This window comes from Megalobrama amblycephala, linkage group LG14, assembly GCF_018812025.1.
Source record: "Megalobrama amblycephala isolate DHTTF-2021 linkage group LG14, ASM1881202v1, whole genome shotgun sequence".
In the NCBI taxonomy this organism is placed as follows: Eukaryota; Metazoa; Chordata; class Actinopteri; order Cypriniformes; family Xenocyprididae; genus Megalobrama; species Megalobrama amblycephala.
Window position 1 is genome coordinate 43691651 of NC_063057.1, and position 72089 is coordinate 43763739.

The following is a 72089-nucleotide window of genomic DNA, read 5'->3' on the forward strand; positions in this document are numbered from 1 at the left end:
AAGGACCGCTCCCTCAAGGCACATTTGGAGGACTTTTTGTTCCTAGCACCATATACACATTTCCCGGACAGCAGCCTGTGCAACTTCTTGTATGCCGGCCTCAACATCACCACCAAGGCGCTGCTGTCCGGGGAGGGGCCTCGAGGGAGCTTCATGGAATACATCAAGTGGGTGCTGGTGTCCTGTGATTCGCCGCTCATAGTTAACAACATCGATGACGACACCAAGCTGAACATCGCCCTGGAGCCTGAGCAACGCGTGCCTGACCAGGTGTGCGAGCCGGCTACCTCATCCATTGCTGAGGGAGTCCTGGTGGAGTTTGAGGGGATGGAAGTGAGCCCCGCCCACCCCCCCACCACTGAGAGTGAGTGTTCGGCCATCGCACTGGAGAATTTTTTTTTTTTTTTTTTTTTTTTTTGATGTTGGAGAGGTTGTTTTGTTTCCCCCTCTGTTATCCCCTGAGTCTTTCTATCTGTCTGTCTCCCCGCTGGTTCCGTCCAGCCCTGAACTGTCTGTCTCCCCACTGGTTCCGCCCAGCCCTGAACTGTCCATCTCCCCGCTGGTTCCGCCCAGCCCTGAACTGTCCGTCTCACCACTGGTTCCATCCAGCCCTGAACTATCTGTCTCCCCGCTGGTTCCGTCCAGCCCTGAAATGTCCGTCTCCCCGATGGTTCCGTCCAGTCCTGTGTTCCCTTCTAACCTCCCTCATCCACTACCTCTCCAGCACACCTTGGACTCTGTTTTTTGTTTTGGACTTTCCTCTGCTCCACAGTTTTTGCCCCAGTCCCCAGCTATTCCTGTCACCCCTTCATCGATGCCTCCCATCAGTCCCTCTGCGCCTCCTCTGAGTGGTGAGGCTACACCTCGGGCCCTCTGGGAGTCATCTCGTCACAGCTGTGAGAAGCCCCTGGCTCCGCCCTCTGCCCCTGCATGCTGCAGTCCTCCTCGATTTGATGTACCAACTCCTGCGTCTACGCTCCTTCCTCCCTCGATGCCGGCAGAGACCATCGGACTTTCAGCCTCGCAGGACTCCCTCAGTACGTCGGCTCCACCTGGGTCGGGCATTGCTACGCCTACGCCACAGACTTACAGGCCGGTTGCTACACTCCGGCCCTCCACCCCTTCGTCTTCAGCCCGCTCATCCCTCCCTCAGGCTCCACCTCCGCCCTTGGTTGCTCCTGCTTGACTTCAGCCCTCCGGATCTCTTCCATCATCTCGGGGGGTCATCACTACAGCTACGTCATGGCCGTCTAGATCTTCGGAGTCCCTCCACTACATCGGGCAGTTTGGTCTTCATCAATGAAAGAAAGAAGTATTTTCTCCAACTGTAATGCAAGGATCTTAGAAAGCAATTTAAAATCCACGTTCAGAAGAGATATCGGCCTATATGACCCACAGAGCTGTGGATCTTTTTCTTTTTTTAAAATGAGGGAAATGTTGGCCTCTCTAAGTGATTGTGGCAATCTATTTGTCATAAATGAATGATCATACATAGATAACAGGGGATCTATTAACAGATGCTCAAATTCTTTATATATTTCACACACCAGACTGTCCAGACCAGGGGATTTGCCTGACTGTAGACTACGTAGAGCCATTAAGGCTTCCTCCCTTGAGATGGGGGCATTCAAAGCTATTCTCTGTTCGTCAGATATACTAGGAAGCGTTAAGTGATCAAAGAAATTTACCATAGCATTATATTGTTGGGGTGAATATTCAGTATGATATAGGTCAGAATAAAACGGCTTAAATGTAGCATTTATTACCCCAGAATCAAATGATTGCTTACCATAAGAATCCATAATAGAGGTGATAAATTGTGGGCCTGATTTGTTTTTCAATAAATAAGACAAATACTTATTAGGTTTATTGCCGTGCTCATAAGTCTTTGCTTTGAAAAAAGTATTTTAACGTTGGCCTGTTGCAACAACAAAGCATCCAGGGAAGCATGTATTATGGTCAACTTCTCCAAATCGTATTAAATGAAATTAAATCTCCAGTGCTTAGTACGTTTTGGAGCACCTTCCACTAACAAATCCAATAGCACCACAGCATGATCGGAAACAACAGTATTAATTATGGCACAATGGGAGACATATTGCAGAATTGCACTAGGAACAAAAAAATAATCAATTCTAGAATAACACTTATGGGGAGGGGAATAAAAGGTAAATTCTGTGTGCAGAGGGTTAAGGGCGCGCCAAACATCAGAATAACCTAACTCCTTACATAAAGCGGATAACGTTTTAGATTGTTTAGATGGAGGGCAGTTCTTTGAAGGTAGTCTATCCAGTAAAGGATTCAACAAACAATTAAAATCCCCTCCTACAATTACAGTACCAGAAGCAGTCTCTAACAAATCCAAAAAAGCTTTTGTAAGAGGCTCAGGAGAAAAGTTTGGTGGGCATTATATATTTAAAAACATTACATGTTCTCCATACAATAGCCCTCTAACAATAATGTAACAACCCCGTTTATCCTTAGTGCTATTTAAAATCTTAAGGGGCAAATTTCTGTTAACAACGATAGCTACCCCCCTGCTACTCGTTGTAAATGAAGAAAAATAAATTTGACCAATCCACCAATCCAGGCCAGCGTGATCCTTATCATTCAAGTGGGTCTCCTGCAGCACTGCCAGATCAACACGCTCCTTATTTAACCAATCAAAAACCTTCCGAATTTTAATTTTACCGTGTAGACCCCTTACATTCCACGTAGAAACTCTTAAATTGATAACCATCTATACATAATAAGTTTTAATATCGTAAATCTATAAAATAGAAAAACGAAATAAACAAGCTGAAACTTTACCTTTATACAGTCTCCTGTACATACAATTGAACATACAACGAAAAGATACAAACATAATAACAAAAGTACAAGTTTCCGGGCAATGGAACATTCGATAGAACTCGAAAAACAAAAGAAACAAAAGAATAAAATAAGAGAAAGGAGGCGTTTTCCCTTCACAAAAAGGGAACTCAATACACAAGAGAACATCCCTTCTGTTCAGTCCGAAACAGAAAACTTTCACAAAACTTACTCAATAACAGCAGAGGATACCGAACGCAACATGCGGGAAAAAAAAGAGGAAAAAGAAACGTAATCAGGTCACAGTCATTCGTCCATCACAGGTGGACTGTCAGCTGCCACAAGTCGAACATCCTGATCAATCTCTGCAATAAACTCAGAGACTGCTGTCGGCGAGCCGAGGATCTTAATGGTATTCCCAATGGTTACTCGCAGTTTAGCTGGATATAACATTGCATAGCGGGCACCGATCTCCTGCAAGCGGCATTTAACCGAATCAAACTCTCTACGCTTTCGGAGCACTGCGGCGGAGAAATCTTGAAAAAAGGAGATTTTTCAGTTCTCAAACCGCAAGTTTCCATCCATAGACAACTTTCTACTTGCCTCAAGAATCCTCTGTCTGTCTCCGAAGTGATGCATACGCACCACTAGTGGCCTAGGTCTCTTCTTGGCACCTGGTCTGGGAGCTAGAGAACGATGAGCACTTTTGATTTTGATGTAAGCTCCCTCGGTCTGCAGCTGAAGAAACTCTGGGATCCATTTTTGTAGGAAAGCCACTGCATCTGAGCCCTCTGCCCCTTCTGGTAAGCCGACAATATGAATATTTTTGCGCCGTCCTCTGTTTTCTAGCTCATCAACATGCTCAGTAAGCAATGCAACTTAATTTTCCAGAGTCGAAACACGAGCCTTCATGCTATCAGCTAATTCCTCCGCCGAAACGATTCTTCGCTCGGCTTCATCCAGTCGAGATTTGCAATTGTCCAATTCCTGGGAATGCGTATGTATAATCTCCGCTAAGGGATCAAGTTTGACGTCTATTGTCTTGGAAATCATCTCCGTCATGTGCTGAAACGCCTTGGCCATGGCTGGGCTTAGCTCAACCTCATCGTTCTCTTCACCATCACCTTGTTCCGGCGAAATATCCAACGCGGCCAAGGAAGATTCCTTTTTCTCTGTTTTTTTGGTAGAACGAGGCATTTTCGAAAAAGATTGTGGCCAAAAAGATTCCAAAGACATACTACAACACTGACAACCAAAGCCACGGAGTTGCGTCCGAATTAACTTATGAAATACATATAATTAGCTGAGTGGTGCGGGAGCTAGTGAAAATCGCTGTTACTCCCTGGCCGCCATCTTAGAACCCCCAGTTTTAGATAGTTTTTAGAACGTGAAACTTAATTTTTTTGAAAGCGGGTCCCAGAGTGGATAAGTCTGAAAATGACACCCTTGTGTACAGCCAATCCATATATTTTGAAACAATGATGTCATTATCCCATGTGTCGACTCTAGTCAGACACTGTTATGTCACGTAACAGCAACAACAACAGCGGACTACATGCTTGTGTTCATGCCGCAGAAGCTACCGAGCCTATTAGCTTTGCTAAAATAAAGCTATATTTCTAAGCTTTGCTAAAGTTTATATAAAAAAAAGGGAAAGCTCTGGCTTTGTGTGGATGTAGCCTTCGATAATATACATGCCATTGTTTAACATGCATTTACCTGATCGCAAATCAAATTTTAACAACTTCTCCTTATAAAATGTTTATTATCTGTATAGATTTAAAGATGCATCATATTTCTGAGCTGGATTGTTTTTGAGGATACTTTGTTTTTGAGGAAATGATTAATCACCTTTAAGCTTGGTCAGTATAATCGAGACACACCCTTATGCATATCATTTGCTTGAAGATATGACGCTATTGGGTTCAAAGGCATACAGTAATTCACCATATCATAATTTATTCACATTTTTTGAAACTTGTAAGACTTGTAACTTGTAAATGTAACTTGTAACTTTTTTTTTTTTGGAATACAAAATGTATCATGTCAGTATATAATAAAAATGAGTTCTTACTGGGCAATGGGTTATTTCCACACTATGTACAGCTATTTGAATAAAGAAAAAACTAAGTCTGAATGAAAATCACTGTTTGTAAAAGCATTTTGCATCTGAGAAAAGGTTTTGCATGAAAGGTAATGTATAAGAATATGTGTAGAGATCATTCATTTTGTCTGTTGTTGCAGGTAACTTCTGGAATCTGTTCTTATGGTGATTCAGGAGAATTTAGTCTTTTTAGCTTTTGTGGTTAGATATAATTTTATATTTCCAAACAGTTGGTATGGTCCTTGAAGAGAAGAGAGAGAAAGATTAAATCCACAAGAACTTTGGCAACATATCAAATAGGCTTGGAGAAACTGACAAGCAAAACTAAATTAAAAATTGTGTATAAGTGTACCAGAACAAAAGGACAAAAGCTTTTAAAGTCAAAGGGTGGCTATCCACCTTATGTTTTAACATTGAAGTAAAGGTGAAGAGGTGAAGAAAGCAAATATGAGTGGGTTTAGAATAAAAAAAATAAAATAAACTAGCCTATCAGCGACAGGAGAGAAAATAATCACTACTGTACATTGCCTAATTGTGCTAATTCATCTCGATACAACACAGAGATTCAGAAGTTGGGGCTCAGTGGATAATCAAAATTCATAGGGACCACTTCAGTCCGACAAAAACCACCAGTCTGTAGTGTACATTTCCAATGAGATGAATTTTGTTTTGACGACTGGGGGGCTAAGAAAACTTAAAAGGGAACTGTCCCTTCTCTTTTTGTATGGAAACACTATACACTACCCACACCGAGAGTGAATGTTTGGGAATGTTGACTAAGATGCTCTGTACCTGAGATACCCCATCACTCCGACATGAGTGAAATGCAAACAGCACCTGATCAAGACTTTAAGACTTTGGACTCTTGCCATTTCCTTAGGGACAACTGAGGTTTCCAGGGAGGTCAAAAGACATACTTCTCTAAAGAAAGGACCACCTGTGTTTCTTTGGCACCTAAAAAAATAAGAAAATGCAATTGTGCAGATGCATTTTCATTATCTAATTCAGAAATAACATATCTTACTTCAGGCAGTTCAATACTGAATTAAAACAACGTCTGTCCATTTAATGCAAATACTTTGCTAGATAAATAGCATAGGATATTTTTATTCACTATTTTACCTTCTTTGCATGTTCACAGATCCACTTGAGGCCTCCCCACTCAAGTTCCGTGAGAACTGAAATGCTGGAGTTGTTGGTCTGGTTTCTTTAAAATGGTTAAAAAGTCTTCTACTCTAATTTTGTGCATTTTGTGAATGAATGTCTCTAATATCATTCTATGCACCTAGCCATTTGACCTCACTGATTTCTATTAATAAAAGCAGAGGTTTATGGGTAAAATTTAAATGAGTGGCCAAATGAACTTGTGGCTGTTTTAATTGGTCAGTGCAGCACTGGCGTTATTAGTTTGCGCAACGCTGCCCATTGGGTGATGCTAGAAGACACCCTGCGCTGTCGAGTTGGTCCATTGAGCTGAGGAGATGACATGTCAGCGTGGCGTGAGCTCTGTAACACCATGCTGTTTCGTCCCAACATTTGGTGTGTTTGCAACTCTGAGTTGACTTACCCTGCTTTCTCGGGTTTGAGATACTTCCTTTCTGAAATGGGACCCTGATCTTACTACACATATAGGCCTATTTTCTTTCATTGAATGTGTGGGAAATTTGCAATATAAAATTCTTCATCAATTTAATTTAGGCTGCATTCCCTACTATGATAGTACTGCTACAATCAATGACAAAAAACAACCGTAAACGTTAACCCTAAACATTTAATAAAATACGGCACTGTCTTGTATTTACAGCAGTAGAAGTCGTTGGAGCTGGTTGTCCCACCATGACGGTTGTGTATCTACAGTCGACTCCTCCAAAACTAAATTAGACTCCCATCAGGTGTGTGAGACGCGTCACTACTTTATAGTATTTACCATGTGAATAGAGTAACCGAAGAAGACAAAAGAAAATTCATACAATAATACACAACGAGCCTGATACAAAATAAAACAGTTTTTGTTTTGTTTGTTTAGGCCAGAACACACCAAGCCGACGTCGACGAACTAGTGGCGATGAAAGCAGACTGCGGGGTTGGCTCACATCGGCAGCGTCTGTGTCCAAAGTTGGGGCCTGACACACCAAACCGACGCTAAATAGCCGACGACCATGTAGCACGTCAGTTCTGCGCCTGCGTGAGATGAAATGCCTTTCTGAACCAGCAGGCGGCAATAGCTGAATAGCCAATCAGAATGATCAGATGGCCTGACGGACCGACGAGCTCCAACACCGTTTCAACATTTCGAATCGGCCGAAAAAAAGCCGACGAGGACCAACTTCAGCCGACGGTGCGGAATACACTGAGAAAACTTAGTCGGCCGACGAAGAATGGATCATCAATGCTAAAAACCACATAAAGAAATGGTGTGTTCTAAACGGGATAAATCACCCTCCGAAGGGCACTTCGGAGTGAAAACAATCTTGGCCGCCATATTGAAGGGTCGTTCCAAACCGAAGTGCTCAAAACTGGCCACTTCAAAGGGACCTTCAGAATGAAGGTTTTCGAAGCAAACAACTGATGGACACTTCGGGCCCCCATGATCCTTTGCACAGGGAAGTTATTTGCGTACGGAATGGGTACATGAATCTCAGAGTTCGATTTTACCTATAAATGTATGTATAGTATTTTTCTATATTACTGTAATATTTATACGAGTTAGATTTGGTACATTATTATCAAAACTACTAAAAAAAATAGTAGGCTAAATAGTGCGCACGATTTACTAATTCGTTCCCTCGATTTATAAATCATGCGCATGATTAAATCGAGGGAACGAAATAGTAAACCGTGTGCACGATTTAGTAAATTGAGGTAACAAATTAGTAAATCGTGCGCACAAATTTTTTTTTTCTTGCATGTCATGTGCGGGGCTACGTACAAAACGACATTGTACTTCAAAAAAAAAACCCAACAAAAAATAAAAACTTTACAGCTACCATTATCAGTCCATTCAAATGTTTCAAATACACAGACACAATATACAATATGGTGCAATAAACCAAAAATAAATAAATAAATGAATGTTAAAAGGCGCAGCTTGCACAATCTACTCATTCAGAGCATGTTTTTTTGGGGGGGTCAACCAGCGTCAATAAATGCACGCATGTCACATGATCCACAAATGCACAGATTCCTTTTTGCATGAGCAATTTATGATATATTAATGCAGAACAGAACATTTTTATTTGCGAATATGTCTGTATTTGTACAAATTGCTGCACAATCATTTAATCCCGAATTCCACAGACTCAAATTGAATGGCATTCATTTGTGGCTATTAAGATATATTCATAACATTTATCTAGTACATGGATAATTGTGCGTGCATTTATTGGATAACACTTTAGAATACTGATCCTTCATTAATGAATAACTACACAAATGAGTAATTCATTATTAACACTCTATTAACTAACAATTGGGGGGGGGGGGGGGGGGGCTCTGTGGTTTCAGGCTTTCGAGGAGTTCACATGTGTATGCAAAGCCTACAAAATCCTGTCTGGCAATCTTCTTATAGCCTACGCCATCTTTATGTAGAGCAACAATTCTTTTTTTCAGATCAGAGAGTTCTTTGCCATGAGGTGCCATGTTGAACTTCCAGTGACATGTATGAGAGAGTGAGAGCGATAACACCAAATTTAACACACCTGCTTCCCATTCACACCTGAGATCTTGTAACACTAACAAGTCACATGACACCAGGGAGAGAAAATGGCTAATTGGGCCCAATTTGGACATTTCCACTTAGGTTCCACTCAGAACACCATGGTCGACCAAAGAAGTTGAGTGCACGTGCTCAGCGTCATATCCAGAGGTTGTGTTTGGGAAATAGACGTACGAGTGTTGCCAGCATTGCTGCAGAGGTTGAAGGGTTGGGGGTCAGCCTGTCAGTGCTCAGACCATACCAACCAGGTGAGGAGTACAAAGACAAGTGTGTCTTGCCTACAGTCAAGCATGGTGGTGGGAGTGTCATGGTCTGGGGCTGCATGAGTGCTGCCAGCACTGGGGAGCTACAGTTCATTGAGGGAACCATGAATGATCCCCTCCCTTCAGAGAATGGGCCACAGGGCATTATTCCAACATGACAATGACGCCAAACATACCTCCAAGATGACCACTGCCTTGTTAAAGAAGCTGAGGGTAAAGGAAATGGACTGGCCAAGCAAGTCTCCAGACCTAAACCCTATTGAGCATCTGTGGGGCATCCTCAAACAGAAGTTGGAGGAGCGCAAGGTCTCTAACATCCACCAGCTCCATGATGTTGTCATGGAGGAGTGGAAGAAGACTCCAGTGGCAACCTGTGAAGCTCTGGTGAACTCCATGCCCAAGAGGGTTAAGGCAGTGCTGGAAAATAATGGTGGCCACACCAAAATATTGACACTTTGGGCCCAATTTGGACATTTTCACTTAGGGGTGTACTCACTTTTGTGGCCAGCGGTTTAGACATTAATGGCTGTGTGTTGTGTTATTTTGAGGGGACAGCAAATTTACAGTGTTATACAAGCTGTACACTCACTACTTTACATTGTAGCAAAGTGTCATTTCTTCAGTGTTGTCACATGAAAGATATAATAAAATATTTACAAAATGTGAGGGGTGTACTCAATTCTGGGAGATACTGTATTTGTAAAGTCAAATATATTATGCTCACCCAAGATATACACATATTGCGACCACAGGGTGGCAGCAAATTAATATCTGCAATAATAATAATAATAATAATAATAATAATAATAATAATACATGTAAACTTAATTTAGTATAAAGAAAAAAATGACACTATAGAAGAAAATTAATCATGTAAAAATCTAGCATAAAGAGCATCTAAGTTGTATCTTGTTCCACACAAACTAAAAAAAGAGGGTTAGGGTTAGATTAATAGCAAAAACTGTGCTCACAAAGTTAAACTCTGCATCTATAAGGAGCTGCTTAATGTACTATGATAATCTGTTAACCTTTATTTTTGTTTTTACTTTATTTCACGTATTTAATATTTTGAATATATCTACATTTCAACAAATGAGAATATTTGTGAACATACAGTGAAACAATAAAGGAAAGCGAAACAATCTAGTTATATGTTAGACAATGTTAATTTGGCTTTACACCAATTTGGCAGCTTTGCTAAGGGTTTCTGGGGGAAATGATTCATATCCATACAATTCTCACAACGCTCTATTCAGTGACAGGATGAAAAATGAGCAAACTCGTCAACAATTCATATAAACAACATGTTCATTAGGACAATGACAAATTTGACATTTTATTGAGATATTTACCCCTCATAACAGAACAGAATAAGCAACACTTGACCAAGACATGTGACTGAAGTAACAAATAAATAAAGCACTGTTTATATAGACATGATTGTATGATTTTGAAACAATACATTGATTCAGATAAATTAGATCAATTTTCTCCAAACCTTTTGTGCCATTTCATCCAACAATAAATATTTCCCTACTGCAGCCAGAGTACAAAAATATCTTTCTTTCTTTCGTTCAATCAATCAATCATTCATAAATAAATAAATAAATAAATATCATGATTTAGTGTGTCATATTTCCATGTTGGTGGTTTAATAGTGTGAATATTGTAAAAATGTGTCATAACATGGACGTCAGAAAAAGAAGAAGAAGAAAAAACTTCTGGCATCCAAGATAAACTTCTGTTAGTCGCTGTTTGAGTTGCAACAGATGACGTACTGGATCCTTATGTAGCCACATCCTGGCCAAACAGTCTAAAGACAGCAGCATAAAGGAAACAAGTGTTCTCTACTGCAAGTAATCAAGCATTTAGAAATAATCCATAATGTATTTCAAAGCCTCAATATACTTTCTCTTACATAGACATCAATGTGGATATGGAGGAAATAGCAGTATACTTTACTGTTACATATCAAGGAATGCATCTACAGGGTCTTGTGACACAGATGTTAAAAGATTTTGATGAACTGATATTCTCATCATGGGTATCAGTATCAGTAGGTAAAGCAACATGTTTTATTATAAATCTACAGTATAGATCAGTTTCATACTTTTGAGATCGTTATGCAAAAGTCCTACCTGTGGGGATATAAAATGCACTTTTTAGCATGATTGAAGCAGCATTTTCAAGTCAATTTAAGTCACTGACAATATTAAAAAAAATTGTACAAAAGGTAACACAGTTGACAGTAAGGGTCACATGACAGTTGACAATCTGAACATTATTTAATTTGTAGCTTAAAGATATATTTTGTTCCGCAACACTGAATGAATGACAATAAAATATATAGTGATCTATACCTATAATTAATATACTGAGTAACATAGTTGACGTTTTTTTGCTGTAACTTCAGCATTAGGCAAGCTTGCATGACTTTATTTATTTTACAGTTGAAACATATAATTCAACTTAATTCATATATTCTCTAAACATTCTATTACTATTATTATTATCGATAAGTAATAAAAATCAGAGCTCCCTCATCAATTTGTCATCAAAATGTCTGTCACTGAAGGTAATGATGTGAAGCACAAATGGTTTTGGGAGAAAAGGTTGCATATTTGTGGTATATGTATATGTAAGGGTTTTCTATTAGACTCAACACTTGTTAACAACAGCAAAGTGAAATATTTTGATTTGCTAGTGTAGTACAATATAAAACACTATGTTCTTGTTTCTTCATTTAGACCAGATAAACAAATAAAATCAAATGAAATGCAGATATTTCATCATGTGCATTTTGAAATCCAAACACAAAAAGCACACATTAAGAAAATCAATAAAAGCTTGTCAATTTGAAACATGATAATCATAATTATCAAAATCACGATAATTCTTTTACTAAATAAACATCGGATCCAAATATCTTCTCCACATTTGCAAAAATAATTTGAAGAAGATAATCCAAAATAAAGTAAATGAATTATATAACTTTTCAAATTATGTTTTTTTAGATTATTCTTATTAATAAATCACTCAAATATACAGCAAATCAAATTATAGGGCACACATATGTAAGGGTGACACAAATTCAGCAAATGCCATTCTAAACATGATCACTGTTGTTGATGAGAGGTACTATGGCTTTTCCCCTGTTTAAGAAAAGAGGCATTTTCTTTGCCTAACACTATTTTATCTAAAGGTGTTCAGAAGTGTGTCCTCTGTTGGAGAATATTATTATTTTAGAAAAATATACATCAGGAAAAAGCTTTACAAAAATAAACCAACTGAACATAGTCATCCAAAATCTACTTAGAAATGAACTTCACTCTAAAATAGACTAATATTGCACATAGGATTTCCTCTAATATGATTTATGTTCTACACAGATTTGTTGGACTCAATGGCTTTACATGTCACCTGTTCAGTTCAAAAAAGTGTCTGTCAGGAGTAGAGTATCAGTAATCATATGTTGGTCCCATAAATGTCCAGAAAACGATTGATTCACAGGGTTTGATCAAAGGCACAGGTTTTCTGCAGAGGTGTTTAGAGAGTCTGAAGAATCTGTTGTCATGATTATGGCTCCTCTTCTGGGATCTGTGACAGAGAAATAAAAAGAAAAACAAATTTCTTAAATTATTATTATGTTATGCAACTTTAAAATAGATTCCAATAACAAATGTTTGCTAGCGGAGGTTAAAATCTCATACTTTAATAGTAATTATAGCTCCTAACTTAATAAAACAGGCTGTGTGAAATGATTATCTCAAAATATATGTCCATATGCAAGCTTGAGGGCCTTTATTTAAATTAAATACATATACCTCTTTAGCCATGTGCTAATCGCACTGAACGATTCATTCCTGAATTGGACCGATCTGATTGCATCTGTTCTCGAGTCAACAACTCACTGATTCAATTGATCTGGTCAGAGTGAGTCTCCAGTTAACAATTCACTGAATTCAAATGACTCAAAATGACTTAAAACGGGAGAGCCTCGGAACTTGAGTGTGTGTGCTGATGGCGTGATAAGTAAACTACTAATGCAGAATTTTAGGATTTTTTTATTGTAAATGAAAACGTCTCAGGTTACGCATGTAACCAGGGTTCCCTGAGAAGGGGAACAAGACACTGCGAAATGATCGGTCATTTTCGAAAAAAATACAACATTCGACTTACGAAACAAACGCGGCGCCAGTTTCGTTTTTTTCCGTAAGTAGAATAGGGAAGGCATAGGACATACAGCATAGGCGTTTTGGAGAATACGGAAAGTGGAAGCACGTGCAAGGCATTAATTTTTGTTTATAAAGCATATACAGTTGTATTTTTTTCGAAAATGACCGATCGTTTCGGTAGATAAGACCCTTATTCCTCGTCTGGTAACGTTTAAAGCCCTTTGAAGCTGCACTAAAACTGTAATTTTGACCTTCAAACGTCTGGAGGCCATTGAAGTCCACTATAAGGAGAATAATCCTAGAATGTTTTCATCAAAAACATGGGGGTGAGTAAATTATCAGGAAAATTTCATTTAAAATTGGACTAATCCTTTAAGCCCATTGTATGAAATGCTTGAATGGACATGTCCATATTTGTGTATTACCATCTGAACAGGGTAAGTTTTAGGTAAAAACTAAACATAACGTTAAAATAATGCAATTTAATGCCCATACATCTTCCCCCACTGGTGAGTGTTGTGTTTAGGGTTAGGAGATAGAATATAGTTTGTACAGTATAAAAATAATTATGTCTCTGGAAAGTCCCCATAAAACATGAAAACCCAACGTGTGTAAGAATACATGCATACCTTTTTAACACATTTTGATTTTGAATATAACACCATCAATGAAGCTTAAAAATGTAGTTGTATTTGCTCATGTTTAGAGATGTAGCCTATAAAACCTTCCAAATAAAACCTTTTAAATAAAACCTTCCAAATATTTAATATTAATCACAGGTATGCAGTATGTGAAGATGTAGACATATAGATTGTTTCGTAGGCAGAGTTTCATATAAATGATCCGTAAAATACATTGAATACTTAAATACAATTATTCATTGAAGAATGAAAAGGGACCAAGATTTGACCAAGATATCTAATGATGAAATAATAATTATAATAATAATAAAAATAATAATAATAAAAAAATAATAAATAAATAAACAACATAAATTGTCTGAAAATAAGTCTTTTCATCTCATGCAATTTTCAATTTAAAAATATGATTATATTTTTATTGGTAAACAGTACAAAAATACTCAAAAGAGACTCAAACCTACAAAAATATAGCATTCCTCTGACCCACTGTTTAACAATCTCTTACTGGCTAGCTGATTTTCTGTCAGTGCAGATCAGTGCAGGTTTGCGACGGATAAGTGCAGTGACCGCGACTGCAATTAAAGCACTTAGTCATTGGTGTGACAGGAATCCCACCCGAGCAGCACACACTGATGCTGACCCATCTGAGGTATTAGAGAGTGTGGCATACACCCGCTCTTGGAATCTTCCTCAAAGTTAATCCGGTGGGCTGGTCGGGTGGGCAGCGGTGCCAGATGGTGGCTGCAGTTATGAATGATGCCTTGGTCTTAAGTATTAAGTTGGATCAGTGTAATCCTGTGCAGCATATGCAGAAGGCCTGCAGGCCCGATCCATCGAGAACACGCATGCATACCCCAGTCACTCATTGATACACTTCTGATCTGCAGCTTCTGCTGTCTGCCTCATGTTCTTATACATGGCCAGTCCTATTCCTCTGAAATACTACCATGGGTTCATTTTCAGCATCTTCGATTGGTCAAGCCACACAATTAGAATCGTACATGGGTTTATGATCTGACAAACCCCAGTAGACCAATAAGCAACTCCCTAGCAACCACTTCCAACACCCTCAACCACATAACAATGCACTAACAACCTATTTAAAAATAACATTTAGCAATCACACAGAAACACAATGATGAGTAGTCAGAACACATTAGCAACTGCAATGCCCTGGCAACCATGCATAGTACTTTAGCACCGCAGTGAACATGACTTTTGCACAGGAAAAACACCACTCACCAACTACCATCCAATCATCCTCAGAAAACAGACCATCCAAGTAACTTTATAAATACCATGAATATTCATAATCATCAATGTAACCAATACGTACTGATAACATTGTTTATTTGTACAGTAAATGTAATTTAACATTTCAGTTGAAATTCCTTATTATTCAATAAGGACAGCTGTGCTGCTCAATCTAAATATAGGATGAATTGTTACAGGAGTGAGGTAAGCGACAAACCCTGAATTGTGATTAACAGGTTTACACATCATACATTGTAGTGTTCACTGCATTTGTCAAGCTCAACCATTCAATGCTGTTCCCAAAGTTATGAAAGGGATAGTTCACCCAAAAATGAAAATTCTGTCATCATTTACTCACCCTCATGTTGTTCCAAACCCATAAGATGTTTGTTCATCTTCGGAATACAAATTAAGATATTTAAATGAAATCTGAGTGATTTCTGTCCCTTCATTGACAGCTATGCAACTATTTTGATGCTTCAAAAAGTTCATAAAGAGATTATAAAACTAACCCATATGAATTAACGGTATAGTCCAAATTTTCTGAAGAGACACAATGACTTTATGTGATGAACAGATTGAATTTAGGCATTTATTCACATATAAACATTGATCAACGAACATAAAGAGAAGCTCAACTGAACCTGCTTGATGCATGAGAACAAACCTCTTGAGGAAGCTCAAACGTGCTGCATAACACACGAGAATGAACCTCATTGGTCCTCGAATGTCAAGTGAACATGCAAACTGATGTGTGATTTGATTCATGTTTATATGTGAATAAAAGCCTAAATTAAATCTGTTCACACCCACATGACAATACAAGAGAGTGGGAGGAGTCAATTTACAGAGACAAGGAGGGAGGGGAACCAAGCCTAGGAAGTCTTTGAACGCTCCGGAGACCAAGCAGATAACTAGGGAGGGATGGGAGGGTTGAGCCTGGAAGTCTGGAGTCCTGTCAGAGGGCCAGGGCGGTGCCGGAGGTAAGATCCAGGATGGCTCCAGTGGGTCTGGAGTCCCGGCTGAGGGCCAGGGTGAAGCCGGGGGATGGACAGACCAGGGAGTTCTGGCATATCTGGAGTCCCAGCTGATGGTCATGGAAGTGCAGGGACCTTGGGAGAAGCCAGCAGGGGAGGCAGCAAGGGCAGAGCTGGCAGGACAGGAAGCTTAAGTGCTGCCTCCATGGCAGTGAGAGCAAGTGCTCTGTGATGACTTCTGTGCCTGTGATAAACTGAGCAGGTGGCTTCGGGTCCTCTAGGACCACTGGACTTGAGACATCGGCAGAAACCCCCCAGACAGCAACATAGTGAGGCCCAGATCAGGCCCACATCTGGTATATGTGGATTACATGCGGACCAGATGTGGGCCGGATCTGTGCCAACACTATGTTGCTGTCAGGGCCTCCTTCTCCTCTGCTTAGTGAGACGTGCAGACAACCATTGCATCCATAGGGAGTGTTGAAGCGATCACGGGTTCCTTAGGGAAAACTGAAGTGGACACAGTGTTGGGGGTAACGAGTTACAAAGTAACGGATTACAGTAACGATATTACTTTTTTGGGTAACAAAGTAAAGTAATGCATTACACTAATAATATTGGTAACTACACTACTTTACTAGACTATAGGAATGCGCTTTCCTGCGTTACCCAAGCCGTGTTTGCCTGTGTGTAAAGTTCTGTCTGTTTAAGTGGTGCGTGCATGCGTGTGCCTGTATGTGTGCCGTTGCCATAGAGATCTGCTGGAACGGGAAATGGAGATGGAGACAGGGGGTTTCGGCAGGCCCGGCGCCACGAGGGGGCAAAAGGGGGCATATTGCCCCCTCAGATCTGATTTGTGCCCCCTCAGTTTCAATTTGTCCCCTTTCACCCGATCGATTTTAACTTTTTTAACGTGTACGATAACACCGGTGTGATGAGAACGTTCAATACGCTAAATTCAAACCTGCTTTCCCGCTGCTGGCGCTGAGCCAGAGATTGACGCGCTCTGTGCTTTTCATATTTCACAACTAAGTTTTCAACCACATGTTTATTTGAGGTTTCAGCCGTTTGAATGAGGACTAAGCTATATATAAAAAAGACATTTATAGTTTGTTAAATGCAGATTCCATATACTCATATGGAAGCTGCGATAATCCTTTAAAGTTTACTCTCTTATCCCAGTTCACCAGCCACTTACGTTTATTTCGGGAAAAATTTATGAATTTATGTAATGTAAATCCGACAGATCCTCTGTTTTATCAACTAACATGATCATTATAAAGGTGTTTAAACAAAACACATTCACTTCCACATATATGAAAATCGGAAAATATCATATAATTCATGATATAGCCTAGTTAACAAGTTTGTGAATATTTTAAATAAAAAAGGAAAAACAAAATAAACGCAATACCTGTAGCTTGGCTGCATGACGCGTCGCCAAGGAATGAATGTAAAATAATGTTCTAAAAAAACAGGGTTTCCCAAACGGGGGTTCGCGAGGGAATTGCAAGTTGATGACAAGCAATTAATTAAATTATAATTAAATCATTACAAATCAACAAAACAGGCAACAAAACTTAATATTTTATTTCTTTATTTTGCATGTGACCACCATTCAGTTTTACAGAACTGAACGCGTCTGCTCAATTCAAAGTGGGCTGAACGAGAGTCGCACCTCACTTTGCCCATTTCGCCTCACCTTTGACTGAGCGTCTATTTAAGCGAGTTTGTCATTGATTGTATTGTTTTGTTGTTGGTTTTTTTTATTAAGAATAATAATAAACTCATCATTAATGAACCCATCATTAAAATGCATTCACGGGCGTTCATAACCGTGTGTCCACTGGTGCGGTGCCGTTATGAATGCCCGTGCGGCCGTGAGCATTATACTTTCACTTTTGAATTAGCAATTCAAAGCCTGTGTTTTGAAACTTGTGTGTTGACACCATTTGAAAATGACCCCACCATAGCCTTCTTTGTCCTGTTGTTTCTGGATTTTACGGTGAGGCATATTTCTTTTTGCAGACTGGGTTATTGTTCTTTCATATGGTTCAATATTTATACACGGTAAATTAAGAAAAAGTAAAGTAAAGTAATAAGTAGTGAAGTTACTTTTCAAATGCAGTAACTAGTAAAGTAATCTCATTACAATTTACAGAAGTAACTAGTAACTAGTAACTAATTACATTTTTTGAGTAACTACCCCAACACTGAGTGGACAGGAACCAAGCCAGAGTTGCTGCAGCAGGTTCATCTACCTCTGAGGGGGTGGCAGATGAGGCAGATACTTTCTTCCTCCTTCTCCATTTACGGGTCATTGGAGGACTGGGGCTTCTACTGACTAAAGGTGGAATGGGAAAACAGTGAGTGTAAGGGAACTCCGTGACAAGTGGGGACTCCAGTTCCCCACAATGGAAGATGTGATAAAGTCCCAAAACATCACGTGCTCCAGCTTTCCCCTCAGGGGCTCTCTGAGGCAGTTGTTGAAAATCTCCTTTAAATCAGCATTGTTGCTATAGTCCACCTCATCAACTGCAAACAGGAAGTCACAGGCAAAGTCTCTTACATCAGTCTCCCTCTGGCGGAGGGAGAGTTGCTGAACGTGGTGGACCATGTGCTGTTTAGCAGAGCCCCAGGAGGGGGAGACGGGAAAAGGATCCGTCTGCTGAGTCCTCTTGTATGTAGGCCAGTTCATTCTGTCAGGGTTGGAAGAAGGGATGAGGCAAGGACTCAAGATGCAGGAACAATGGGCTTTTTATTTAATAATAAAATCAAACAAAAGCAAACAAAACAACCCCTTAGGGGAAAACAATGGGAGCAGGACTGGGCAGGCAAGGCCGCGCAAGGATTCGCAGAGCTAGACACGATGCGTAAATATGACACTGAACTGGCACAGGACTGAAAACACAAGGAGAATAAATAGGGAGCAAACAAAGCAGGTAACAAGGGAGGAAAGGTGGGGCAAATTAACCAATAATCAGAAAACAAGAAGGCTGGGGCTAGACAATAGACAGGAGAGCAAATGGCACAAAGAAATAATCATGAAAGCCATGTTCTCACTCCAAACAGGACAAAAAACAAGAGCACATGGCCAATGAACATGAAATAAACATGAACCACATACTACACCAAACACAACACACACGCAGACAGAAGAGCGTATGGCCTGAGAGAACTTTGAAACCACACGCTAACACAACAGGACAGAGTGCACAGAGAATGAGTGAATGAATGCTCATCCCATGCGCTCACAACAGAAGACAAACACACGGAGCACAACTGTCCAAATCCCGAGACTTTTGTTTTAAAATATGGGTGGCACTTCCGGTCTTGGGAACTGCCACTAAAAATAATTATTTTACACTGTTACAATATGAAATTGACAACAGATAATGTGGTCTTGTGGTCTGCTCTGTGGTTTAATGAACAATATCCAATGAACTGGAATGCACTGAGAATCTCACTTTTTTTTTTTACACTTTCAGAAACAAATGTGCAAAAATGATACCTTTAGGGGTACATCAGCTAGTCACTGGGGCAGTACTCTTAAATGGACAACTTTACATTTATTAATTTTGCAGACACTTTTATCCAAAGCAATTTTATACCTTATCTACTCCTAAAAGGTGAAGTTTAGTACCTTACAAGTACCCTTAAGGTACTACTATTAACTTTTATTTGTAAATAAGGTACAAAGATGTCCCTTTATAAGGGTACTGCCCCAGTGACAAGCTGTTGTACCCCTACACTCTCAAGAAAAATAATTCTAAACAGTACCCGATTTGGGTTCTTCAGCTTGTAACAATAGCAGAACCCTTTTTGGTGCTAAACAGAACAAAAATCCATTAAAAAAACATGCTTTAAAAGTGCTATAGAACTTATATATCATATGGTGTTATAAAGAACCTTTTTTTTTAAAATAGTTTATTTTCATTAATTTTATATGTTAATATTATTCTTGTTACCCCTCAATCTGCCTAGTCTTATAATACCTTGTATTAGGGTATTACATAAAAAAAAATAAAATAAAAAAGCAAGTCGTGTCAATTAGGTACTTTTATTGACATGGGAAAATTGTAGCAAAAATGACAGTGCTAAAACAACAGTTATTATTATATTATTAATAAATGGTAATTGACATTGATCATGAAAAAATACATAAATAAATAAATAAAAAATGTAATGAATGCCAAGTTCCAGTATCTTCTCATGCCTTTACAATCCTCTATGATATCTTCATATTTTTCATTACAATCCTCTATGATATCTTCATATTTTTCATTATGTGTGTATTCTGATGTAATTGAGTGGTAGTTTTTCTCTGCAGATGATGAGGTTGTGAGGTGTTACACCATCTGTCTGGGTAGAAATACACAAATGAGTTTAGAGCTTCAGTGTGTGACTTCCATTTGTTAAGTAAAAACAATTAATTTTATGAAGGCTGAAAGTAACGATTGCAAATGGACAGTATGTGAGCCCTCCACAATCTTATAAGGAAAAGTGTAAAAAGTCATGGGATAGTTTTAATGTTTTTTGTGACTGGGCATATTTATGCATAAACCCAAGTAATAATTAAAAACTCATAAATTCAATTTCTCTGTTACTTACTTGCTTACTGGAAAAGAGGAGAGAAGTATCATCAATTCAACAAAGCTGGTCACACTTACGTGTTCTGTTAAAAAAAAACTGAAAAGAGAGAACAAACATGATTGAGCAAACCAGTTGCAATTTAAAAGTTAACATTTATAGACATTTTAAGAAGGATATACCTGTTGAGAGTGTAGGCGGTCGGTGTAGCAGTTGGTTATACTCCAGAAAATCAACAATTAGGTGGATTTAAAAGGATTTTATGACAGATTTAGACTAAACACTAAACTCTAACTAAAACAATGCACCATTTTAATATAAAATTATTCTTTTAGGACAATATGGTTCTAAATAGATGTTACTACACTGCCCTTCAAAAGTTTGGAACCACCCCTGGTGTGGTTTTGGACGATAACAGCATAAATCCTTATCATTTTTTGGTGCAAATTCATTACAGTAACTTGACATTATCATTGAAGAACAGCAATAATAATTTTCATTTTATTACATAATAATGAAAATATATACATGCCCCTTTGCCAGCTGTGATGCCTGGTTACTGGTTTAAACTTGGCCCAGGTTTGTAAAAGATTTTTGGGTCAGCACACCTTAATAGCTTCAACAATTGATTGCCAATTAAGTTTAGAATACAGTGATACAGTGTATGTATAAAGAACCCTAAAAGAACCATCTTTTTTTAGAGTGTAAAGATACAATTTTTGCACATTTTCTGTGTACACACATACTCTCTCACGTCTCGTTCCTGGTTTGTTTTCACACAGGCACTTTAGTACTGTAATGTATTTCTCCTTTATTCACTTGCTCTCAGGTCACTGAGTCTGAAGAAAACAATGTTGTCATCTCATTCATCTCCAAAGAAAGAGAAATCCCTCACTTTTGGATGAGGACAGCTGTTCCAGCAGCCAGAGGGGACATCTGTGAAGCGCTACTCATGTGTACCACACAAGCAGAGAAAGGCGGGTGCTTTTGAGTCAATCTACAATAGGTGTTGTAAAATGTGATTGAAGATTTTTTTATCCTTTAAAAAAAAAGTATCTCTTCTACCAGGGAGTCCTGGTCAGTTGCCACATTATCTGCATCATAATGTGCTGTCATGACCTTGGTTACAACAGGGGGGAAAAAAGTCTCAAACCATAGATATAAGACCGTTAATATGGTCAGTTTCGATTCTAAGTGCCTCTCAAGTTAACTGTAAACAATCCCAGATTTTAATTTAAAGGTGCTCCGAATGAAAAATTGAATTTATCTTGGCATAGTTGAATAACAAGAGTTCAGTACATGGAAATGACATACATTGAGTCTCAAACTCCATTGTTTCCTCCTTCTTATATAAATCTCATTTGTTTAAAAGACCTCCGAAGAACAGGCGAATCTCAACATAACACAGACTGTTATGTAACAGTCGGGGTGTACGCCCCCAATATTTGCATATGCCAGCCCATGTTCCCAACATTATGAAAGGCATTAGACAAGGGCAGGCATTAACGTCTGCAGCAGCACAGCCGAATCATCATACTAGGTAAGCAAGCAAGAACAATAGCAAAAAATGGCAGATGGAGCGATAATAACTGACATGATCCATGCTATCATGATATTTTTAGTGATATTTGTAAACTGTCTTTCTAAATGTTTCGTTAACATGTTGCTAATGTACTGTTAAATGTTGTTAAAGTTACCATCGTTTCTTACCGTATTCACAGAGACAAGAGCCGTCGCTATTTTCATTTTTAAACACTTGCAGTCTGTATAATTCATAAACATAACTTCATTCTTTATAAATCTCTCCAACAGTGTAGCATTAGCCGTTAGCCACGGATCACAGCCTCAAATTCATTCAGAATCAAACGTAAACAATATAACAGTGTACAATACTCACATAATCCGACGCATGCATGACAAACACTTTGTAAAGATCCATTTGAGGGTTATATTAGCTGTGTAAACTTTGTTTAGGCACTGTTTAAGGCAAGCGCGAGCTCCGTGGGCGGAGAGCACGAGAATTAAAGGGGCCACACAGTTTTCACATATTTAATGATGCCCTAAAATAGGCAGTTAAAAAAATTAATTAAAAAAAATCTATGGGGTATTTTGAACTGAAACTTCACAGACACATTCAGGGGAATCCTTAGACTTATATTACATCTTGTAAAAAAACGTTCGATGGCACCTTTAAATGGGTCAAAAAGATCCACATCAAACAGGTAAAAAAATATACATAGTTCTCTCTCTCATGAGACTCTTGTGGTCAAATTCTGCTTCACTGGGTATTCTAGTTAGTTTACACTGCTTCAGTGGACACATGCACATAAATATTCTGACAGCACAGAAGCCACATGTCCACCAAAGCCTACAGCATCCGCTGAGCTCCTGGCACTTTCCATCAATAGGGTACAAAACAAGGCCTGAAACTCCTACAAAATTAGGATTTTTTTTTCTTTTTCATTTTCAACAAATGGTCAGCTAATAAAGTGCCTATGGCCCAAGATGCTGGGATAGGCTCCGGCATCCCTGCAACCTAATAGGACAAGCGGATTAGAAAATGGATGGATGGGTTAGCTAAAGGAGACGCTTAACCTTTAGCAGACCAAAGTAAATATTGTATGAGCTGTTCCTATTCATTTTATATAAGCAGAAATGTACAGTATAAGATTTTGCAGCCCTATTATAGCCATCTGGAACATCTAAACTCATTTTATTTGTGTATTGTGTTTTACTTGATATTATTTTCTAGCAAAAATATAGTGTAAACTTCAAAATTAAATAATTTATTTGTGTCTTTCAGGCACTCTATAGTGCTCAAGGTCGCTTTACAAAGGGAAAATGGAAACAACAAATGAATAGGATAGAAGTCTGAACAAAGAACAGCAGAAATAAAGCAAATACATAATCTAAGCAAATATTACTTGTAATATGGGTTTCAAAACTGAGAAAGAAATCAAATGTCACTCCCGAATTTTGAACAGTTGGTGAGAGAAAAAAAACAACAAAAAAAACAACACCATCAAAACACCAACAGAGATATTTGGGGACAACTAACAAGATTTCAGTCTCGTCAGTGTCATTTCAAAAAATTAGAAGCTATCCATTTTTTTTTTAGATCTTGAATGTTGTTTATTATGGAAATAAATGTGGTGGAACAGATAGAATGGGAGGCAATGATGTGAATTTGGATGGTATCTGCATATGTATGGAAATTTAAGCCATGCTAACAAATAACCTGACCCATGGGAAGCATGTAAATTAAAAAAAGAAGTGGACCGAGAACCGAACCTTGAGGCACACCTAGAAACGGAAAACAAATAGACACACTTATAAAATATATGCCAGTATACATAACAGATCGCTTTAATTAAGCTCATTCAGTAGGAGTTAGTTTGTGACTTAATGTTGATTTTTAGTTGTTAATATAAATGTGTTCTTTAAATGAAAGACAACTTTTTGTTTGATTTTTTTTTTTACAATAACTTTTCTTATAATAACAGGGTTATGCAGCAACGCTAAATGTGTGTAAATATTGAAAATGTGGAATGAGATTATTTCTATTAATTGTAAAATTACATACATGTAATGTTGTTTTTCGCCCCTTGTCTCACACTGACCACCTAATATTGCATATTGCACATAAAAAAGGGAAAAGCTGGCTGAAATCACAACTTCCAATCTTTTTTAGCCTATATGTTATGACAATTTTTTTAAATTAACTTTTTAATTAGAGACAATATGACAAATTACAACCTTATATCAGGTCTATACATTTGCTACTCATACTGATAATAATAAGGTGATGAAAATATGATTGTAGGCAACCAATTTATTTATAATTTGTAGTAGTAGTTGATTAATATCCATACACACTGTACATTGTCTACCAAAGTTTTGCTTAATGCCACTAGGTGGCACCATACAACTGTTCAAATCTTTCTGAACAAGATATATCACAGTATGCTTTAAAAAAAAACAAAAAAAAAAACACTCTACGACATGTTTGCAAACTGAAGTATGCTGTACATGAGAGACAACGACAAAACAACAAATAACTGTAGAATCCTCTCATTTATGTATTTAACTTTGTTATTCTAGTGGACACAATTCTGCTTTTGAGAAGGCTGTGGAAAAAAAACAACACTCGATATGAATATGACTCAGAGTGCTCTGGCTCTGCCAAGCCTGTCAACTATTGCCGCCTACATGTGCCTATGGAGGGCAGATGAGCTGTGTAATCTATATTAAGATTGAAATGGCAGTGTCCACATGGACTTATTTTCCTAGGACTCTGCAGCATTAATGTAACCTCCATTTAATGATGCAAAGCAGATTAAAGTCAGCTTTATGGGAAATCTCCAATGGAATGGTGGGAATTCACCTCTAAGGGATGCATGACTGATAGTTATCGACGTGACTTTAGGAAACACATTTGCACATGATCTACACTACATGGCCTAAAGTATGTGGATGCCCCCTTCTAAATAACTCATTTGATATTTAAAGGTGCAATATGTACGATTTTTGCCGTAAAATATCCAAAAACCACTAGGCCAGTGTTATATATTTTGTTCACTTGAGTACTTACAACATCCCAAATGTTTGCAACTATTTGTAAATCGTGAAAAAATTGCAATTTTAACCAAGGCTCCGGGACGTGTGAGTCGCCGCCTGTCAATTGCGTCATACCCGCGTTACCCTCAGTTTCCGGTTTTATTTTGTAGAAACACCAAAGTCGCTTTAATATTTACATGTTTTAATAGGCAAGGGAACAACTGTTTGGTTACGTTTATAGACAGAAAACTAATTGTTGTTATATAGCTCAACACGTTTAGTCTTATTGTTTAAATCTAATTTTCTTGATTTTTTGCGAGTACCATGCTTTACCATGCCTCAGAGAAAAACACTATTTTGTCAAGTAGCTAATAAAGCATAATCAGATGCAGCTTTATTTTTAGTAACAGGAATACAGAATTTTCTCCATCATACAATATGTTTTAAAATTAATTGCATGCCATTTATCAACACAAGCCATCCAAAATTTATTATGATATTCTAAAATCGATCAAGTTTACTGCAGTGTGAAACAGTGTCTCACAGCAGCAGTTGAGTGAACGCACAGAGTAACGCCATAACATCATTTTCAACACTCTCAAATGTATCTAATATGATAAACAGAGCTGCGTTACCTCATATTCATGACTAGAAAAGCGGAAGCGGCGCCGGCGACTGTGGCATAATAAAGTTCAGCTGCTCGTGAGGCGTGTGTTGCGCAATCGATCCAGCGGCCTCGTTCAGCTCCCACAACACTCGGACCTGCTCTGCTTCATACTACAATAACGTTAATAATCGCATCCATGAACATGATTTCTTCCCGAGTCCTATCCCTATTCTTTTGCACCGGCTGTGAAGTGAAGACCACATGTCCCAAGATTCCACGCTCAAACTTGGCGTCATCAAGCTACGCCTTTGAATAGGACTCTAGCGACCTCTAGCGGACAGAAAATATTACATATTGCACCTTTAAGTCACTTCTTTTGACTAAACTAAATGCACCAGATTGTGTACTTCCGATTTTGTTGCAACAGTTCTTTTGCTGTGTCTTCTGTGGAAGAACTTGAATGGCTTGCATAATGCCTAGACCTGTTGAACATCTTTGGAATTAAGTGAAAAGCCAAGGAATCATAGAATGTGTTTGTCATGTTTTTCCTGTGCTGATCTTTGCTGAATAATGTTCTAGGGTTCATAATGCTATGTATACAAATATGGAAAAGAGATATAGAGTCCATGCTGAGTTCAAACTGAGGCTGACCAAAGCTTGATCTCATGCAGGTCTGTAGACATTCTATTGTTGCAGAGAATTTGTTTTAGTACTGAGCTAGTATATCCTAAATACTATATCCTAACCTGGTCACTGTGATTTTTTGTTCCTGGATCAGCATCTTTGTTGATCCTGGAACAACATTCCAATCAACCAATCAGATTTGAGGGACAAGTTTACCGTTTATGTCAAGTTTAGGCTTACAACCAGGGTTAGGTGCTTCTACATCAATGTTATTCATCTATCTTTGCCCTCTGATTTTAGGGATAATTTATGGGTAGGATTAGGTTTAGGGGCAGGAATAGGGTTAAGACAAAATTTTCAGACTGGAATGAAAAATTTAAATTATTCCAAACGTTTGACCGGTTTGTGTGTGTGTGACATTAATGTGAGATATGTACTGCACACGGATGATGATGTGCATTATTGTGGATAATCTCTGCCTGAAAGGGTAACATGACACGTGTGCTCTCTGTTAAGGGGAAACAACACGCCGTCAAACAGTAGCCCAACTTGGAGGTTTGGTGTGTGAATGTGAGGCATGTGATATAAATAAGCCACGTTTGTGTTTGAGATTTTGTATGTGGTTGCATGTGTTTGGTACATGAAGTCAGAAGGGCTGGTTCAAGTGTTTTGTGTGATTGCTGTGCTGTATGTGGGTGGACTTAAGCAGAGTGGGCTTGTGTCATATCACAGCATGGCATTATTCATACTAGACACTTACTCAACCACAGTGTTTTGAGTGTAAGAACATAATGAAATGTTCCAAAACAATAAAAATATTCCATTAATGGGTATTATTGGGTGCATTCACACTTGTAGTTCAGTTCGTTTGGTTTGGACCAAAGAAGGAAAAAAAAAAATGTAGTCCTGGTCCGATTAGCGTTCAGATTGGCAATTTTATTACCAAAAGATACCAAACCTAAAGGTATAAGGATACATTCACAAACTGATTTTATGACGTATTGCCTATTTTGAGAGGGAACTTACAAAACAATCCAAAACAGTGTTGTGCGTTGAGATAAATGTGCTTGTTGTTTGTGTGTAACCTGCATATGATGGTATTTTGGCCAGCTGGGAACTTGTGAAGAGCTTATAAAATGTGTAAAAGTGAAAACAGCGGCGGGAATCCATCTGTCACACACAAACGATCTAGAGACGCGCATCTGATGCCTGTGATGGGCAAACCCGCGACTATGACGAGAGAAAACCAATATGCATTAGGATTCTGTACTTTTTAGGGTCTCATCTTCCTGTTTTTGGTTCGTTTACATGTCTTTGGTCCATGTTGAGTTCATATATCATTCGAACCGCACCAGAGTTCGTTTGGAAGCGGACCGAGACCCATCTTTCCAGCGGTCTCGGTCCACTTGTTTGGTGCGCACCAGGTTCAGATGGCAGCGTTCACACATGCTCAAATGAACCGCACTAACAGAGCACCAGGGTTCGTTTTAATCGAACCAAACATGACAAATGTGAACGCACCCTAAATATCATTTAACTTTTCAAAAACGTTATAACATGCAAAAATGACAAATATTGTCTGTTCAGTCTATTCATTTGACAGAAGATAGATGGTATAAGTCAAAAAATCTTAATGGTCCATCTATTCTCCAAACACTTGTCTTATATGCCAGCATCACAGTTCATAACTCCAAAATAATGCATGAAAGAAATGGGAATTTGTGGTAAAGATGTACTTAATTGTTTGTGCACAATTCACTTTTCTTATTCATTTGAATGTTTGTAGTGTAGTATACTCCCAGCTCAGCTCTGACAGGATTGTATTCTCTCTCAGCCATTATGACTACTACATAATGTCTAAATCAGAGCCAGAGGATTTGAGATTGAAGTAGGTACACATAAGTACTGGCCTTTATGCTCTTTATGTTCAGTTTAATTCTGCATTTATTACAGCTGCACAAATCCTTCTGCTCACCACAAGAGGAACACAATCAGCAAAACATAATATCTAATACATTTTCCAGGAAATATTAGAGGCATTTTTTTTAGAATAGCAGGGCCTGAATTTTGTTTAAGAAAACACTCGAGTGCTCAACTCGAATACTCCCCAAGAAGGCCATTTTGACATAATTTTGTGTGTATTTGACAGTTTAAAAGCACTAAAGGCTGATATATACTTCTGTGTTGAGTGTACGCCGTAGCTATGGCGTAGGCTGTTTGTACCACGCATAGCCTACGACGTAGCCTGACGTGCACCTCTTCATAAATGTAACAACGCGTCAATTCTGCGCGGACCGCAAGCACTCTGATTGGTCTGATAGAACCCCTGCCTCAGGTCAAAAAACTGGCGCAGAGCAATCGGAGAAGAGCGAGCACTTTCAACTTATGAATGAAAAAACTCTGTTTCAGGGGACATATACAGTCAAACTGCAACAAAAGTCGTTACCTATTTGCCGTTTCTCTGCTGCTTCTAGTTGTAAGCTTCTCTGACAACGTACATGACAAGCTGCTTCTTCGGCTTTTGCCTTGATCCTCAACGTGACCGCGGACACTGCCTCCTAGTGGTCTGCATGCACGTTGACACGGACAACGACGCAGAAGTATAAATGAAAACAGATGCATAGACTACGGCGCAGAGGCTCCGCCGTAGCTCAGACGCATAAGTATAAATCAGCCTTAAGCCAGTAAAAAAGAACTCAATTTGACACTTGCATGCTGTTTGAGAGGTGGCGTTATGTGTGCGTGTCTTGGCTGAGAGCGCACACTAAGAGTGCAGATGCACTGTGGTGATGTGAAGCCATTTGCGCATTTTGAGAGCATTCGGTAGTTAAGTCTGACGTCACGCGGCAGCGCTTCTGGGTCCTAACGCTCTATTTCATACCATAAGAAAACAACAAATGGTGCTAATATACACACACGATGTGGTGTAATACTACAAAAAAAATATAATCATAACTTTTATCTCCATACCAAAATTGCAGATGGCCAGACAATGATTCATCTTTTATAAATCGTTAAAATATTAATGTCTGTGACTCTGTGAGCACGGAGACTGTTGTGTAGACTGTAAGTATTCAAAATGTTTAACTTTTTTAAATGATTGATGTTTTATATGAATAAATAGCGCTCATAAACGGACGTCGATGGCATTCTCAAGTGAAACGAGTCGAGGCTTGGACCCGGAAACAGCGTTCCTTACGTCACGACTTAACAAGCGGATAGCTGAACCACTCACACTGTTTTTGAAATTATGCCTCACAGAAAGTTTTCTAATTTCTGATTTGCTGATAACATGTCAATTTACTTATCTAACATACAGGCTATAGTGCATAAATGTTTGGAGGAATGTGTACATTTATGCACCATCCCCGCAATCTCTCACCGAAATTCAGGCCCTGGATAGACTGTAGGACTTTTCAAAAAGGTTATAACATGCACACATTCGGGGCACTTGGGCAGATAAGTAACACCTTAGCAACAACCTAGCAACACCTTAGAAAGACATCACATTAAAGGGTTAGTTCACCCAAAAATGAAAATAATGTCATTTATTACTCACCCTCATGCCGTTCCACACCCATAAGACCTTTGTTAATCTTCAGAACACAAATTAAGATATTTTAGTTGAAATCCGATGGCTCAGCGAGGCCTGCATAGTCAGCAATGACATTTCCTCTGTCAAGATCCATTAATGTGCTAAAAACATATTTAAATCAGTCCATGTGAGTACAGTGGTTCAATATTAATATTATACAGCAATATGAATATTTTTGGTGCACCGAAAAAACAAAATAACAACTTATGTAGTGATGGCTGATTTCAAAACACTGCTTCATTAAGCTTCGGAGAGTTATGAATCTTTTATGTTGAATCATGAGTGTTTTGAAATCGGCCATCACTATATAAGTCATTATTTTGGTTTTTTTGGTGCACAAAAAATATTCTCGTCGCGTTATGATATTTATATTGAACCATTGTACTCACATGAACTGATTTAATATGTTTTTAGTACATTAACGGATCTTTAGAGAGGAAATGTCATTGCTGGCTATGCAGGCCTCACTGAGCCATCGGATTTCAACAAAAATATCTTAATTTGCGTTCCGAGATTAACAAAGATTAACAAAGGTCTTAAGGGTGTGGAACGACATGAAGTAATAAATGACAGAATTTTCATTTTTGGGTGAACTAACCTTTTAAATACATCAAGATATTCCTGTATACATAGTTGTTGTGAATATGGCATATCATGTCATATATGACATGTTGTAAATATGTTTAATGTCTACACATGCACATTTCCTTTATTATTTCCAGGGAAATTAAAGATGATGTCAGTGGTTACACAGTAAGTACAGTATTACCTTCAAAAATGCCCACGACACTGCCATGAAATGGAAACTGTAGAGCAATTGTTAATATAATAATAATAGTTATTTTTAATAATTAAATTAAAAATCTTTAAAATATTTTAATAATTCTTTTCCCAAAAATCTTGATGTAACTCAAGAAATCCCTCCGTTTGCCTGAATTGCCATTTCTAAATACAGAGCCTACAGCTAAGCATCTGTTAACACTCACAATTCCTTGTGAGCTGAGCATGTGCATGTACAGTATCTCCTTTGAGTGGATTTTCTGAAGCTTACATGCAACAATTTTTCGATGAAAACAGACTTATTCTAGTCAGGAGAATCAGAAATTGGGCACTTAGAATATTGTCTTATGGCGTTTGCTTGTCTCAAATCTAATAAGAGGCTGGTAACTTAAAAAAAAAAAAACACTGTGGGAAATAGTTGAAACACTGTTTACATTTGGTATTGAGATGAATTTTGGTCAGTCAGATCACAAGTGGATGACGTTATCTTGGGATCCGATCGACCAAAACAGATCTTAATTCCAGGAGTAAACAGAGCCCTAATTACAGTAATAATTATTGATAGTATAATGAATAATAATCAATAATTTCTGATAAAACAAGTAACCTAAAAAGCTGTAAAAGTAATCTCTTGAGAATTAAACTAACCTTAATAGGAATTTGTTTTCCTCATCCCCTCACTGCCTCTGGGAATCATTATGCCTTCATTTAACCTGATAGAGACTCGCTTCACTAGTCTTTCTCCTTTTATATGCTGCTTCCACTTATATAACCAGTACATCATGTATTTGATATAAAAAATAAAAGGTTTTTTATATATATATAGTGGGTAGAATACACTATAAATCCTCATATTTGATGCTGAACATCAGCCTCATGTTAAGTGATCTATATCAGCATATCAGATTCCTTGATCAAACACACTAATTTGTTTCTGTAAGCAGCTGAGCTCAGTTTCCCTGAATAATTCAAGTGTGTCTGCGGCTCACAAGGTACTTGTGTTGTTATGTCAAGGATGGATTATGATCCTGCAAGGCCCCGGGGCACCAGACGCCTGGATGCCAAAAAATTGCATGCACCTTGGAAGGAGAGGATATATGATACATGAGCTTGTGATACAGTGCATGTGTTTTCAAACGTGTGACTCTTTAATGCCTTTAAAGGCTGACTATATATATATAAAACAGCATCCAAAGTGTGAAGGAACATTTCATTATTTGAATGTACAAAACAAATACGCCCCTTTAATAGAACAAATTTCTGCTGAACACTATCCAAAGCAGCAAGAGAGACATTTCATTCATGAACAAACTGAATGAACTGGGACATCATCTTGAATAAAAAGAGAAAGGGATCAGAAGAATCATGAATTTGTAAAAGATGACTGATGAATATACATTAAGAACTTTCATATTAAATTCCTGCTTTATTTAGGCCATAATTTGTGTCCTTTTACTATATCCTGTGTTGCTGTGAAGTCTCTTGAGATTTGTAGACACAAATTTTAATGAATAATAATTTCTGCTTGGTCGACTTGGGCTGTGTTCCACTTCAAATATTCATGCCTGTCCCTCACTATAGCTTCCCTTTGTCTCGTGGAATCGGATGTATATCATTGTTTACATTGAGTGAGTGCATATAGACAAAAGACTATATAGAGACTTATCATGCTTTACCAGCCGAGACAATGGAAAAAGACAGACAAAAAACAAGTTTAAACACTGATATGGCATACACAAATGCGTAGACCACTCTCATACACTGAATAAATGCTGAACTGACTTGAGCTGAATTGTGGAGCTGTTTTACAGTAGAATTTGAATTTGTATCACATTTTATGAAGTTTGCATCACTGATTGTTATTTTCCTGTTTATTCCTGTGAAGCTGCTTTGAAACAATCTGTACTGTATAAAACACTATATGGGTCAATGACGTGATGGGTGATTTTTTTTTTTTGTTCAGAGGCCTTAATAATAATAAAAAAACAAAGATATGACATCCAAAGTATTTAAGGTTGTACAACTAGATCTCTTTTATTGAATCCAAAAGGTTTTAATTATATTTTGCTACAAATAAATGTATTTTAAAGATTTTGAAGTGTCAAAAGGTCATTCGGTTTAACTGTCTAAAGGCCAATACAGCCATTTCATTGTTCAAGTTGTTGCTTTGTTATGAGAAAAAATGTCCAGAACAATGAATTTTATTGATGTCATTTGGAGTAACCAATATAAAGGGACCATTTTAGATCAAGTCATGCGGTCAATATCATGTGACAGGATGTGACATCATTTAGACACCTGCAAAGGATCACAAGATCATGAAGCAAAGTAACTAACTCTCTTTTAACTATTTGAAAAATTCATGTTTTCACTTGCTCATACGCATGTCCTGAAACATCAGGTCATTCGGTACAACCGCTATAAAACATGGAAAATGTTGTAATATTTAAAAAACTTGTACTAAATATCATTTTTTTGATTGTCCTTTTGTTAGCTAGCTAACTAGCTAGCTAGTCATATATCAGCACTGTTTGAAAATATTCGTTATTTCGGTATAACCAAAAGTGTCATTTGGTAAAACCGAAATTTTGGTTAAACAGAATGACATTTTTGGTGAAAAATTTTCTCCATCTTGTAAAAAATGACAAAAGCAGCGTTAATTGATTATAAAAACCACATCATCTCATTGTTAACACTTAAAATTAATAATTATATCTCCATTATGGTTTTTTTTTTTTTTTACAATTTTAAAAACCTTATTCGTCAACGACCCATATAAAAATTGGTGACTTGACTTGACAAAGTAAAAAGATTTGATGATGTTGAAAATCCTGAGTAATGATGTCCAAGTTGCTTCTTTTTTGTTGGACAGGGAAGATAATTAATTATTGTGTAGCCACTCACTGAAACTCACTTGTATCAATGTAATTTACATAAAACTTAGAGATGATCATGCTGAACCACGTTGATAGATGGGAGTGCAGAGTTTAAAACCAGACTTAAAGTGCACAAGAACAGTGATGTTAACTCTAGCAAAATAACTACTGAATGCACCTTTAAGGAAACTAATAAACAACAGTCACATTAAAATTTCTAAAAGTCACACACAAAGTTTCACTGCAATGGTTATAATATGAGTTTACCCTCTGCGGTATTTTTCATAAAGAAACATAATTCAACATATAATCATCCCAAATGTAAAAGTATGCAATCTACTTAAAAGAATGCAAACCATAAATCTACAGAATTTAAGAGGTCCACATGTGACGTATCAGTCTTCTATTGGCCACACATCTTCATGTGATATGAATTTGCACCAAACTTGATCTTTAAAAAAAAAAAAAAAAGCTTCCTGTCTCCTGCATTCACATGCATATGATTGAGAGTCAATGGAATGAAAATTGTAGGGTGTAGAAAATATACTCTGCGGTTAGATTGCAAAATAACTCCAGTATCATACACTACAACTGTGAGCAGGATTCAAACCGGCGTCTCTGGCATGAAAGGTGGGCGGAGTAACAAGAGGTACACATCAGTCGCTAGTGCACCTCTTGAGATAATGGGAGTGAGGTTTACCTGCACGGCTATCACTAGCTGGCCTCTGTTACAATCACACTTACAAAATAGCTATCAGAATATGGTTAAATTTTTTTTTAAGTTTTTTAAAAGATGTAATATAAGGCTAAGGTGTCCCCTGAATGTGTCTGTGAAGTTTCAGCTCAAAATACCCCATAGATTTTTTTTATTAATATTTTTAACTGCCTATTTTGGGGAATCATTAAATATGCGCCGATTCAGGCTGCGGCCCCTTTAAATTCTCCTGCTCCCCACCCACGGAGCTGGCGCTTGCCTTAAACAGCATAAACAAAGTCCACACAGCTAATATAACCCTCAAAATGGATCTTTACAAAGTGTTCGTCACGCAACATGTATAATCGTGTAAGTATGGTATTTATTTGGATGTTTACATTTGATCGTGAATGAGTTTGATAGTGCTCCGTGGCTAAAGCTAACATTACACACTGTTGGAGAGATTTATAAAAAATGAAGTTGTGTTTATGCATTATACAGACTGAAAGTGTTTAAAAAATGAAAATAACGACAGTCTTGTCTCCGTGAATACAGTAAGAAACAATGGTAACTTTAACCACATTTAACAGTACATTAGCAACATGCTAACGAAACATTTAGAAAGACAATTTACAAATATCACTAAAAATATCATGATATCATGGATCATGTCAGTTATTATTGCTCCATCTGCCATTTTTCACTATTGTTCTTGCTTGTTTACCTAGTCTGATTATTCAGCTGTGCACATCCAGACGTTAATACTGGCTTGTCTAATGCGTTGAACATGAGCTGGCATATGCAAATATTGGGGGCGTATATATTAAAGATCCCGACTGTTACGTAACAGTCGGTGTTATGTTGAGATTCGCCTTGTTCTTCGGAGGTCTTTTAAACAAATGAGATTTATATAAGAAGGAGGAAACAACGGTGTTTGAGACTCACTGTATGTCATTTCCATGTACTGAACTTTTGTTATTTAACTATGCCTAGATAAATTCAATTTTTAATTCTAGGGCACCTTTAAGAAAGTTTGCGAGTGCATGTCTAAAGATGACTCACTTATAAAAAACACACACTTGTCGCCACCTACTGGTAAATAACGGTGTAACCTACAGTAAGAGAAACTGAATAAATTAATCAATGAACACATTTTTTTTAGTAAATGGATTCAAAAGATTCAAATTACTGGGATAAATCTCGACTACTAGGGGGGAAAAATATTGCAAGTTACACTTTATTTCTCATATTTACATCTTAAAATTTATTTTATTATAATAGCATTATACAGTACACACACAATATTTGTCTTTGTCTAGGATTTTTTGATGATTCACACTCAAAGATGCAAATGTTACGCAGCAGTGAAAGAAAACAGTCTTATAACTGTAAACCTTAAATACACTGCAAGCAACTTTGGATAAAATCATCAGCTAAATAAATATATATCACCTGCCATCTTCAGAGTTCACAGCCCTGACCTTTGACCTTATTAATCTGATTCAGGCGACCATGTTCAACTGATGTGAAAAAAAATTCTATACAAAAAAGAGATTAACATAGCACTGAACTGTAATCCCATTGTTTTGTTGTTGTCAGAGATGGGACAAATAAAAAAAAATCAAGATGTACAGATGTAGATCATTTTTCCCCTCAATAACTATTGTTTCTGTTAGTAAAAATTATGAAAACAAGCAGCATTGTCACGATTAAAGCAGAAATATCAGAGAAATTATCATGTCAAAATGGGTGGCCTTCAAATATAGAGTACTGCAAATGGGCTGTCATGATTCCTTGATTCAATTTGAGTACTCGATTTTTAAAAATACTCAATTGCAATTTGCCCATGTTGAGTAACCAGCAAAATACCAGAAGATTTGTAACATAAATCACTTATAAACCTAAGCAAACAAAGGAGAATACTTATGTTTCTAAGTATGCAAACTGTTCGCAATGCTAACAAGTGGCTAAATGGGACTACAGAGGTTGTCGAGGACATTAAACGTCATCAGCCGAAACTCATCTACTCGCTAGTTCGCTTTTACAAACAATTATAACTCACCATTTCAAGGATTTTTTATTTTTAAATAAAGACTGAAAAAGTCATTGGAAGCTCAATGATGGTGACGTTGAAGTCATGCGACCATGGTGTAGTTTGTTTATAGCCTGTGTTTAGGTTTTTACTTCTTATATTAAGCTTCAAAATTCACAAAAGTCATTTTCATTTTTGAAGAATATCATGATGAACAAAACGTGTAAGAATCATAAACTTTTGTTGGACACAGAGCTTATTTTCTGCAATAATCCTAAAGCCAATGGAAAAATCCTACTGGGTTTCTGTTAGGGCAAACAGAGTAATGCTAACATACGGGTTGCCCTACAAAAATGCACTGACTCTAGTTTTGTCATAAACTGACACATTCATTCATGTAATCCAGAAGAAACATAATGCAAAGCCATAAAACAACCAGCCCAACAGTCCATCTAAAGTCTCACTCTCACAAGCTGTTTCATGCTGCTCATATAATCTCTTAAAAGCAAAACAAACCATTTTTGATCGCAAGGCATTTCTGAATTCATATTTCTTAACAAGCAAACTACTAAGCAGGCTGAGAAACCTTCACCTGACAGGATTTGAAGTATACTGTCTGTAGTCATAGAGCCCAAATAATACTAATCACTTAACTCATATTGATTACTTCTGTGGAACACAAAAATGTTCTGGACACTTCAAGCTCTGTATAAAGTAATACGCTCTATCTACTCCATAACATTTTGAAAAAAACAGATTACAAGCAATATTATTAATTAAATTCAACAAATAGATTTGAGTTACAATTAATCAAATTAATTCCTTAAATGTCAACCATTAAAAAGGAGTAAAATTTAAACAAAAATACCTGAATAATAGACAGATGTCACTCTTTTTTTTATTGCCAACATTGAAGACACCTGATGATAACAAGCAGAATCACTGAAGAAAAGAGAAACACAAAAAAATAACAGAGGTTTAGATGTTGATGTTGATTTTATTGAAAATGATTTGTCACCATTATGGCGATCGGTGTTTCATTTAGTTGGGCAGGTTGACTCTTTGCTTTTTATGTCAGTTTGTGGTTTTTGTAATGGTGTTTGCTAATTTTACACATTTTATATGGTTGACTTTTAAGAAAAATAATTTGATTAATTCTAACTCAATTCTTATATGTTGAATTTAATTAATAATATTGCTTGTAATCTGTTGCCACAATTTTATTGAGTAGATAGAGCGTATTACTTTTTACAGTGTGACAAAAACAACATTAGAGCACAATAAAATAAACAAAAACACAATGTTTGATATTAAATTTACACATTTTTTGCATTCATCAAATTTCTTGTTTTACTCGCAAATAAATTCGAATTCAGAAGTAAAATGTGTTGAAAACAGCGATTACTGCCGACTTTGAAAAAGCAAACATAGAAATGGAACATAATAAAGTGATAGCTGAATTTTTTCTGACTTAAAACAAAATGAAAGCCAGCAGGGAAATGTCAAAGAATCTATTTTTTAAAGTGATATATTTTAATCCACTTCCACTCAGATCATGAGGTTAAATCCGTTTCCTTACACATCTCTTTCTTCCTTTTAAAACGTTCTTTTTCTTGTCTAATTGAAAGGCCATTTACGCTCTGTGAGCGGCGGTCAGAGAGGAAGGGCCGCTTATATAAGAGACCCGAAACGGTTCTCTTGCTTCAAGCCTTTTTATATTACAAAGACAAGATAACACAGTCACATCAGGATAAGCAATCCAACTCTAACACACAACCTAACAACAACACAACTAACCAATGGCTTTACTTCTACTCTAAATGCAACCACACATGATAAAAAAGTATATATATATATATATATATATATATATATATATATATATATATATATAAAACAATGTGTAATTTATTAAATTATTGATGGTTTTAATTGCAACAAGTAAAGATAACCATTTTAAAAATTACAGTAATATTTTAAACACATAGTTATGGTGTCAAAATGTATTGATTATGAACACTATCCAGCAGTTGACTTCACGTCATTTTCTTTTTCTTGACTGTCTATTAAAAAGCTATCAAATGACTTGGACCACTTTTATGAGACTTTTTAATGGTGCTTTCATGCTCTTTACAACTTTTAGGCCACGTACACACTAAATTCGGTTGTCAATTCAACACCTTCGGTTGTCTGCCTCAACTACAGATTTTTCTAGTCGACTAGTAGTCATTTATTTAAGCCACTAGTCGACTAATTGCACGTTTATATCCATTTAATTACTTAAATACACTGGGAGCGGAATATATGCCTCGTGCTCAAGCACACACTGGCAAAAGTAATGATTATGAATGTGTCTGAAAAAATAGCAAGTTTATATAAGGTTATTATTATTATGAAATATCATTTTAATTGTTTATTAATAAACTAGTGATTTCTGAGTCAGTGTCTGCTGTCTCTGCAGTAATGCGCCTATAGAGTAAAAAAGTAAAACCTTTGATATGGATTACAGAATCAGAGAGTAGGCCTATATATATAGTATATAGTATATATAGTATATAGTATATAGCATATATTATCCTATATAGCATATATTTCAGTTCATTTATGTGACACGCTGCTGTTCAGTGAGACTGAGACGGCAGAAAGTGAATCCTGTTTGTTTTCTCTATTTTACAAAAGCAGAAAGTATTGTTGTTATTTTGAGTGTACACAAATAAAACTAAAAGACCCTTTACAGTTCGGAATGATATATTACTCTTATCTGTATGACAAAAAATTTAGTATTTTAAGATGAAAAATTACAAGTGATCGCGCTGGTGCCTCCATGTCGTGCAGTAAAGAGCTTTTTACTTTAGCTGCCTTCCACGTTCTGCACAAACACTTGGATATATATAGTAGCGCACATTTATGTAGGTTAATGTTACAGGCATGTAAAGTTGCTACTACTTGCATGTTTCAAATGATAAGCCATATTTGGGGTCGATGGATGATAGGCGAACGTTTGAATTTCCTGGCCAACATACTGTAATTACCACAAGGACTAGTCATTAATGATCCGTCCCTCATGGACTGCGTGAGTTCGCCACTTCCTGTGGAATTTTTTTTTTTTTCTGCAACTGACCGACTAATATTGACTAACTGACCAAAATATTGGTTGACTAAACCTCTAGTCAAATAACAGTTAGTCGACTATTAGTGGGCTAGTCTCGCATAGCCAGACCTTCAGACTGACGGCAGAAGGTCTGGACTCTATCGCAGCTTTCATTGGCCAAGGACCGCCCAGAGGCCGTTTGACTGACATGTAATGCAAACAATCGCAGTTCGTTTTGTTCCACGTTTAGGGGCATGAAAATGTAAAGTCGATGTCCCTACAATAACAGATCGACATGCATCTAATAAATTATTCATTCATGAACGTTGTGCAAGTTTACTACAACAATGGAGCCGCGAACTTCAATTACTTTTGAAAATCCAGCGTTTAGTTGATCTTGGTAAGCACTCGTACGTCACAGCTGTAAACACAAAAGCGTTCTTCTTCCACAAGCTGGTTTAGCGTCAAGGCATTTGTTTCCAGGCAGACTGTTAAAGAACGCGACACACGTGTCTCCCGGACATCCTGTAGAATTCAAACAACCAGATGATGACTTCAAAACTTCTGAAGTGTTTCCAGATAAAGTAGTAAGGACCAGAACCAAAGTAACTCCCAAAAAAACTAGTGACAACTGCATTTACAAAAATGCTACGCAGTGTGTGCGGAACCGAACTGAATAACTAGTTAATGACGTACGACAAGAGAAATGAGAGGACAGATGAGAGATACATATCTGATGCACGTTAAAATATGTATTTTAACGAGCCTGACTCATTCGTGTTGCCAGACCTTACAAGCAAACAAGAACAACCCCATATAAAAACTAAATAAATGGAAGTGCTTTTTGCTGAAAATAAGACAGAAATATCGTGACCCCCACCTGCTCACTTTAATAACTCCATAAACTCGATCGCTGTATGAGCCAGGCTTAAAGGGAAACCAAAAATGAAATTTTTGTCATTAATTACTTACCCTCATTTCGTTCCAAACCCGTAAGACCTTCGTTCATCTTCGGAACACAAATTAAGATTTTCTGATGAAATCCAATAGGTTTTTTTTTTATCCCCCTTAGAAAGCAACGTAACCACCATCATTCAAGGTCCAGAGAAGTAGTAAAGACATCGTTAAAATAGTGAACCTCACTATAGTGGTTCATCCTTAAATGAACACTCAACGCTCATTTTCCAACTCCCCTAGAGTTAAACAGTTGAGTTTTACCATTTTTGAATCCATTCAGCCGATCTCCGGGTACCACTTTTAGCATAGCTTAGCATAGTTCATTGAATCTGATTAGACCGTTAGCATCTCGCTCAAAAAAATAACCAAAGAGTTTGGATATTTTTCCTATTTAAAACTTGACTCTTCTGTAGTTACATCGTGTACAAAGACTGACAGAAAATGAAAAGTTGCGATTTTCTAGGCCGATATGGCTAGGAACTACACTCTCATTCTGGCGTAATAATCAAGGAACTTTGCTGCCGTACCATGGGTGCAGCAGGCGAAATATTATGCAGCGCCTCTCACAAATGTCTCCATGGTTGCAAGGCACGCTCCCTGTGCAAACAGGGGGTCACAGATGTTGCGTAATATCATTGTGCCTGCTGCACCCATGGTACGGCAGGAAAGTTCCTTGATTATTACGCCAGAATGAGAGTATAGTTCCTAGCCATATCGGCCTAGAAAATCGCAACTTTTCAATTTCCGTCGGTCTTAGTACATGATGTAACTACAGAAGAGTAAAGTTTTAAATAGGAAAAATATCAAAAATCTTTGGTCATTTTTGAGCGAGATGCTAACGGTCTAATCAGATTCAATGAACTATGCTAAGCTATGCTAAAAGTGGTACTGCCAGACCCGGAGATCGGCTGAATGGATTCGAAAACGGTGAGACTTAACTGTTTAACTCTAGGGGAGTTGGAAAATGAACCTATTTTCAAAAAAGTGGAGTGTTTCTGTAATGTTATGAAGTGACGAGAATACTTTTTGTGTGCAAAAACAAAACAAAAATAACAACTTTATTCAACAATCTCTTCTCTTGCCTATGCAGTTGACACAGTGCAGAGCTTCCGTGTTTACGTCCAAATGCCGGCTCATTATTGGCCGATGCTGTTGACATGAGCAGCGTGACACATGCATGTGATGCCGATGCAGGAGCCAGCCAATACTGAGCCGGCATTCGGACGTAAATATGGAAGCTCTGCACTGCACCAACTGTGTAGGAGACTGACAGGCAAGAGAAGTTGTTGTTGTGCACAAAAAGTATTCTCGTTGCTTCATAATATTAAGGTTGAACCACTGTAGTCACATGGAATATTTTAACTATGTCTTTAATACCTTTCTGGACCTTGAATGATGGTAATTACGTTGCTTTCAATGGAAGACAAAAATCTTATCAAAAATATCTTAATTTGTGTTCAGAGGATGAACAAAAGTCTTACAGGTTTGGAACGACATGAGGATGAGTACTTCATGACAGAAATTTCATTTTTGGGTGAACTAACCCTTTTAAACAACCCCAAAAATGCTTATAATAAGTGGACATGGCAACAATGCAATAGTGCGCTCTGTGAAGCAGCCTTTAAACAAAACAGGACGGCTCCATCGACTGTGCTTTAGGTAAAACTGCAAAACACAACAAGTCTTTTGTCACTGTAATATTACTTCAGTCAGAGTAGCAGGTATAAACATTGGTGTCTAAGGGTTGGTGAAAAATTTATGACTAAATTATTATTATTAGATCTAATCTTAGATGTGTTCCCATCTGAGTCATACTTGACATGACCATGTATGTTGTGTCTACAAAAGGACATGAATTTTTAATTGCCTAGTTTAAATGTCTGTCTTTTCAAGATTCACAAGTCAAATTGGTTACTGATTTACCAGTAACTCTAGAACAGCTTTTAACAATCCTCACAGTGTTTAGTAGGCTGATGTAGGCTGTAGTTTAGCAGCGCACTTCTGCCAGATTGAACCTGATTTATCCTGCCAGCTTCACTGCATGGGACACTTCCTCTGAAAATACTAACACGAGAGGGAGGTGAGAATCACGCTGTTTGTCAATTCTATCTAATAAAAGAGTTTTTGCTGCATTCCTTAAAATGGAGTAACATTGTACTTTTGTGAGTCAAACATTTGCTATCCTTTGGAAGATTAAAAGGGTGTTCTGGGTTCAATACAAGTTAAGCTCTATTCACAGTATTTGTGGTGTAATTTCAACTTGTTCCTCAGTAAAAAAAAAAATAGATAAAATAAAAATTATTTTAAAAATGTGGAGGGTGGATGAAACTCTTGAAACACATTTTAAAATTACATTTCACCCAAAAATTCTGTGATCATTCACTCGCCCTAATGTCGTTCCAAACCCTTAAGACTTTTTAATTTCTGTGGAACACAAAAGCAGATGCTTATAATCAAACACTTTTGAAGTCATACTATAATCGTGTGTGAGGAACATACTGAGACTTAAAATTTAATTTTCATTATTCATTGAAAGTCTTGATTGACAGTCATAGTCACCTTTCACTTCCATTGTATGGAAAAGAGCAGCATGGACATTCTTCTAAATTTCTCATTTTGTGTTCAACTGAAAAAATAAGCCATACAGGTTTGAAGTGACATGAAGGTGAGTAGATGCATTTAATTGAATTATATTAGTTATTTTATTCTATTGTAAGTGCATTATTATAACTGAGGGACAAATTAAAAACTACTTTCAGTTAAATCAGCATTAGCCCATAAAAGACCTATAGTTAATTTAACCTAAATCATAATACTAGTAAACATCATGATCAAATTGTACTTCACAAAGCTCCAGGATTCTCTACTGCTACATACAGTACTGTGGATCATAAAGAGTGTTTCACCTGGACAAATCAGTTGAACTACTAATTTGAATGAGAGTGGCTATAGGTTAAGTCTTTGATAAAGCCTGTCTAATGCTATTTTCATCTGTTATATGATGTCTGTCCACCACTCAAAAGGTTTCTTTTATTAAATGGCTTGCAAATGATTTGTGCACTTTTACAAGCTTTGCTAGAATATATGGAGCTGTCTGTGGTGCTGAAACCACACTTTATCTGCAATAATGATGCATTTGACTGAAGAGACTATGAGAAGAATAAAACATACTGATCCATTAACATGACCTAGACCACATTTATGCTGATTTCACACCAACAAACTGTAACCCTTTGTGAGCCACGGTTACAATTTCCCATCCTTAAAGATTTCAACATTAAGTTGAAGACAATTTATACTTAAAGGGTTAGTTCACCAAAAAATGAAAATTATGTCCCTAATTACTCACCCTCATGTCGTTCCACACCCGTAAGACCTTCGTTCATCTTCGGAACACAAATGAAGATATTTTTGATAAAATCCAATGGCTCAGTGAGGCCTCCATTGAGAGAAATTTAATTTTCCTTTTCAATTGCTAGAAAGCTACTAAAAACATATTTAAAACAGTTCATGTGACTACAGTGGTTCAACTTTAATATTACAAAGTGACGAAAATACTTTTTGTGTGCAAAAGTAAACAAAATAACGAATTATTCAACAACATCTAGTGATGGGCGATCTCAAAACACTGCTTCATGAAGCTTTACGAATCTTTTGTTTCGAATCAGTGGTTTGGAGCGCCAAAGTCACGTTATTTCAGTAAACGACGCTTCGTTACAGCATAAATGTTTCGAAATTTCAACGGTTCACATAACTTCGGCAGTTTGATATGCGAGCTGAACCACTGATTCGAAACAAAAGATTCGTAAAGCTTCGAAGCTTCATGAAGCAGTGTTCTGAATTCAGCCATCACTTGATATTGTTGAAAAGTCGTTATTTTGGGCCACAAAAAGTATTCTCGTCACTTTATAATATTAAGGTTGAATCACTGTAGTCACATGAACTGTTTTAAATATGTCTTTAGTAGCTTTCTGGGCATCTGAAAGTGTTAATTATCTTGCTGAGCCGTCGGATTTTATCAAAAATATCTTAATTTGTGTTCCAAAGATGAACAAAGGTCTTACGGGTGTGGAACGACATGAGGGTGAGTAATTAATGACAGAATTTTAATTTTTGAGTGAACTAATCCTTTAAGTAAATAAAATGCCTTAAAATGCTTCAAAGCTAAACTAATTATTAATCACATAAGAACACTGTAGCAATTGCATAACTACATGCTAAAAACACTAAGAACACTTTAGCAATGCTCTTAAAACCATTCACTGGCAGTGAGTTTTGCACATGCAAACACCACCCATGTTTGCCTCAGAAAGTATACAAATCTAGTTAATATTAATCAATTAAAGATGAATAGTTGTGTTAAATACATTCTACTGATGCTCTACTAATATATCCTACAATCCTACAGTGAATTGCACATTGTTATAACACGTTAATTACTTTCGCATTTTCTTTGATTTCAGCACAATGTCTTTAACTCCTGCCAGATGTTCACCTACATCCAGATCACACTGACACAGTGACAGGGTAGATTCAGAGTAACAAAATTGCTATTTGATTGCAAATGAAGCAAGCATGCTGTGATAAATACAGACAACTGATTCAATAAAGACAAGCCAATTCACAATCACAACTGCTGGAAAAAAATGGAAAATGGAAAAACAAAATACTATGGAAGTCAATGAGATCCATCAACTGTTTGGTTACCGACATTCTTCAAAATATATTCTTTAGTGTTTAACAAAAGAAAGAAATTCATACAGGTTTGAAACAACTTGAGTGTGAGTAAATGAAGATTCATTTTTGGGTGAACTATCCCTTTAAGACCGAATACGTTATTCATCTCTCTATAATGTCAATGGTTTGTGCTGTTTTTGTACTACTGTAGTGCAGTGAATCTTGCTTTGAAAGCCTCCGTAACTATTGGACCTTGTCAAATTTGTCCCCATTCACAGCCTAACCATCATGTTAGTTGGTTGAAAAGAAGGGTCTGAGCTCATCACATCTCCAGTGAATGCTGATGATGAGCTCAGACCCTCCTCTTCAACCAAATATAACATGACTAGCTTGTGCACATTAACAAACAGACTGTAGTGGCAAGTTTACAGTCATGACGCACTTTCAAGAGCTTAAAGAATACTGCTCTTAATCATTTATGTCTAGTCACCACATCTCTTTTAACACTCATCTTCATCAGTCTATTGATCAATGAAAGTGTTTTAATTCCTCATGATGATATTTGCAAATATTCCAGCAATCACCTGTTGAAGTGATTGATCTGCATCTATTTTTTTTTTTTGGTGGTTTGTCACCTGCTGGAACATGGCTGAGAAACTGTGCTACATTGCAAAAACGTTTCTTAAATGTGACTTATCACATTAAACACACCAACAAATTATTATTAAGAGTCCAATTAAATCACTTTGAAGTTGTCTTTCCTGTAAAATTTTCCTATTGAAACAAGTTGATGGAAGAGTAAATGAAGCTGTAGGATCTAAAAGCTAAGGGGTCTAAAGGGAGCATCAACTGCACCAACTTTAACATTTTATTGTGTAATTAACAAAAACACTATTGTCTGAAGAGGTCAGCTCAGAGTGCATATGAAGACCGTCCAGGTAATCGTGATTTTGCTGAGACATGTTCCTGGATCAACTTATTTGGTTGATCCTGGAACAACAGTTCTGTCTGAAAATTTAGTCTTAAAGGATTAGTTCACCCAAAAATGAAATTTCTGTCATTAATTAGTCACCCTAATGTCATTCCAAACCTGTAAGACCTTCGTTCATCTTCGGAACACAAATCAAGATATTTTTGATGAAATCCAAGAGTTATCCGAACCACACATAGGCAGCAACATCATTGCAATGAAGATCTTACAGGTTTGGAATGACACAAGGGTGAGTACTTAATGACAGAAATTTCATTTTTGGATGAACTAACCCTTTAACCCTATCCCTACCCTTAAACCTAACCCTACCCATATCTTACCCCTAAAATCAAAGGGAAATGATAGGTTAATAACACTGATGTAGAAGCACCTAACCCTGGTTTTAAGCCTAAAGACACACTGTAAACTTTAAAGGGTTAGTTCACCCAAAAATGAAAATTCTGTCATTTGTTACTCACCCTCATGCCGTTCCACACCCGTGAGACCTTCATTTATCTTAGGAACACAAATTAAGATATTTTAGTTGAAATCCGATGGCTCCGTGAGGCCTCCATAGAGCGCAATGACACTTCCTCTTTCAAGATCCATAAAGGTACTAAAAACATATTTAAATTGGTTCACGTGAGTACAGTGGTTCAATATTAATATTATAAAGCGATGAGAATATTTTGGAGCGCCAAAAAAAAACCAAAATAAAGACTTATTTAGTGATGGCCAATTTCAAAACACTGCTTCATGAAAATTCGGAGCATAAATGAATCAGTGTATCGAATCTGCTGTTCGGAGCGCCAAATTTCAGCCGTTGGCAGTTTGACGCGCGATCTGAATCATGATTCGATACACTGATTCATTTGTGCTCCAAATCTTCCTGAAGCAGTGTTTTGAAATCGGCCATCACTAAATAAGTCGTTACTTCGCTTTATAATATTAATATTGAACTACTGTACTCACATGAACTGATTTAAATATGTTTTTAGTACCTTTACGGATCTTGAGAGAGGAAGTGTCATTGCTCCCTGTGGAGGACTCATGGAGCCATCGGATTTCAACGAAAATATCTTTATTTGTGTTCCGAAGATTAACAAAGGTCTTACGGGTGTGGAACGGCATGAGGGTGAGTAATAAATGACAGAATTTTCATTTTTGGGTGAACTAACCCTTTAAGGGCCCTATTTTTACGATCTAAGCGCATGATCTAAAGTGCACGCCGCAAGTGTCCGAATCCACTTTTGCTAGTTTAACGGCAGGAAAAATGGTTGGTCTAAAAGGGTAGTCCCTATTTTCTTAATGAGTAATGGGTTGTTTTGAGCATAACATGCAATAAACAAATCAGAGTCTCCCATTCCCTTTAAAAGCCAGTTGCACTCGCGCCATGGCGGATTCACTATTTACATGGAAGAATTTGCAAGCAGAAAAACTGAACGCTTCTCTAGCAAAGGAAACGGATCTGCTCATGTGCAAGGTTAAAGTGTGTGAGCAGACTATCTACGGGAAAAGCCAGATTCCACCAAAGCATTTTTATCTTTATGCACACAATAATAAAGCGCTCTTAAAAAAAAAAAAAAAAAAAAATTGCGTCATTGACTTTAGACCATGTTTCCAACATGTTCTCCAACCAATACGCCCATTTAGGTCATTTGTCACTTCCCTGAAATATGACCCATAGGAACGTTTACTAAAGTTGCGCCCCTGTTGACAACAGGACACTTTCATTTTAATTCATGAAATATGACCCTTAGGAGCGTTTACTAAAGTTGCGCCCCTATCGATAACAGGACACTTTCATTTTAATGCATTGTTTCCTTTTATCTGCGTCATATTTTGGGTTTCGCGTAGCTCAATCGGTAGAGCATTGCAATATACAACAATATGCAATCATGTGATCGTGGGTTCGTTCCCAGGGAATGCATGTGCTCATAAAGTGTTTATGCACTATAAATCACTAGGGGTAGGTTTAGGGTTGGGGTAGGTGTAGTCGTTAATAAAAAAGTGCGTTTTGCTAAATGAAAAAAGGACAAATGGCGGGTATAGTGTAAAATGTCCCCACATTGCATTTAAATTAACACGCATTTTGATTGGTAACGACGGTCATATGTCATTTCATGACGACAGACGTAACACGACACTGTCATTATTTTTAAGCCAGCTTGAGGATGCATGAGTTTAAAATGTAAATATAGGTCGTAATAAGGTGCTTGAAAAAATTACCTATAGGGTCGTTTTTTGGAGGACAGTCTCCAGGTTTCAGTTGGTCGATGGCGCAGTCTATTTCAGCAACGCGCCTGAACACACCTCATTTTCAGACCAGCACGGCCACGGGCGCACAAATGAGCGCAAATGCATTTGCTATTTAAACAACGTGGCACAGGAAAATGATAACTGCGTCGGGCTGAAACTAGCAAAAAACACTTGCGTTGCGCCTGGTGCCGCATTGCGACGTGTGTATGATAGGGCCCTAAACTTGTCCCTCAAATCTGATTGGTTGATTGGAATGTTGTTCCAGGATCAACAAAAATGTTGATCCAGGAACATGTTGTACTTCTTGCAGTCACATAATTAACAATATGCAGTTGTGATCATTGGATGTGCTTAAGTTTTATTGCTATCAGTCTTTATACTTGTCACTCCTGACCTACATTGCCCACTGTTAAAAAGCAGCTGTCTCATGTATCTATGCAACCAAAATAAGCATGCAGTACACACACTCTAACACTTTCTCAAAGGTTATGTGATATAACCTATAACGGGCATATCTAATCCTCTGTGAAACAGGATATGTCACTCCTCATAGAACAACACTGTCTGTGATCGCCCCTGCCACAAACACACACACTTATTTTCTGGTTGGTTCCTGGCACATAATAACAACTCGCCCCCCTTCAAGCACTTGCATACATGAGATTCAAACAGTGTCAATAATGGAAGTGAACTCACACATTCACTGGCTCTTATTTTGTCTATTGTAATCTGACAGCTCAACATGAATAAATATGAACAGACTAATTCTCTGAATTTTAGATCATGCAATGCATTGGATGTGTAAAATTTGAAACGTGTTTAGAATAATTTAATACTTATTTCACATTGTGAAATCCCTCATAGAAACATGTTTGGCTATTTGAATCGCACAGCATGCCATTTCAGGTACTTTACAGGAGGTCAGTGAGGTGAAGGAATATTCCAGAATCATGAAAATGTTAAATGCGTATTTTTTGGGTAACGTTTTTTACATGGTACATAAATCATGTTTTTTGGTGGTCTATTAGGGTTAAATGAACAAATGCTGAAATATTATAATGTTATAAAATAATATAATGAACAATATCTGTGGTTACAATTGTGCATAAAAACACAACATTTCAAGCGCAAGAAAAGCACTGAAAGTAAATGAATTGGACAGTGTAGACTTAATGAGGAGACTGACCTTATATGAGAACGGATCACTGGATTTTCTTCAAGTTCTCCTCTGGATTCAATGGATTATCATGGTTCAGTCGTTTGTTGTGGTTTCTCTCTCCTGTACACAGTCTTACATAAACTTCAGGGGAAATGAAAAGTCGAAAAGGCTTCATCGTTGTGAATCCAGTGGCAAAACACATTAAAGTTGTCCTTTCCCACGAAGTGCTTCTTAAATTTCATACGCCAATGAAAAAATAAGTTACTGATAAAAGTTACTGATAGCCACAAACTTCACATAAACTGTTTTAGACTAACAATAAAAGTGGTATTGAACAAGACCCTAACAATTATTTTACAAAAAACTATGTACATGCATTATTTTAAATATGCTTTCAAAGAAGAAAACCTATTTTGGCTTTTCACTTAAGTTGGGAGTCAACTATACAATAGATTGGTTGAAAGAGTTAAGGCCTGTGATCGAATTTCAAAGCATCCCAGCAAGTTCTTAATATTTTACTTATTTAATTAATCATTATTTTGTGTTCTATTCTGGATAAGAAATCACTCAAAAGCTGTTGATGCCCAAGAGATCAACAGATTAGAATGTACTTTAAAAAAATAACTGCAACTTTACAGGATTTTAGCAGTGCGATGATCCTTGGATTGTACAGACTTTGGGTGCATTAACATAGCCTGCAGGAGATGGATGGACTAGAGGTTTGTCCAATATCCAGTTTATCATGTTAGTCGTCTCAAACATGTTTGATTCCTCACTGTATTCTCCATATATTGAAGATTTCTTCAACACATGAAGTTCATCACATGAGCTTGAAGGGCCACTGCCAGGCTCTTCTCTGAGAGATGCTTTGCTCCTGGTCAGTATCCCTGAGATAAAAATAGCTTAAGTTGGAAACAATGACGGGCAATGGGGTGGTGATGGACGAACTAGAGATCTGTTTCTCTAGCATCCAAGCAAAATGTATAAAGGGAGCGTTTAATATCCATTCTGCTGTTAGCTTTCATGTTAGTCTTTTCAACAGGCATGTTTGTTTCTTCATTGTGTTCTGTATCTCTTGAGTTGGAGGTTGATGATTTCCTCAGCCCGTGAAGTTCATCGCAAGGGTTTGAAGTGCCAACATTAGTAGGCTCGTCTCTGAGAGATGCCTGATCTTGGTCAGTTTCTCTGTGGTAGAAATAGTTGAAGTTAGACACGATGACGGGCACCGGTAGTGCAATGGTCAACACCCCTGCAATGGCACAGAGGGAGCCCACAATTTTGCCCCCCACCGTAATCGGTCTCATATCACCATACCCAACTGTTGTCATGGTCACCACCGCCCACCAGAAGGCATCTGGGATGCTGGAGAAGTGAGACTCAGGTTCATCTGCCTCAGCAAAGAAGACAGCACTGGAGAACAATATGACACCAATGAAAAGAAAGAAGATCAAGAGGCCCAGCTCTCGCATGCTGGCTTTCAGAGTCTGACCCAAAATCTGAAGCCCCTTGGAGTGTCTAGAGAGCTTAAATATGCGAAACACCCGAACCAAACGAATGACCCTCAGTATGGCCAGTGACATGGCCTGCTGGCCATTGTTGTGCTCCTGACCCTGCTGCTCCGCCAGCTCTGTGCACAGTGTGATGAAGTAAGGCATGATGGACATGATGTCAATGATGTTCATGATGGTTTTGGAGAATTCAGACTTACTGGGACATGCAAAGAAGCGCACAAAGAGCTCAAAGGTGAACCAAATCACGCAGGTGGTTTCAACGATGAAGAACGGGTCGGTGAAGGTGAGCGACGGGCGCTCTTGAGTACCATTGATCGCGCGACTAGTCACTGGAAGCTCTCGCTCGTCGCGAAACTCGGGTAAAGTTTCCAGACAAAAAGTTATGATGGAAATGGTGATGACGATGACGGAGACTATAGCGATGCCTCGCGCAGGACTAGAGCTTTCAGGGTACTCAAAAATGAGCCATACCTGTTTCTGAAACTCATTCTGTGGCAACGGTTTCTCTTCTTCTTTGATAAAGCCCTCGTCCTCGCGGAAACGGTCCATCGCTTCTTCTCCCAGCTGATAAAAGCGAATTTCATCGGCAAACACGTCGATAGACACGTTAACAGGTCGTCGGATTTTCCCGCCCGACTGATAGAAATAAAGAATTCCGTCAAAACTCGGTCTGTTGCGATCAAAGAAATACTCATTCCTGAGAGGGTCGAAATACTTTATTCTCTTGTCAGGGTCTCCCAGTAAAGTGTCGGGAAACTGGTTCAGAGTGCCCAGCTGGGTCTCGAACCTCAGCCCGGCGATATTAATAAGAACCCGTTCGTTGTTCTCATGGTCCATATCCATGTCCAAAATGTCCTCATCAAACAAATGGGGACTGTAATAATCCACCGTATTCTCAGTGGAGCCCATCATTGTGTTATTCATGTCGTTCATTTTCCATGAGCTCTGTTGTGGACTTCTCGAGTATAATTCTTTGTTGTGGACCAAGCGTGGATGATCCAGTGAGTTTTGGTTTTGGTAGGTTTCTCCATCATTGCCTCCATCTCCCCGCTTCTCAAAACTCACCAAAGCTATCTCCATTTCCAAGCCATTAAATATTCATTAATAAAAGACCTGTAGAATAAAAAAAAAAAACCCAAAAGCCCCTCGTATATCCACACTCGTCGTTTTCTTTGCCGTTATATTGTTCTGCTTCGGATAAAGATGTGTATTATAATCCAAACATCCTCCCGTCACTCTGGTAATTCATGTGTGCGCTCTGAGCGTAAGTACAGGAGTGATTCACATGCGAGTCGGTTCTTTTGAACAGTGAACGAATCGATTCTCAAAGCGTTGGTATACCACTCGGCTGTAAGGACTTTCGTTGAAGTGGATGGATATGGAAACAAATTCGTAAAGATAAACAAGCTAAATATTGATTTTATTAATTACCTGCCGCGCGGGAGTGTTCACACCAATGAATTTAATCATTAAAACGAATCATTTAGCTGAAATGTGTGGGGGGATAGATAGATTCCCTCCGTTTAACAGCTTAGCTATTAATGTGTTTTTAGCAAACATAGCCTAGCCTACTATACAAATAATTACATTTTTAAGATTGAAGGTTTAATGTAGCATATGCCTTCCCAAGCAACACTGATAAAAGGGTTACTAAAATAAAAGCATTAATAAAACTATTGTCTTTTTTGTAGGTTTTTTCATCATGTCAGCTCGCCAAGCTTCTGCCACTGACTCTTTTTATGTGATTTATTTTCTGCATCTGTGCTAAATTAGCATACATTCACACATGAGTTGACATTATTTTGCCTTGGCCTTAGTTGCATCACCACAAGTTCATGTGTATATGTGTGTGTGTCATTTCCTGACATTATTTTGAGAGACGGTAGGCTACACATATTCAGCTAACCGAGAGGAATTCACATGGATGATTCCTGTATGTGCATCAGTTAAGAACTGCAAATGATGCATCATGGTCAATTTTACTTCAGAAATCTCAGGACCAGAGACTTTTTTCTTCAAATATTAGTAATATTAACTTGCACACATATTAAACCTTGCATGAACACAAAAGTCAAAACTGATTTGAAGCCTGATTTAAAATTTGATTCTAAAAATCTGGAATGTTTCCTCCCACTGGGATAAAACTATGGCGACAGCACCTCTGATTGACTTACTGCTAAAGAGAACTGTGAAAGCCAACTTCATGACTCAGGTCATTAACGTACCAAAATAGAATATGACTCAAAAATCAGCCTTTTTGACCAAATTTGCATGAACTGTCAACCAACCATGTCCTAAATAAAAAGGTTAAAATTATCTGGGATCTTTTTTCATTAAAGGATTAGTTCACTTTCAAATTAAAATTTCCTGATAATTTACTCACCCCCATGTTATCCAAGATGTTCATGTCTTTCTTTCTTCAGTCGAAAAGAAATTAAGGTTTTTGATGAAAACATTCCAGGATTATTCTCCATATAGTGGACTTCAATGGCCTCCAAATGGTTGAAGGTCAAAATTACAGTTTCATTGCAGCTTCAACGCGTTCTACACGATCACAGACGAGAAATAAGGGTCTTATCTACAGAAACCATTGCTCATTTTCTAAAAAAAAAAAATTTACATTTTATACATTTTAACCATTAATGAAGAGAGCTCTTGAACTAGCTCTCTTCTTCTTCTTCTTCTTCTTCTTCTTCTTCTTCTTCTTCTCTATTAGAATTCCAGCAGTGTAGACACTGCTAAGTGTATTACTGCCCTCCTCAGGTCAAAATTTGAACCAATTGTTATATACTTGCACTAACATATTGTATATGACAATTTAGTTCAAATGTTGACCTGAGGAGGGCATTAATACACTTAGCATTGTCTACACTGCTGGAATTCTAATAGAGAAGAACTAATAACAATAGAACGCTTTGAAGCTGCAATGAAACTGTAGTTTTGACCTTCAACCGTTTGGAGGCTATTGAATATGGAGAAAAATCCTAAAATGTTTTGCTCAAAAACCTTAATTTCTTTTCGACTGAAGAGAGAAGGACATGAACATCTTGGATGACATGGGGTTGAGTAAATTATCAGAAAATTTTAATTTGAAAGTGAACTAATCCTTTAAGGGTGGGACAGTAACACCACCTAGAAATGTTTGACATCTCTAAGTAATTTTTTTTTTTAAAAATAGAAACATTTTTATCATAGAAGAGGTTAATTCAAGTCATTGCCAGTTAGATTTTTTATTATTATCTTAATCAACCTGAAGGCCCAATTTAACTTAATTCGACTTACCTATACATATCACACCTGTATTACATATCTTGACACTTATCAGTACACAGTTCTCAGTCAAGCTCAGTCAATGAGACATGTCCCTGTTATCATGAGATTTTTGAGCGGGAAGCTGTGATATCTTACAGAAGTGCTTTATCCCTCAAACGCTGCCTCATTTGCCCCCTCCATATGCTGAACAATCTGCCTGTGTGGAAATAAAACACTAAAAATCTGCTGCCGTTGAAGAAAAGTAGGGAAATAATAAATGCTTAAAAAGGAATGAGTGGGTTAAGTGTAAGAGGTAAAGAGAGAGATTATGTGTTGATGGAGTCAAGCGGGTAACAGGTGATGGAGAACTGATCCCGGTGGAGTATTAACACTGAATGAGATGGCTGAAGACCTGCTGCTTCTCTTATCATGTCGTTTTGCACTCTTGGTCATTTGCTGCATTCTGTGGTGAAATGTGGCTCACATGACCACAGTCTTTATTCATGCTTCAAGATAATCTCCAGAACTATATAAAGACAGTTTAAAAACTGCATTCGCCTGATTCTGTGGGTCTAGTTTATTGAGGCTATCACTTGTTAAACCAGATGTATAAGTATTGTGACATCAATCAAGCGTTTAGCTAAAATTTGACATAATATCAACCACACATCACCGTTTCTCTGAAAGCCATTGCTGCAGCCAGTTATTTTACTTTGAAATTTGCGTTCCGTGTCGGAATTTCTGTTTTTGTTTTGGTATGTGCAAGACCGCACATTGCCAATTTACCCAACAGTTTTTCGCCTCCCCGGGTTGCCAGCGAATTGCAGCCATGGACACCAGCGAACAAACTGGGTCAGAGATCGCAGATTCTACCCGACCTAAAAAGCCCCAGCATCCATCTAAAAATCTCTTTGAACAGGAGCATATTAAAATGCGATATCAACTCATCATAGTGTGTAAGTCTCCTCGCCTTCCAGTGTCAATTGAGCTCGCTCCTGTTGCATGTCTTCAAACTGGCAACCCGCGAGAGCGTCGAGTCTGAGGAGGAGGGGGCGGGGCAAACAATATTTAGCATTTGGACTGCAGTACCCATTTCAACCACTAGCTTTCATTCTTACATAGAGCACTTTTAAAGGATTAGTTCACTTTAAAATGAAAATTACCCAAAGCTTTACCCATCCTCAAGCCATCGTGTATATGACGTTCTTCTTTCTGACGAACACAATCTGAGTTATAGTAATAAATATTCCGACACATCCAAGCTTTATAATGGCAGGGAATGGAACCAGCGAGTATAAAGCTCAAGAAAGTGCATCCATCCAAAGCAAAACATACTCCACACAGCTCCGGGGGGTTAATAAAGGACTTCTAAAGCAAAGTGATGCGTTTGTGTAAGAAAAATATCTGTATTTAACAAGTTATAAAGTAAAATATCTAGCTTCCGCCAGACCACCTACCGTATTCAACTTACGAAGAACGTGTAATGCCTCTCGCAGTTCAAAACACTCACGCTACGTCCTACGACTTCCCTATTCAACTTACGAAAAAAGCTTTCTGAAGTGAAGCGATGCATTTGTGTAAGAAAAATATCTATATTTAACAAGTTATAAAGTAAAATATCTAGCTTCCACCAGACCGCTTACCGTATTCAACTTACGAAGAAATTGTAATGCCTCTAGCAGTTCAAAACACTAACGCTACGTCCTACGACTTCCCTATTCAACATACGAAAAATTTCTTCCTAAGTTGAATATGGAAGGTGGTCTGGCTAAAGCTAGATATTTTTCTTTATAACTTGTTAAATATGGATATTTTTCTTGCACAAATACATCGCTTCAGAAGGCCTTTATTAACCCCCCGGAGCTGTGTGGAGTACATTTTGCTTTGGATGGATGCACTTTCTTGAGCTTTATACTCGCTGGTTCTGTTCAATGCCATTATAAAGCTTGAATGTGTAGGATATTTTTTAATATATCTCTGATTGTGTTCATCAGAAAGAAGAAAGTCATATACACCTAGGATGGCTTGAGGGTGAATAAAGCTTGGGGCAATTTTCATTTTAAAGTGAATTAATCCTTTAAAGCTTCTTTACACGTAGTAACAGTTCTATTTAGAACCGTATTGTCTTGAAGAACCGTTTATCACCTTTTCCTTTTAACATTGTAAAGGGCTCACACTGTCCATGTTTTGCTAATTTTGGCCTTCATAAACAGATTTGCTTTTACATCAACAAATAGAAGAGACACACTGTAACTGTAAAGATTATTTATAAAAGGTTATTTATAACACCATTAAGGTCCTATACCATATAGCACTTTCAAAGCATGGCACTTTCAAATAGAGGTACTCTATTTGCACTTGGTGTAAATAGACACTCTGTTTGGGGCATATCATTTAACATTTGCAAATTAACAGATCTCTGTTTTTGTTTTTAATTTATTAACAATTATTACACTGCACTCTGCAATACTTGATTCTGATTGGTCAGTTGCACATTCCAATGGTCTATCTCTAAATATAGGCCTATAGTCTCAGCTTCAGATGTCACGCCGACGTAGCACACTTAAAGGTGGACTCTGTATTATTTCAAAAACACTGCTGGCAAGTTAGTCGGACCGACACCAACAACAAACTTCTAACCAATTAGCATTAGAGGGTGTATGACGGTCGAGGAGAGAAAACGAGCAAGAGGGAGATTTGAAAATAAGAAAAAAAAAAACTGCTGAACAAGAGATGGGACACAATACAAAAGAGCTCAAAAGAGTATCACTGGAATGAAGGTTTATGGCTGGGCAAGCGCTTTAGGACCCGTGTTAATATTAGAAAACCTTTCCAGCACTGGAGCAAGCTAAGCGGGAAGGCCCAAAAACAGATGTGGAGGCTGCTTTGATTCCTTCACATGTGAGTGACACTGGGTTTTGATTGTCTGGAGCTGCTGTACTGTTGGCGACTAACAACGATCTTTTGTTTGTATTTACGCTTGTGTACTGTACTTTCATTTTTTTGTGCTTCCTTGTCGTTCGTTCATCAACTGCGCTTTATTGTTCGTGAAGCATTTTGTTGTGCGTCAGCTTTGATAAACAGACATCCACTCACATTGCGTGTGTAACAGTGGCCAGATATTGAGAGTTTTTGCAGTTAAACTACTGCACACTGACGACTGCTAGAGAATGAGGTGTTTGGCGGAGTAATGAAGAGAGGGGTGGGTTTGTTTTGGTTGACTTCAAATATCAACAGTGTTCAACAACGAATTTGAGAAATAGTATACAGCACATTTAACTGGAAACACTTCAGGATTTTCAAAGTCATCATCTGGCTGATTGAATTCTACAGGATGTCTGGGAGATGTGTGTGTTGCGTTCTTTAACGGTCCGCATGGAAACAAATGCTGTGACACCAAACTCCCTTGTGGAATAAGAATGCCGTCATGTTTACATCTGTGACAATGAGTGCTTACCAGAATCAACTAAACACTGGATTTTCAAAAGTATGTGAAGTTGCATAACGTTCTAGAATGAATAATTTATTAGATGAATAACTTTACATTTTAAAAAGATCATTCACTCAAAAAAATTAAAGGATTAGTTCACTTTCAAATAAATTTTTCCTGATAATTTACTCACCCCCATGTCATCGAAGATTTTCATGTCTTTCTTTTCTTCACTCGAAAAGAAATGAAGGTTTTTGATGAAAACATTCCAGGATTATTCTCCTTATAGTGGACTTCAATGGACTCCAAACGGTTGAAGGTCAAAATTACAGTTTCAGTGCAGCTTCAAAGAGCTTTAAACGATACCAGACGAGGAATAAGGGTCTTATCTAGAGAAACGATTGATCATTTAAAGGTCCCGTTCTTCGTGATCCCATGTTTCAAACTTTAGTTAGTGTGTAATGTTGTTGTTAGAGTATAAATAAAATCTGTAAAATTTTAAAGCTCAAAGTTCAATGCCAAGCGAGATATTTTATTTAACAGAAGTCGCCTACATCGAACGGCCAGTTTGGACTACATCCCTCTACTTCCTTCTTTAATGACGTCACTAAAACAGTTTTTTGACTAACCTCCGCCCACAGGAATACACAAGAGTTGCTTTTGTAGAGTGTGTTTGTCGCCATGTCGTCGAAACGCTGTTATTTTCATCCCACAATCCAATCACCGGGTCTGATTCCGGCTCAAATTGATAGGGTAAAATTAAAGACATGTTTACAATAACACTGAGCGCGTGCATCTCCACGTTATGGTAAGAGGCATGACCTTTCCGGGCAAGGTTCGCTAAACTGCTGTCGAATCACAACACAGGAACCGCTGGCACAATCAGAACTCGTTACGTATTTCTGAAGGAGGGACTTCATAGAACAAGGAAGTCATCAGCCCGTTTTTATGACAGTGGAAACAGAGGTATACAGATAAGTAAATTATGTGAAAAATACTGTGTTTTTTTACACGCGAAACATGAACACATGTTATATTGCACACTATAAACACAATCAAAGCTTCAAAAAAACACGAAAAACGGGACCTTTAAAAAAAAAAAAAAAAATGTATATGCTTTATATAAACAAATGTTCGCCTTGGTAAGTGCTTCCACTTTCCGTATTTTTCAAAAAGCTTACGCTGTATGTTCTACGCCTTCCCTATTCAACTTACGAAAAAAATTTAACTGGTGCTGCGTTCGTCCGTAATTAGAATAGGGAAGGCGTAGGAAGTACAGCATAAGCTTTTTGAAGAATACGGAAATGCGGTTTTGGCGGAAGCACTTACAAAGGCGATCATTTGTTTATATAAAGCATATACATTTACATTTTTTTCTTGGATGACATGGGGGTGAGTAAATTATCAGGAAAATTTGAAAGTGGACTAATCCTTTAATTGTTGGATTTACTTAAAAAAGAAGTGTCAAGTGGTTCCATGCAACTATATTGAGTAATTTTTACAAATATCAATTTAGTTGTATGAACAAAAGAATTTCAAGTAAAGCTGACAAAATTTCTTTGAGTAAATACAAATCATTTGAATGTCACTGTTACATAATATTTATATGTGCAGCTTACTTAATAATGATATGTTTATTACGTAAGGTGAACACATTTATTGACTTAATTTACCTAATTAAATTAAATATTTTCTCTACAAAATGCACTCAAAAATAACTCATTGAACAAAGTCAATTGAATTGAGAGCAGGAATTCCATCCTATAAACATGCGTATATGAGCGTGCACAGCCTAAACACAGGCGACACTCTTCTGCATAATGTTAAACACAAAATTCAAAAACATTACAGAAACTACTCTATATGTCCAACATAATTGAACATTAAACACTAACATAAACTAAGAACATATTTCACTTTACTGAAAAACACATAAAATAACACTTAAATCCCTAAATTTACTCTCCTAATGCAGTCCCTTGCAAAGCATACTGGGAACTACGGATCCACTGCCCAATTAGTTATGTCAACATTAATTTTGAACAAACACTTACTAAGTAAAGCTGACAATACTCATTTTTAGTAGAACCAACGCAGTTAAATTACGTTCATGTAGTTACATGAGTTTTTTAAGTAATGTGGACAAAGATGGTTTGGGTGAAACTAACACAGCAGAGTGAGTTAAATCAACTCTGCTCAAAGAACATATGGTCCCTCTCGACATAGAGTTAAAATAACACCGAAGCAGAGTTAAAGTTAATGACATAATATGCTGTTTGTGGAGTTGTTTAATTTAATGTCTTTTATCTTCAGTTGATTTCATCTAATGCTGTTGCTAGAAGTCATTTGTAGTTATTATGTTTCTCTTCAGTGATTCTGCTTGTTAACAGCAGGTGTTCATCACTAATGCTCAATCATAACTTAATTAATCACTTAATTATCTCATTTACTTTAACTCTACTTCAGTGTTACTTTAACACTATAAAGAGAGGGACCATATGTAATCAGAGCAGAGTTGGTTTAACTCTAGGGATTTTGCTGTGTAGAACATTATAGGAACTGGTTCCCAAAAAATAACCAAACAAAAACCATAAGCACAAGAAAATGGTATGCTAGGCTCCTGCTGCTTAATCAGCTGTTGGACAGATTTACTTAAGAAATATGTGTAATTTATAAGCTGTTTAATATTATTTTTCCTAATATTTCTCATGTTTTATTTTTATACTATTGATTTTTGTTTGAGGTGGTAGTACTGGCAGCCAGCCCCTATAGATATTTACAAAGCAAAGAGCTTTAGTCTTCTGTTACATTAGCTCCCTTTAGGCATCCTGAATGAGCGGTAAGTCAACGGAGATTTAAAGAAGCTCTTTTTCTTGTTTCAGCAGGAGCTGGGAGTGCAGCAGATGCCGAGGGCTGAAGTCTGAATACATGGCTTTTGTGAGAGACTCTAATCTGCACACGTGACACAGCTCTTCTCGTCTTTGCATTAACTGTCATGAGAGCTCGCCCAGAGCAATAATGCCAGTCTTCAGTGAAATGCAAATGCAAAAAAGACGCAAGCTCTGAACATGATGGAGAGATGACCTCAGCTCAGATGATGGCTGCTTCCTTTATATGTACTCCCTGTTTAAAAAGCTTCCAGTGCATTTGCTGCTTTGATGACAGTCATTGTTGGATGTATGTTTATCTGCTCATCCAGTTTAATCTTGTGAGAATCTGCATGTTCTTGACTCATGTAAAGGTTTTGTCCGCAGGCCTGTGCTAATATAAAAGCACACAACAGCAGCTAATGTGGCGGCGTAATTGGCCTCTAGCTGCATTACAATTTCATGCACTAGATACTAAATTTTCTTATCGCATGCATCTTATTTACCAACCCCAAACACCAGAACTATACACTATTAAAATATTTTTATATTAAGTCATTTGAATGAAAAAGACTTAAGATACTAGAGTAAAAAGGTGTTAACTGATTAATAATTTATCTTACCATTAAAAATAAAAAAATAAAAAAATGTTGCGGATGTCCTAATTGCCAAAAACAATGACGTAAAAGTGCATTACCAACGCCGACAGATGAAAGGATTCAATGGAATCAATTCAATGGAATCATTTCAATGGAAAGGATTCCGGAAGAGAAGACAATGCTGAATAAAGTCGTAGTTTTTGTTAGTTTTGGACCAAAATGTATTAATATTATTTATTAACCTGTGATACTTTTTCAGGATTCTTTGATGAATAAAAAGTTTAAAAATATCAGCATTTATTTAAAATAGAAATCTTTTGTAACAATATACACCACCGTTCAAAAGTTTGGGGTCAGTAATTTATTTTCTTTCTTTTTTTGAAAGAAATTATTACTTTTATTCAGCACGGATGTGTTAAACTGATAAAAACTGATAGTAATGATTTATATTGTTAGAAAAGATTTATATTTTGAATAAATTCTGTTCTTTTTAACCTTTTATTCATCAATGAATCCTGAAAAAAGTATCACAGGTTCAAAAAAAATATTAAGCAACACAACTGTTTTCAACATTGATAATAACTGAGTATCAAATCATATTAGAATGATTTCTGAAGGATCATGTGACACTGATGACTGGAGTAATGATGCTGAAAATTCAGCTTTGCATCACAGAAATAAATTATATTTTAAAGTATATTAAAATAAAAAACCATCATTTTAAATTATAATAATATTTCACCTTAATGAGCATAAGAGACTTAGTTGAAAAACATTAAAAATAGTAATGTTTCCAAACTTTTGACTGGTATTGTGTGTATATATATATATATATATATATATATATATATATATATATATATATATATATATATATATATATATAATACAAATATCCTAATACATGTTATCATACTGTAAAATGAAAAAAAAGTAAAGTAAAAGTGTAATTTACATACGGATGCATGTTTACATCTCTGTCTGAAAAAGTAATTTTGAGAAATTTTAAAATAACCTTTTTGTGAAAAAAAAACCTATTTGTGAAATAAAAAGTCACAATTCTTAAGAAATAAAGTTGCGACTGTGATACTGATTTTTTAAATAAATAAATAGTATACCTTAAATGCAAGTATGTGCACGTTTTTGTGACATATCAGGACAAAAATTTGTATTATGACATAAGTATTACAAGGAGAGGGTGACTTATGAGGACATTACCCCATGTCCCCATTTTTCAAAAGGCTTATAAATAATACAGAATGAGTATTTTTGAGAAAGTAAAAATTGGTGTAGGGCGATAGAAAATATGGTTTGTACAGTATAAAAACCATTGCGCCTATGGAATGTCCCCACAATTCACAAAAACAAACCTGTGTGTGTGTGTTTATATATGCTGAGTAACAGTCTGCATGTGTTTGTGTCTGCTGCACAGCGCAGGGACAAATGCCACGTTCATACAGTATGTAGTGTCTTGGTGCTTACACAGAGCTCTTGGGAGATTTTGTGGTGAGGAACGAGGGAAATGGTAACCATAACAACAGGTAACCACTAACAACCAGCGCTGATCATGTTGAGCACACTGGTGAGCACCTCTAATTGCAGTGGAAGAATTCAGTTGTTCAGATCAGCAGGCTGGAGATGATGATATCCAAAAGAGCAAGAGCACAGCTCTCTTCCTATTCATGAGACATGAGACCAAATGTGTCCTGCGATTTTACTTGCCTCTAGCTGGTAAAATAACAACTTGAATCTGATTTGATCACTACATAGTACATGTAGCAAACTGCCTAATTTTTGTCTTTATTTCGTTGCAAAATGTAAAGTATTTAATCATCCAGCTCTAATTAAGTCAAGAAAAGAAATAGAGGAAAAACCCTAGGGAGAAACCAGGCTTTAGTCTTCCTCTGGCCAAACCAACCAATATGGTGTGGTTATGAGTCCAGGCTGCATCACAATTCAGATTGTGGATTGGTCATTCAGAATATTTCATCCAGTTCCTTTTGCTTGAAGATCAGGATACATCACGCCGCATTTAGTTTGTTTTGGATCTCATCTGCTAAATGCGACTATATGGCATAAAGAGAATGAGATATTATAAACACTAACATCATGTAAAGCTGCTTTGAAACAATGTCTATTTTGAAAAGCGCTATACAAATAAATTCGGCTTGACTACAATTATATTAACACAATTCCTTTGATTTACTATTTATTTGTTAAAAATTATGATACTACCTCCAACCCCTCAAATCCTAGAGCATATTTGTCTCATTAGCTTATATAGATTCAACAGACTCTCCTCCAAAAAAAAAAAAAAAAAACGACCCTATAGGTAATTTTTCAAGCACCTATATTTACGTTTTAAAGTCATGCGCCCTCTAGCTGGCATAAAAATAATGACAGTGTCGTGTTACGTCTGTCGTCATGAATTATGACGTATGACTGTCGTTACCAATCAAAACGCGTGTTCATTAAAATGCAATGTGTGGACTTTTTACACCATATGTCCTATTTACATTTAGCAAAAGTATTTTTTTTATTAACGACTACAAAGACCAACCCCTAAACCTACCCTTAGTGATTTATAGTGCATATACACTTTATGAGCACATGCGTTCCCTGGGATCAAACCCACGATCGCATGATCACATGATTGCATCTTGTTATTGCAATGCTCTGCCAATTGAGCTACGTGAAAACAGAAATATGACGCAGATAAAAGGGAACAATGCATTAAAATGAAAGTGTCCTGTTGTCGATAGGGGCGCAAATTTAGCAAACGCTCCTATGGGTCGTATTTCAGCGAAGTGACAAATGACCTATATAGGCGTGTTGGTTGGAGAACATGTTGCAGATTCAATTTCAAATGAAATATTATAGTAAGAGAAATCAAAATAATATGGTTTAAAGAAACATTATTATATTCTTACAGAAGTTCAGGTTACACTTTATTAAGACATTCTACTAACTATAAGTAACTTTGCAACTACATGTCAATTGTAGTAGACTGTTAGGTTGTTAGGTTAGGGTTAGGTGTTGTCAGGATTACGTTATGTTCATTATGTTTTGGTTTTAGTTCCTGTACCTGTTTCCTTTGTTCTCATTTCCCACCCACTAGATTGTTCTCATAGTTACTAATTTCATTCACCTGTTGTCTAATTTGTATTCTCATTACTCCCCATGTATAAGCCATTCCTTAGATCTTTGTATGTTATTGTCGATGATTGTGTTTGAATAATTATTGATGTTATCTCCAGCTATCTCCTGAGTTTTCCATTGTGGATTATATTAAAGACAGCTTTTTTCCCTCTACTCCTTCATTGTGTGCTTCACTGAGGGTTTAGGGTTAGTAGAATAAGTTGACATGTAGTTGCAAAGTTACTTATAGTAAGTAGAATGTCTAAAGTGGACTATCGAAATGAAGTGTAACTAAAGTACATTGTTTTAACCATCAGATATTTGTGAAAACCTGGAAATATAACAGTTAGCCTTCATTCTGAAGGTCCTAGATTTAGTTAGATTTATTTTTCGATATCTGTTATAAATATCTGAACATGTTGAACAGATTTGTTCATATATTTGTTAGCTCTTTTGTCCCAGTGCTTCATAATCACTGTGTTTATATTCCATTCATCTGTTTTTGGAGCATATATAGACAAAGTCGAAATTCACAAAGAAATATAACAAAGCTTTTTCAAAGCTTCACAGTAATAAATAGAAAAAAATAATAATGTTATTGTTAATGACAATGTTAATACTCCAAATTTCATTATGAAACTCATTCAATTTATTGGGCCCTATAATACACCCGGCGCAATGCGACGCAAGGCGCAGCGCAAGTGTGTTTGCTAGTTTGCGTCCGGCGCCATTTGCGTTTTCCCGTTCAGCGCCACGTCCTTAAATTAGTAAATGCATTTGCGCCAGTTAGTGCGCCCATGGGCGTGCTGGTCTAAAAAAGAGGTGTGTTCAGGCGCATTGCCGGCGCATTGCTATTTTAAGGAACTGAAAATAGACTGCGCCATAGACCAACTCAAACCTGGTCTGAAGTCTAAAGTCAATGGCGCAATATTTTTTTTGTTAGAGCGCGTTGGTAGAAACTGCGCCTCTGGGCGCGTCCACAGTGCGCGTTGACTTTGCTTATTACACACAGGGATGCGCATCACACAAACATGCCAAATATTAAAAACAAAAGGATTACCGTGTAAAAGAATATTATTGTGTAGGCTACATAAATATAAAAATGTAATGATGAATAGTTATTGCGTGTATTAGAATTAGGCTACCTATTTTCAATTCAGCCTATTACTACTTATAATGATGAACGAAATTGGCTAATTAATTGAACAATCGTGTCAATACACACACATATATATTAACTGACTTTAACTTCGCGCACGAGCAGATCGGTTTCTTCGCTTAAAAAGTGTTCAGCTTTTCCGCCAACAAATTCCGCCATGTAAATAGCAGTCCGCCATGGCGCGAGCGCATCTCTCTTAAAGGGAATGGGAGATAACACTCTGATTGGTTTATTGAACGTTACGCCCATTACTCATTAAGAGAATAGGGACAACCCATTTCAAAACGTGCGCTTTACACTTTGCGTTTAGATCGTTAAAATAGGGCCCATGGTATTTTATGTGTTTTTTGCCAACTCTATCTCACGACCAATTCATACGTATTTTACGAGGTGGTTAATTCGTATGAATTCGTACAACCTCACTCGTACAACCTCACTCGTACGAGTTCATACTATTTGTCTTAACCCCAGTGACGGGTAGGTTTAAGGGCGGGGTTAGTGGTAGGTCATTCGTACGAATTCATACGAATTTGGCAACTCGTAAAATACATACGATTCAGCAAAACAATTTATGAAATCGTACAGGTGAGGTTGTATAAATTCGTACAAATTTGCCACCTCGTAAAATACGTACGAATTGCTGTGAGATTGGATTGGTTTTTGCACAAGATTAATATAAGGGGAGACCTGTAAGTCTTTAATTTCTGTTATGTTTGGTTTTAAAAGAGTTTCTGTTATGTCTGCATTTTGGGAGGTTACATTGTGCTGAAGAGTAGAACCATATATAATGAATGTAAGCATATTTTTCACTGTTTCACAGATTCATCAACATTAAAGGCCACAGAAATTTAGTTTTGAGCTTTGATTTAAAAACAGAACGAGATTACGCTGTTCTGATAGATACTGGCAGATTATTCCAAAGTTTAGGGCCGGCTGTAGCGAAAACTTGGTTCCCTCTATGTTTCAGCCTAGAACTACAGACAGAGAGCAATCCTAGACCCCCGAATTTTAGGGTGCTTTCACACTTGATTCGATTGCCTGGTCTGAACCCAAGTACGATTGCTCCCCATCCCCCACCGGATTGTGGTCATATACTGTATATTATTTGGGTTCGGACTGTGGTACGCTTGCCTCATCAACTCCTGCGTGGTAACAACAATGCAGAAGAGACGGCAAAATGCATAGGATTGGATTTGTTTTCAAAGTGTCAGCACATAACGACACTTGCGTCTATCTGCTGTGAGTACTGCAAATGTGTCAAGGAACAGAATGAGATATACATTCTCTGGTTGCATTGCGTGAGTCGCTCTTGTCAGGAAAGTGAGTGAGACACACACAAACACAGTTTTATCAAATCATATGTTATCAATAGTGCTCACTTCCAGGAAAGTGGAATTAGTAGTGGATTTAGTATGATTGCATTCATATCAGCAGGTACATCAGTACCAGAGTTTACATGATCTGAATACCCCAGACCACCCTTTTTATGCGAACTCGGGTACGGTTCACGGGTGCGCATCAGGAAAACAGTGTTCACATCATCAAAGCAAACCTAATTTTTACACCTGGATGTGTACCAAAAGTGCTCGTGTGAAAGCACACTAAGCATTTTCGACGGGTTATGAGGAATGTCTTCACTTTTCAGAAAGATATTCAGGAGCTAGTCCATTTTGTGACTTATAAAATTAATATGTTAAAATCTAGGGGAGATATGTTCACATTTAGCTTTGTCTGCCCATCAACAGCCTGACTGCGACATTCTGAAACATTTGTAAACACTCTATAGATAAGTGATTAACTCCATAGTAGAGCGAACTGCAGTAATCTAGGTGAGCTGAAATGAAGGCATGAACCTTCTTCTCTCTTTTCGTTCCACAGAGAGAGGAAGGATTTATCTTTTTCCAGGTACCTTAAATGGAAAAAAAACATTTCCAGCACATGTATGTGTGCTATTGGTAGTTGGATGATTGAAACACTTACAGTAATTTACTGGAGTAACAAGTAAATCAGATTGCTGTTTAAAGGATTAGTCCACTTTCAAATAAAATTTTTCTGATAATTTTTTTTATTATTTTCTAAAAAAAAAATACAACTGTATATGCTTTATAAACACAAATGATCGCCTTGCAAGTGGTTCCGCCATTCCGCCTTCCGTATTCTTCAAAAAGCTTACGCTGTATGTCCTACGCCTAACATGCGTAAGCTATGCGAGATCATACAAAATGCATGTTATTTTTTTATTTAGTACTGTCCTGAGTAAGATATTTTACTTTATTTTATTTTATTTATTATATTTTATTTAAAAAAATAGCTGAATTCATTAAAATGGCCCCTTTCAAAAGTTTGTGAACAATTGATTCTTAATACTGTGTGTGGTTACCTGGATGATCTACGACTGTTTTTTTTTTTTTTTTTTTTTTTTGTGATGGTTCTTCATGACTCCCTTGTTTGTTCTGAGCAGTTAAACTGAGCTCTGTTCTTCAGAGAAATCCTCCAGGTCTTGCAGAAATTTCAGTTTTCCAGCATTTTTTGCATATTTGAACCCTTTCCAGCAGTGACTGAATGATTTTGTGATCCGTCTTTTCACAATGAGGACGGTTGAGGGACTCAAACTCAACTATTAAAAAAGGTTCAAACATTCACTGATGCAACACGAGGAAACACGATGGATTAAGAGCCGGGGGGTGAAAACTTGAATTCAAATATCAAGGTAAATTGTACTTAATTTTTTTTCTGGGAAACATGCAAGTATCTTCTGTTGCTTCCGAAGGGCAGTACTAAATGAAAAACAATGATATTTAAACAAAATAAGAAAAATTGTGACATCTTCACCCTGTTCAAAAGTTTTCACCCCCCTGACTCTCAATGCATCATGTTTCCTTCTGAAGCATCAGTGAATGTTTGAACTTTTTTTAATAGTTGAGTTTGAGTCCCTCAATTGTCCTCAGTGTGAAAAGACAGATCTCAAAATCATACAGTCACTGCTGGAAAGGGTTCAAATATGCAAAAAAAAATGCTTGAAAACTGAAGAATCTGCAGGACCTGGAGGATTTTTATGAAGAACAGAGCTCAGTTTAACTGCTCAGAACAAACAAGGGACTCATGAACAACCATCACAAAACAAAAAAACAGTCGTGGATCATCAGGTAACCACACACAGTATTAAGAATCAATGGTTCACATACTTATGAATGGGGCCATTTTAATAAATTCAGCTATTGTTTTGTCTTGTGAACTAAATGTAAACATATTTTATGTAAAATATCTCACTCAGGACAGTACTAAATAAAAAAAATAACATGCATTTTGTATGATCTCTCTTATTTTATTAAAATTTTCACATTTTCACAGATTCTGCAAGTGGTTCACATACTTTTTCTTGCCACTGTACAGTTGTATTTTTTTTTTTTTTTTAGAAAATGACGATCGTTTTGCTAGATAAGACCCTTATTCCTTGGTATCCTTGGTATTCCTATGGTATTGTCTAAAGCCCTTTGAAGCTGCAATGAAACTATAATTTTGACCTTCAACCGTTTGGAGGCCATTGAAGTCCACTATAAGGAGAATAATCCTGGAATGTTTTCATCAAAAACCTTAATTTCTTTTCGACTGAAGAAAGAAGGACATGGACATCTTGGATGACATGGGGGTGAGTAAATTATTGTCACAGACACGTCAGGTTCCACCGTCCACCAATACCAGCGCACTCCCCAGAGTACTAATCACCACCACCTGCACATCATCAGCACTGCAATCACCCACACTACAAGAGACTCACACTCACACACACTCACTGTCCGGTCTCGTTTGCACTTCAGTCACATGAATGCTTACCTTAAGGACTCCAGCTCGATACTTACCTGTCTCCAGCGTCTCCAGTCTTCCTCGTGTGCCTTCCCTTCTGTGTGTGAGTGTTCCCAAGTCTCCAGTCTCCAGTGTCTTCTTCATTCTCCATTCTACAATCAACAAAAGGACAGTATTATCTCTCTGCTACTCATTCTGCTATCATCATTGCTATATACTCACCTGCATCTCTGCTGATATCAATAAAACACCCTTGTTTGCTTTTACATCTGCCTCCGTGCCGTCTCTGTTGTAACAGAAGACCAGACCATACCAACTGGATATCAGCATGAGTTTAACGGACCCATTTCAAGAGCTCGTGGACGCCTTGTGCCGAGCACTCACCCCACAACCACAGCCACCGTCACCAGCACCCACCGTTGCTTCCGCATCCACCACTCCCTCACCTTCACCTGCGGTTCACGCCAGTCCCATGGCCAAACCAGCGCCCTACTCAGGATCGGCGGAGGACTGCAGCGGATTCCTCCTGCAATGTGAGTTGGTCCTGGAGATGCAACCGCATCTCTACCCCACAGACACTGCAAAGATAGCGTTTATCATCTCTCAACTGCAAGGTAAAGCGTTGCGCTGGGCGGATTCCCTCTGGACACAGAAAGGCTCTGTTGTTCAATCCTATGCATCCTTCGTCTCTCACTTCCGTGAGGTCTTCGGCAAACCCCTCGCAGATCTATCAATTGGTGAGAAACTTTATAATCTTAAACAAGGATCCAAGTCTGTGAATGATTATGCCTTGCAGTTCAGAACGCTAGCAGCCACCAGTGGATGGAACGAATATGCCCTCATCACCTCCTTTCGTCAGGGGTTGGAACCCAGAGTGCGGTTGCATCTCGCTGCATAAGAGGATTCCATCGGCCTAGAATGCTTCATCCAGCTTGCTATCTGCGTAGGCTCTCTTATGCAGTCGTGTCTCGAAGAACACCAGGGCCAGCCACTTCCCAACATCCTCCTCCGTCGGTCCGAACCCGTCAGCTCCCCAGAACCAGCCAGCGAACCCATGCAACTCGACAATTCCCGTCTCTCACCTACAGAGCGTCAAAGAAGGCTGACCCTGAATCTGTTATATTGTGGTGCTCCTGGGCATGTACTCTCCGCATGCCCAATCCGTCCTCTTCGTCCCGTGGTGAGTGCAATCATTCCCTCCATTAAAAAGATGAAACCACTCACTACTGTTGTAACCCTTACTGCCGCTGATGTATCTGTTCCAGTGGTGGCGCTCCTCGATTCAGGGTCAGCAAGAAACTTCGTCTCCGGCTCCCTCTGCCGACAACTCAAGCTCAAGACCTCGCCCTCTCCGACCATCTACCAAGTCCACTCCATCACGGGCAAACCCTTGAGTCGCAAGAAGATCAGCCGATGTGTGGGTCCCCTTCAGCTTCGTGTGGGTATTCTGCATATTGAAGACATCCATCTGCTGGTTCTGGAGGATTCCACCGCTAACGTGGTTCTAGGGTGCCCGTGGCTGGAGCAGCACAGCCCTACCATCTCCTGGCGCACGGGCGAGATCCTGAAGTGGGGCGAACACTGCTTTCCCGATTGCTTCTCCAAAGTTCCTGTTCCCAAGTCTCCACACTCCAAAGACATCTCCATCTGTACCACCTCCATCGAAAGCCCTCTTTAGAAATGTTCAGTGGATATTCCATCCTGTTACGCCCCCTTCAGCGACGTCTTCTGCCCGCAACGAGCCTCCAAGCTGCCACCACACCGGCCATGGGACTGTGCCATCGATCTGTTACCGGGTGAGCCAGTGCCTAGGGGAAGAATCTAGAAGGCCATGGAGGAATACATCGAAGAGGCCCTTAACCAAGGATACATCTGCCCGTCTACTTCCCCTGCTGCTTTGAGCTTCTTCTTCATGGCGAAAAAGGACGGAGGCTTGCGGCCCTACATAGACTATCGCTCCCTGAATAAGATTACAGTCAAGTTCTGGATACTTCCCTTTCCCAGCGGCCCTGGAACATCTCCGTGGTGCCCTGTGTTCACTAAGCTGGACCTCCGCGCCGTACAACCTCATCGGATAGCGAGGGGGATGAGTGGAAGACCCCCTCCGTATTCAGGATTTCATCCACGAGGTGCCCGGGAGTTCTTCCACAGTTTGTACTGGTGTACATTGCGACTCCATATACTCCCGGAGCTGCCGAAAATTCCACACGTTGCGGAGGTCCTCCATGCTTACGGCAATTTCATCTCTTCCTCAAGGCAGAAAAGTGCTCCTTCCACCAGCCCTCGTCCACTTCCTGGGATATATAATTGATCACAGTGGCACTGGATGGACGAGGGGAAAGTGGAAGCAATCAAGTCCTGGCCCACTCTTTCCACCATAAAAGAACTCCAACGCTTCCTAGGCTTCGCCAATTTCTACTGCCGCTTCATCAAAAACTACAGTTCAATCGTCAACCCACTCACCAATCTTCTCTGTCTAGCCCAAGTCTCTGTCCTGGTCCCAGCAGCCACCACGCCTTGGCCCTCAAGCATGCCTTCACCACCGCTCCCCTCCTCATCCACCCCGATCCAGATTGCCATTCGTCGTAGAGGTGGACGCCTCCACCCAGGAGTGGGAGCGGTATTATTCAGCAGCAGGGGAGCAAGTAGATCCACCCATATGCCGCCTTCTCCCGCAAGCTCAACCCGGCGGAGGTCAACTATACTCAGTGACCGCGAACCCTGCTCAAGCTTGGAGGAATGGAGGATTGGCTGGAGGGTGCCAAACATCTTCAAGTGTTGACAGACCATAAGAACTTGGAATACCTCAAGGGCTAAGAGACTTAATCCCCGTCAAGCTCGTTGGGCCATGTTTTTCTCCAGATTTGACTTCTCCATCTCCTATCATCCAGGCTCCAAGAATATTAAGGCAGATGCCTTGT

At 37.9% G+C, this 72089-nt stretch overlaps 1 protein-coding gene across 2 annotated transcripts; it reads right to left on the reverse strand.

Moving 5' to 3' along the window:
• Positions 1-10215: 10215 nt before the first annotated feature.
• LOC125245524 (potassium voltage-gated channel subfamily A member 1) lies at positions 10216-53220 on the reverse strand. Of its 2 annotated transcripts, XM_048156143.1 has the most exons (3): positions 49436-53220; positions 37164-37237; positions 10216-12490 (listed from the first exon to the last, which is right to left on the reverse strand). In XM_048156143.1, the coding sequence occupies exon 1, from the start codon at positions 51997-51999 to the stop codon at positions 50356-50358; it is 1644 nt and encodes a 547-aa protein (XP_048012100.1). In that variant the 5' UTR covers positions 52000-53220; the 3' UTR covers positions 10216-12490; positions 37164-37237; positions 49436-50355. The 2 variants fall into 2 exon arrangements, with proteins under 2 accessions (XP_048012100.1, XP_048012098.1); XM_048156141.1 differs by lacking the exon at positions 37164-37237.
• Between the last annotated feature and the right edge of the window lie 18869 nt (positions 53221-72089).

Bases quoted from the DNA above. Each gene is read 5' to 3' on its own strand.
- LOC125245524 (XM_048156141.1), bottom strand. From the start codon at position 51,999: ATGGAGATAGCTTTGGTGAGTTTTGAGAAGCGGGGAGATGGAGGCAAT.